We start from the raw sequence: 72,089 nt of genomic DNA on the forward strand, positions 1-72,089 counted from the left end.
CCTATTAAAGGATTTGGACTAGTTCACCTATTAGGATGAAACAATAGATCATTGACTTACAACTGAATTACTGATAGAGATTCTTTAAAGTACTGATCACCTTTATGTGATAGATATGACTCTATTTCTCCCTTATTGATATGGCCTTCAATACACCTTTTCTATTGCTGATTCACATTTGCATGCTTCCATTACACAATACTCTCACACATTCATACTTTTGCATACTATTCCACACTTGGATATGATAAAATACATCACACACACACACACATCAATCCAATTTACATAATTATAAAGTTAGTCAATATATAAGTTAACACCAATATTACAAAGTTGGCCCATATGTAGATGCTTGAGTTCTAACAACTGACTTGGTGAAGTTTTGATACTCAGTGTCCACTTTCATTACTTAGCATCATCATGCATTTGGTAGAAGTAGAGGCTCAGTTCATACTAATCATCTCAAAGTAGTCTCAAACTTAGTCTACACTGATGACTCAGTAGATACTATGTAACTTGGTGTAAACAAAATTCCATGTTTATCATGATTGCACTCGATAAACACTAATCATTACATAGCTCATTTAACACTAACTTTTCTTTATGTGAAGTGCTATCTTAGTAGAAATTGTAAAGCTTGGTAACCACTGAAATGCTTGATAGAAAATGTAAAGCTCAGTGGCTACTAAAATGCATGGAAAACACTGTAGACTATTCAATGAGCTCAGTAGCCATATAGAATCTGAATAAGTGTTGTCACTATAAAAAATTTGACTAAATGTCAACAATCTCCCCCTTTGGAATTAGTGACAAAAAAACTTATCAGCCAAAACTTATATACATCATAGTGTGATACTAGCTTGATAAGGTATACTATTTTTGAGATTTTTAAAAAAATTTCTTTGTAAGTATATATAGTATACTATATCTACAAATTCTCTACTATATACACTTTATCTCTTTGCATGATTGTCTCCCATATAATATACATAGTGTCTTACTATACATAGCATAACAAGTGTCTCTCCCCATATATACATACTAAGTGTCTCTCCCCCTTTTTGACAATAATGCCAAAGATTTATTCAAAATTTATTTACATGGAGACACTAATATAGGAAAAAAAATCAGAATGTACCGTAAGTATGAGTGCTAGAGTTCTATCTTAGTTCTCTTGCAAAACTTTGCATGTATGTAGAGAAACTTGCACTTTTGTAGAGAGTTCTATCATGTGATCTACTATGGAGAAGTTGTTTTCATGGATCAATGTTTTTGAATAAACAATATGCTTCTGCATTGTATCCATGATGGGAAGGATCATATTCTAAATATCTATCAGTGTAGACTAGATCCTTGCTTTTTCTCTCAACAACTCTGGCTACATATCTGACAAGAATTTGATCTTCATAGGATGTGCAAAGCTTGAACTAAGGTCAGGTTGCAATTGTTGTGCACTAGCCTTCAGATCTTCATCAATCTTTTCTAGTTTGATCTTTATTTCCTTTGTAAACTTGATAACATTACAAAATTTTACAAAAAGTGATGTTACATTTATGTAAGAGGTTTCAAGATTGGTCAAAATTGAGGAAAGCTACACTTGCTAAATGGCAATTTTTTGAGCAATTGCTCAAGCACTTTATTATCAAATTTATTTTCTGCTTTCACAATCAATTTGTCTTGACCACTGGAGTCCTCATTAAACCTCTAGACTACCTCTTCTAATTGAAATAAAATGTGTTGAGAAGTATCAACTTCAACAACTATTGCCTCAGTCAAAATATTCTTAGCATCATCAATGATTTTATATTCTCTGTCTCTCTCCTCTCTCAATTTCTTTTGCTTTTCCTTCTTTTGGAGGAGTTGACCAACTATATGTATTTGATCCATGGTGATATTTTCAAAATCCCATTTTGGAATCTCAATCTCCTCATCTAGGTCTATGTCCTCATCTATCTCCTTACCTCTACTCAAAAATCTTATACTCAGTTGAGCCTTAGGTTCAATTGTACTTGTACTTAATGCCTTTGAATTCAAAATGGAAATAATTGTAGAGATAGTAGGATTAGTTGTGAAAATTGATATAGTGCCAATGTATGGAATACTAATTGGTATACTTAATGAATCCAAAAATAAAGTATTCACAGAAGTATACAAAAATTTAGAAGACAAAATTGTAGAATCCTAAATTGTAGTACTCAAAACTGTACTTACACCAAAAGAACTCAAAATTGTAGAACATATTGTATCCATTGCTGATGATGTTGACTCGAGAGTTGAAGAACAGGGAGGCTATAGCTCGGTAGATGAAGTGGTAGACACTTCTATCAATGATGGGCTGAGTTGTGAGGGATTGAAGAGTTATTGGATATTTGATGTACATGTTGTTGTTGTAATACACCAAAATTGGCTCATTGCCATGATACCAATTCCGGTCTATTTCAGATTAATTCTAAGACCTATTCTAATAAGCAATTCTTATTCTGCTACTCACTACTTGACTTAATTGTCAAATGCAGAAAACCTAAATCTGCATTCATCATACTCTTTATTTAATTCCTAAAATATTGACTCATATTAGTCACATTAAACCTGTTGTTTACAATTTAATTTAATTTAAAGTATTTACACTTTAATTTAATTAAATTATTCTCTAAGCCTAATGTACTATGGAAATAAATCTATTTAGTTTAACAAATACGCCTATCTTGATTAATTAAATGTAATTATTTAATTAAATGGGAAAGGTATTTCTAAGCAATTAAAGAAAATTATTTAATTAAATGGGAAGTTATTCCTAATTAATTAAATGAAGTTATTTAATTAAATAAGAAAAGTGTTTCTAATTAATTAAAGGATTATTTAATTAAATAGAAAAGGTAATTATGAGAGCATATCTCATTTTATTAAATTAAATATCTCACCAAAATCTCTCTTCAGTTCAAAAAAGAAAATTTCCAGTTCACTATTGATAAAAAATGAGTTAAATCTGTTAACTCCTTTTTCTACTCAAATTAAATCAGTTAACTCTTTTTTTTACTCAAATTAAATTAGTTAACTCCCTTTAATTTGGGAATCTTCCTTTATGACTGAACTTCACCTTTAATCCTGATCATTGATTGAAATCGATCTCAACCGTTGATGGTTTTCAGGAAAATCTATATAAGAGACCCTCCTCTCTTCATTTCAAAGGGAGGTTGAATGAGAATTTGCATCAAATTGCTGCTAGATTGTGCATTCATTTGAGCTCCCTACTTTCATATTCATTTTCTAGATTTAATATGCATACATTTAGTATAATTTCTTTTACATGTTCTTAGATAAAACATGCATACTCCATTCTAGATTAATCTGCATAATCATATAGATTAATTTCATTTCTTAAATTCTTCGTTCTTATAGGGTTTGGTTTCTTAAACACCTCAAATCTGAGGATATCTAACAAGAAATTCCTTTTAGATAGAAGGCAACAGGTCACTTTGCCAGCTGATTTTCGAATGAACAATCCAATGTTCATTTCGATATGAATCTGCATACAATGACCATGTTGAAGTGTGTGTGTTAGTAGAGGCCACATATTTACACATACATTTCTAGCACCCACTGTGGGGCCGAGAAAATCAACTTTTCTAGCCTCTTTCTACATTTTCTAATCATTTTCATGTTCTTTGTCTGTACTGTTCCGTACAGATTCAAGAATCTTCGCGTGAGGATCCAAAATCTTTGCGCAAAGATTCTCTCTAGGTCACGCAAGAAAGTGCCTAAGCACACAAAATTTTGCATGACACTTGTTTCTTTGCACGGGCCGAAAATAATTTTGCGTAGGCTTGAATAGTTTCGCACGAGATAGAAATAACTTCGAGCGGCTCTGCCAGAAATTTTACGCAAGATAGAAATAACTTCGCGCGGCTCTGTTAGAAATTTCGCGCGAGACTCTGCTAACAGAGACTATTTTTGCATTGATTTTCATGTTTTCTAGTTTTTCTGCTAACTGCTCACTATTTTTGGTTTTTGTTTTTTTTTGTGTTTTCTATTTTTTTTGGAACAACAATACAGAAGATAGTTTTTTCCAATTTTGCAGATAAATAATGTATATAAAAAAAAAAAGAGTATAAATTTTTTTTTACTTTTGATGTTTTCATAGGTTTTAGCATTTTCTAAGCTTTTTTATGGGTATAAAAATGAACAAAAAATGGTAAATTTTATTTTCCCATAGTTAAGGTTCAGTTTTCACTAACATGTTTTCTCTTAAGCATCTTTATTTCCATATTTTTGATTTTTTTTGCAGCATAACAGTGGTTTGCAGGACAATTGGAAAAGTGTGATAAAGTTGCTAAAAATAGGTAAAACATCTACTAAGCGCATTCCAAGGATTACCAAGTAATTCTCTTTGACTGATAATCCTTCATTTAGAGCTAAAACAAACATCTCTTATGTCAAGTTTGTGTGTATTTCCTTCTATGTTCTCATTTTACAACACATGCATAATTTGATACTAGGTTGTGATCTCCATTAGTTTTCATCTAGCAGGCTTAGTTACTAGTGATAGATCTAATTAGCTATCTTGGGTTATTGGATTCGCTAATCTGCCAGCGCCTCGTTACACCCTATGGTTGCAAGATCAGTACCATGTTAAAGGGGAGGGGTCTACAGGAAAGAAGTGTTAAATGCTCCATAAGGCAACCCTTTTGTGCTTTCTAGAACTCACTAGTTTCTGAGTTGTGGACTTGTTTTAGCTTGTGTGAGGGGTTAAATGTTCCACATCTTTGGACTCACCTCACAATAGTTAAAGCGTTAAGTGTACCACCTTGTGCTTTTTTATTTCTTTTGGTTAGATTTGCTTCCAAGAATTAACATTTGTACACACATAGTAATTAGGCCCCCATGAACACTATTCATGGATCTTGAGGGAGTGGGTTCCTAGTGAAACTCCTCTCTAAGATAGATTCCTTGTAGGTGGGGAGGATACTTTGAGCATCTCATAGATAGATGAATCTTCAACTTGTTGATTGAGGCATCCTTTCTTCGGAGAGGTTGATAGATCACTGGGAGTTGATATCATAAATCTTTAAGAGATACTCTTAGTTTAGCATGTCAAATTAATCTATCTGCTTTGATTGGGCTAAAAGTGAAAAGGTGTCAAAATCGTAGATCTGGAAGCTAAGTCCCCTTGTGGTACACTATTGTGAGTTAGTCACCTTTAGAGAGGGTTAACCATAGTAGACAATTCCTCTATACGGCAAACTGCATTGACAGAACCTCGAGCAGTAATAGCCATTTTTGACATGGTAGTGACAACTGCTATATAAATGTCCTTGTGGAAGAAATCTCCACAGGTGTGGTTCATTGTGGGTTGTCAGATCTCCCCAATAGCTCTTGAAGATTAAGTTCTCAGACTATGTTAAAACCTTGGTGTGCCAAGATTGGAGGTCACCCCTGTGAGTCATAAAAGTTGCAGAGTCAAAACATTACTAAAAACCGTAGAGAGGCCAAACTTTTCACTTTCTAGGAATGTGTGCAATGATTGAAAAACTCTTTGAAAACATACACAAATAGCTCTCCTAGGGATTAGCACAAACTAAGTCACTTGATTTTTCATGCACAAGGTTGCTTTTTCCCTTGCTCATTGTTTTTAGATGTGCTTTAAATCACTTTCTTGCTGTTCTACATGCCTATTTATTTACCTCGTTACTAAAATGATCAAAATTTGTCAAAACATTTGCAAAATTTTGTTCTCATGCAAACAGTGGCACATCTCCATGCGAGATCTTTATGTTGTCCAAGTTAACCTTGTACTACATCGCATGGCCTAGAGCACATCCTTGTGTGAAATATTTATGCTATCCTAAGTCTTTGCATGGCTCTGTGTACTTTCTCATGTGCCTTTCAGAGGATCTTCACATGAGATCTTGAGTCTAAACTGTCAAGTTAGTTTGTTAGAGTTATCTGTGCTCGGTACCAAGTCTATTTCTTGCATTGGTTTATTGTTTCCCTATCTGAAAATAGTCCCAAATAGTGGCATCCTACTTAGCTAATGACTTATGATCTATACTTTAACTAGTCTTGTCTCTCAATTATCTTGATCTTGTCCTTTAGTGCTTGTACTCTGTGCCATGATAGTCATAATATTTGGTTGTTCTAGCCTTCAAATCAGACTATTCGTACCTTAGTATCCTCACTCTTATCTTGTTTTTTTTAGACTACATTCTAGTGTGGTCCTTGTCTAAGCTTTTGCTTTTTATCATTGTCTATGACTATGGCAACTCGACTTATGTTCTAAAACTTGGTTGTCACTACTTGAAACATAGTACATCAAAATGGCTAACAACAAATGTGCCAGATCCAATATTCCTAGTGAGGAAGAAAAGCTACTTATTGCAAACATGAAGCAACAAATCCAATCAATGAGCACTCAACTTCAAAGACTGAAGGAGGAAGATGACACATCATCAAAAAAATTCTCCTTGCGAGATTATTTACCTTCCTATAATGTTGAGTCCAAGCCATCTCAAAAAAATTTGCAAATACACAAGAAATCTAGAAATATTTTTGAAGAAAAACCTTGGGAACCTAAACCAAAGTGTGATTTCACCCCTTTGGTAAGATCTTATGAATCATCCTTGGAAGAACTTCTTGAAGAAAAAATCATTATTTTACCTAAGGTCACTTTTCTGAGAGTTTCCTTTATGAGTAACTATTGTGCCTATCACAGACATAATTTACATAAAACTTCACATTGTAAGGAGCTGAAAAATAAAATCCAAGATATCTTTCACAGTGGCATAATTCAAAAATCTAAGCTCTCAACTACTAAAGATTCTACTCTCAAGAAGGATCAACCTCATGAAACCATGTCTAGTAATGGTTCAAACACAACTTCTACTTCCTCCAACATACATCCACCTTCTAAATTGTCCAATATTTCCAACACATATTCACCAAAAGAACTCACTACTCTCCCAATTGACTATGTGTACCATCAAAGGCTGCTTCTAAAGGAAACTCAAGCTAATCTTCAGTTAGCTGCAAACCTCTTCCATACTACTCAAACCAAAGATCCAAAACCTGCATGTGTTGCTCCTCCTATTATCCCCAATCCAACTATTCCTCCATTGTCCCTTCAAGAGCCTATTATTGAGACTCTAGAAATATATTCAAATATAGATTTAGATACTCCCTCATCCTTGCATTTGGTTTCATGTCAAGAGGACCACTTAAATGATGAAGAAACAAGTGTTGATCAAGACCAAGATTCCTTCATCCCCTTTCAAATCTTCCAAGATCTGATGCCTCCATCTCAAGAGCCACATAGTCCTCCATCTCCCATGTCATGCACCTCTACTAAGCAAGATCAAGATATTCCTTCCACCATCCTTAAGGAGATTACAAAAGATCAAGAGAAGGATACTTTTCCTATGTTACCCAAAATTCCTTTTGAAGAGAAAAGTGTTCCCTCGCTCTCTTATTCTACCTTGTTACATTCACTTCCAAACTATGCTCAAGCTTTAAATACTCCTATCAAAGGTATTGCTCCTATAACAGTTACTCATAAATCTATTGATGACTTTGGTCATATTGCTCACTCTAAAGATGTTGATATCCATAATCATGGTACATTTGTTCCTCCATCTCCTACTTCCACTCCTAGCTCATTACACATTCCTCCTACCCTACGCCAATATCAACAAAGATACACATACTTGAACTTTTCACATCCACCTTTCCATCTAAACTAGTCACATTGGCCTCATTCATCCACAAGTCCCAAGTCCTTTGGTAGTAATTTGGATGATCAACTCAAACAAAAATATATGAATCCATCCTCAAAAGTTGACTATGTCTCCTCTAATCGACATGTGAATGTCAAGAAGGAAAATATGCAAAAGAGACTACAAAGGTCCACTATTCAAAGAGCTCAACCAAAGAAAGTATGGGTTCTTAAATCTGTTATTGAAGAAATGCATTCCAAAGCATCTAATGTAAAATCAAAAGCTATATGGATTCCCAAGTCTCTTTTGAAGGACTTGAATATTGAAAATAAATCAAAGTTGACATTTAAGCTTCCAAAGGCTTCCACTCCATCTCCTTCCCAAAATCTTCCTAAAAAGGTTTCAAAACCTTCTACTCCACCCCTCTCCAAAATGGCTCTGCCAACTCATTTATCTAAGCTTCAAGCTATTCCATCCATATTTCCTCCATCATTCCACTACCCTTCAAGGTGTGTGTCAATTTTGATCTTGTCTAATATCTCATCCACCCTCATGAGATCCTCTAAATCTTATGCCTACTTGCCATCCTTTCTTGTTTCAGTCTTCCAAAACCAACAACCTTATCCTCCATCTACCTCTCATTTTCCTATCATTTCCCTTCCATTACCTTATTAGCATCTTTGAGTGTACCTTGATATGGCCTTGGCTTATCATAACTTATCTTTCTTATAGGAGTGCTATCTCATTTGAGAAAGGCTTGAATTCTTTCCAAAAACTCTAAAAATCCAAAAAAAAAAAAAGAAGAAGAAGAAGAAGAAATTTGCCTTGGTGAAAACCTGGAAATAGGCACCTTGGTAGCAAAAGTAAAGAAAAATAAATCTATCCTATGGTGAAAACCACTTCTTGTGGCACCTTGGACAAGTACCACGATGAAAACCTGGTAAACAGACATCATGCATCTTTCTTCCATCCATGACATCCTATCATGATCTTGCTTATCCTTTAGATGTCCTCATTTCCAAAGTCATTCACTCATAACCTCCATAACAAACTTTTCTATCCTATTCAATTAACCCTTTGGTCTTGATCAATAAAAGAAAAAAAAAAAATTAGTTCATAGCAATCTCTTGACATGGTCATTTTTGTGGATTACTTACATGATACCCTTCATTACACCATGAGCTTATATTGTTATATCTTTTTCCCTAGCTTGGGTAATCTTGTCAAGACTTTCCTTGAGGGTAACATTCACTACTTCATACTCCTTGTCTTTCCATCTCTACTTATTCACTCACTTACTACTACATCTTGTCCTACACCTTGCTAGAAACTAAAACAAAATCAAGGTGATCCTTCTTGAGAGCTAGTAATCTCTAAAAAAAATCTAAAAATTAGAAAAAGTCTTGAAAAAAATTGTTACCCTAGTGAAAACCTAGCAATAGGCACCTTCATAAACCAAAAAAAGTGAAAAATCTCAAAAATTCAAAAAAAATTCAAAAAGAGAAAAATACAAAAAAATTGAAAAACAAAAAAAGTGCCATTGATGAAAACCTAGAAATAGGCATCATGGTAGAAAAAAAAGGAAAATCCTGCCAAGAAAGTGAAAACCTGTTAAATAGGCACCTTTTGTTCCCAATGCTTCATCTTGTTGTAGTGCATCTTCTAGCTATTCTGTATAGTCACTTTCACTTTCCTTCTTTCTGCTCATGTATCCATGGATTGAGTCTTTTCATAGCTCGGGGGCATCCCCCCTTAGTGTCACTCTTTTTGAGATTCTCCTCATAGAATTTCCTTTGCAATAGTCACTAGTGGTTCTCACCATGTTTTCCTACTATCACTAGTGTCACTATCTTTTTGAGATTCTCCTCATAGAATCTCCTTCGTGACAGTCACCAGTGGTCCTCATTGCATCTACCTACTATCGCTAGTGACACTCTTTTCAAGATTCTCCTCATAGAATCTCTTCTACAACAGTCACCAGTTGTTTCAACTGTGTCTGCCTATTGTTGCTAAGTTCATGTCTCTAGATTCCTTTATGGAAAATCTCTTGTGTCAGTCACCAATTGTCCTGGCTATGTCTGTCTACTGTCACTCAGTCCTTCTTAGGTTCTTCATCGTGAAGATTCCTCTTTGACCTCAGTGACCAGTCGTTTTGACTGCGTCTGCCTACTATTGTCACCTTACTAAAGAGATTTCTTTCAAATGTATTCTAGACATTGAAACTTGACATCAATCCCAAAACATTGAACTCAAAAATGATATACTTGTTTGGATATGCTGAGCTTTTTCTTTGTTTGCTTTATTTTTTCTTTATCATATCTCCTCAAGCAACTTGATCATGTCATCTTTGACTAGAGAAGTAATGACTGGGGGCATGATCTTTTCTTGGCTTTCAATCTGTGGTTTAGTTCCAACAAGTTGATACATTCCTATAAAAGGGGTGTCCACTATAAGAGCCTCCATCTCATATTGGATGGTCGTGCGTACCTCGACTCCTTTTATACAAATACATCAATGACATTGGTTCTTCTCCTTGTTTGTTGGAGTGAACTCTTCATGCTATAGTACATACTGATACTTATCCTATTAAGTGAACTTATGGGTCACTGCGAGTATATCTAGTGCACTTCTATCTCAAGTTATGAATGCAAGGATCATTGCAGACAGAATAAATACTGAATACTTAGCATAAGAGGGATCTCCCGTGTGTTTGGTGTGCCTATTGTGCAAGCAACATTTAGGTCATCGTAGCATTTATGCTCTAATGCTTATGTAAACTTGCTATATTAAAAGGGACAAATGTTTTGGACACTCTGGCTTCTTGTGCCTTGAATGCTTACATTTAATCTTGACAAACCAATAATGTATGTTATATTCATATTTCCATGATTGCAATGTCAGTGGGAATTGTATGACCTATGAGCTTTGTTCTATATCCAGTGATGATTAAATATTGAGGCTTGGTAACCAGACCTAGGGTTGCATTTAACATAGTCTTGCATTGCATACTTCACTTGCATAAGCATGCAATTCAATTGCAAATCTACTTTCACCTTCTTTGATGAGGGATTGCTAATCTCTTCAAAGTATCATGTTCTTTCATGAACTACACGAATGACTGATTAATCACCCTCTTGGCTACTTTGGTTGCTCTGAACCCATTTTTTGAGATCGAATTCAAAATCTGACACACCTAAGTGGCTCAAAATGCATTTTAAATTTTTTTTGTGCAATCCAAATCTTTTTGATACTTGGAAATTCTTGGAATCTTTTCAACTCAAACTTGGTCTTTTGGATCTTGAAATCACTTCAGATCAACTTTTACATTTCTTTAGATCGTTCTAATCTCTTCATATTTCTTCAAGATCGTTATGATCTCTTTATATTTCTTCAAATCGTTCTGATCTCTTTATATGTCTTCAGATCATTCCGATCTCTTCATATTTCTTCAGATCATTTTGATCTCTTCATATTTCTTCAAGATCATTCGGATCTCTTTATATTTCTTTAGATTATTCTGATCTCTTCATATTTCTTTAGATTGTTCTGATCTCTTCATATTTCTTCAAGATCATTTTGATCTCTTTATATTTCTTCAAATCATTTTGATCTCTTCATATTTATTTAGATCATTCTGATCTCTTCATATTTCTTCAAGATCATTTTGATCTCTTTATATTTCTTCAGATAGTTCTGATCTCTTCATATTTCTTCAGATCATTCTAATCTCTTCAAAAAATTTCAGATCATTCTGATCTCTTCTACATTTTGTTGAATCTCAGATTTCTTCTGTATCTATTGCTATATTGCTTCACATCTATTTCTAGTGTGTCATCTTTTGATTTTGCTTCCGAGGGGGCAGGATGATTATATCATTGAATACCTATTTCTTGGGGCATCTGGTTCCCATCTTATGTCCTTATCACTTGGGGCATCTCATCACTCAGGGCATTTTGTTCCCTTCTATTTGGCATCTTTGCCATCTATCTCATCTTTTCATCAATTGATCAACCTTATAAAAACTTTTCTCAGAGCTCAATGGATAGGTATTGGGAAAATCTAAACCATCTTATCTTTTCATCAATTGATCAAACTTATAACAACTTTTCTTAGAGTTCGATTAATAGGTATTTGGACAATCTAAACCCCAACTCTTGAGGATCAAGCCTCATTCTGGGGATGATTCTATGACTCATGATTAGACCTTGTTATCTTTCTTTTATCAATCTTAGGTATCTAGGTGTTCTATTTGGATCCTTGAAGGTTAAGCTCCATTCTGGAGATAGTCTTCTAAATGCTTTCAATCTTAGGTATCTAGGTGTTCTATCTGGATCCCTTAAGGTTAAGTTTCATTCTAGAGATAGTCTTCTAAATGCTTTCAATCTCAGGCATCTAGGTGTTCTATCTGGATCCTTGAAGATTATGCTCTATTCTAGAGATAGTCTTCTAAATGCTACTACTCTCTGGTATCTAGATGTTCTATCTAGATCCTTAAAGGTTAAATTTTTTTCTAAAGAAACCTTTTAAATGCTTATCAATTTCAGGTATCTAGATGTTCTGTTTGGATCCTTAAAGATTACACTATGTTTTGGAGATAGTCTTTTAAATGCTACCAATCTTAGGTATCTATGTGCTCTACTTGGATTCCTTGGGATTAAGCTCTGTTCTAGAAATAGTCCTTAAAAGCTTATCAATTGGTCTCCATGTCATCAACTTTGGAACCAATCTCATCTTCACATCATGCTTTCTGATTTTCTTTGAATTGAACGCGTTGCTCGCACATTCATTCAAAGAGGGGCAAAATGTAATACCCCAAAATTGGCTCATTGCCATGATACTAATTCTGGTCTATTTCTGATTAATTCTAAGACCTATTCTAATAGGCAATTCTTATTCTGCTACTCACTACTTGACTTAATTGTCAAATGCAGAAAACTTAAATTTGCATTCATCATACTCTTTATTTAATTCCTAAAATATTGACTTGTATTAGTCACATTAAACCTACTGATTACGATTTAATTTAATTTAAAGTATTTACACTTTAATTAAATTAAATTATGTTCTAAGGCTAATGTACTATGGAAATAAATTTATTTAATTTAATAAATATGCCTATCTTGATTAATTAAATGTAATTATTTAATTAAATGGGAAAGGTATTTCTAAGAAATTAAAGAAAATTATTTAATTAAATGGAGTACTTACTTCTAATTACTTAAACAAAGTTATTTAATTAAATGGGAAGTTATTCCTAATTAATTAAATGAATTTATTTAATTAAATAAGAAAAGTGTCTCTAATTAATTAAAGGATTATTTAATTAAATAGAAAAGGTAATTATGAGAGCATATCTTATTTTATTAAATTAAATATCTTACCAAAATCTCTCTTCAATTCAAAAAAGGAAATTTCCAGTTCACTATTGATAAAAAATGAGTTAAATCAGTTAACTCCTTTTTCTACTCAAATTAAATCAGTTAACTCTTTTTTTTACTCAAATTAAATCAGTTAACTCCCTTTAATTTGGGAATCTTCCTTTATGAATGAACTTCACCTTTAATCCTGACTGTTGATTGAAATCAATCTCAACCATTGATGGTTTTTCAAGATAATCTATATAAGAGACCCTCCTCTCTTCATTTAAAAGGGAGGTTGAATGAGAATTTGCATCGAATTTCTGTTGGATTGTGCATTCATTTCAGCTCCCTACTTTCATATTCATTTTCTAGATTTAATATGCATACATTTAGTATAATTTCTTTTACATGTTCTTAGATTAAACGTGCATACTCCATTCTAGATTAATCTGCATAATCATATAGATTAATTTCATTTCTTAAATCATTCATTCTTACAATGTCTAGTTGCTTAAACACCTCAAATCTGAGGATATCTGACAAGCAATTCGCTTTAGATAGAAGGCAACAGGTCACTTTGCTAGCTGATTTTTGAATGAACAATCCAATGTTCATTTTAGGATGAATCCACATATAATGACCATGTTGAAGTGTGTGTTTTAGTAGAGGCCACATATTAACACATACAGTTGTGACAATCAAACTTGCTGAAGCGATCTCTGAGCTTGATGATGCTGCAAGTTTAGCTAGAGAGTGAGAAAGTGAGGCAAAAACTTTAGTTCCTATCTTCATAGGATCAATCTTCTCATCATCTTCTTTGTCTTCCTTGGTAGCTTCTTCCTCTTTATCTTCTTCAACTTCTTCATTCTCAAAATGTGTTGGCTCGGTGTATGTTTCTTCTTCCTCATCATCACTATCATCATCCTTGACTTCTACTAGGAAGTTACTCTCTTTATGCAAGTGATAAATGTTCTTCCACATAATTGTGGCATTCCTAACCACATGCTCTATATCCTTTATCAAAATTAAACAAGTATTAAATCTAAGAGTCATCTTATCTTCATTCTCCTTTATGGACTCTTTTACCTTAGCATTTGTCATGCTAGGTAGCAACTACCTCAAGGTTTGTGCATAGATATCTTTATTTGTTTGCATAGAAAAGTCCCACCTTGGCTTTATTTTCTCTAATAATTCATTAGATATTTGGGAGACTATCTGATAAGGGGAATACTTCCATTTTCCCATCTTGGTTACCACCAATTCCTCAACCTATTTCTTCTCAGCCTCTGTCCTAGTTTCATACTTCAGTGATTTGAAGTTGGTTATTGCTGCACCTTCTTCCAATTGTTTTAGTTTTTCTTGAAAGATGGGAGGAGGTTTGCTAAAAACAACTTCACTACCTTTCTTCCTTGATCTTTTGGTGAACACGATATTGGATGCTTGGTGATGATCACCTTGACCTTCTTCTTCATTGGCTCTTCTTCCTTTTCTAACTCCTCTTCATCCTCTACTTCTTAAAAATCTTCTCCTTTTCCTTGGGTCAACATAAGAGGTGTGCTTGCTTTGAGTTTTGGTATTCTCCTCTTTCCTTTGTTAACCACCTATGGAACCTTGATTTCAAGCTCTATTCTTTCCTTGGACTCATGATATGTTCCAAAGTGGGGTGCCTTTGGATGAATAGGTTCATTTATCAAGGCTTCAATAATGTCATTTGCTTTATCTATGTTCACCTCATAGGGAAGAGGTTTAACCCATACAAATGTGGGTTTAACTACCTGAATGTAGACTCTGTCATAGTCTACCATGAAGAAAACATCATCTTTGTAATCTTCCACCAATTTCTTGGGTATCCTAAATCTATTATTCATTTTCTCCTTGAATACATCAAAATAATTATCCATTATACTAACAAAATTGTCTCCCATTTATGCAATATACTCATTAATCTAATATAGCACTGACACATCCTTTCTCTATACTACCATGCCTTTTGAAGGGAAAAAATTTTGAACATAGAAAAATAAACATGTCAAAAATGAACTGAATTTGCAAGGGTTGTTCTTTGAAGTTCTAATACTTTCCATGTTTTTGTTAAACTGCTTCAACAACAAATCTGCAAGATCATATGACAAATTGTTCTTCACAACCTTGAATGCCAAATCTATTTCTTCACATGACACACTATTGAGATGGCTAGAACTATAAATCTTGTGAGCCATCACATGTATGCCAAATTTTAGTTTTGTATGTGTTGCATTGCTGATCTTCATACCTCTATCATCCCACTCGACTAGGGTTTTCTTTTCTAACTCCACCCAACCTATGGTTTGTAGTTTTTGTCCTAGAGAGCATGGGAAGGTAGGTGATGCAATGAATCATCTTCTTAGAGATCAAAAATAGTTTCTTAAGCCATAATTGACCATTGTGAACTTAGCTTACAATGTATCTGATCTATTTGATTTGGAAACTTTATGGCAGGTGGGGAATGTGGGCTAAACCCTTGTCTTCCAAATGCTTATGTTTGGGTTTGAGAACACCATTAACACATAATTCTCCTAGGGCATCATTCATCTCTAGGTTTCTAATTTCATAAATTGCCCACTTAAAATGAGTTTGAATATCATTAATGAGTAGTACCTTAGGAGGGATCTACTATTGTGCTCCATTTGGATTGAGGGTTTCAACAATTGCTGACACAAGTTTGAAGTTAGGTGCTTTCCATTTTACTCCTCAAACCAACATTTATGACCCTTTCCTTGCTTTACTACTGCTACTTGATGCTACCATGGCTACTCGGTAAGCTATAAAAAACTTTGAGGGATTTTAGCTGCAAATTCCACTCAAAGTCACTTGATCACTCTACAATTTCCTTGATCGCAATAACATTAGAATTATCAGTAAAAAATGAATTCAATTTCTTGCATTTTGTTAAAAAAATTCCACTAATGCTCAGTACAAAGGTAGTTGTGATGACATCATTATGCATGACAGGCTATCATCCATTATCTATTTGGATCACTTGGTAAAGGCTTCAAAATTTGGTAATCAAACATGTTCTTGTTACTCTCAACTTTGCTCAGTAGATTCCATGATCCAACCTTGCTTAGTGATAACTGATACCAATCTCACTCAACGATCCTTTTGTATCTTGAAAACTAATTTGGATCTTTGCTTCCTTTCAATTGGAACTGTTTGGATGCGATCTTGATAACCTAGTTCCAGTTCTTCCTTAAGAGCTTAGTTGGAAATGGTGGAGTCACCCACTACTTGAGTGACATGACCAGCATTGCTTGAACTATCTTCCTAGATGGATTTAGGAATCCATTGTTGCCTCATCTACTTTCAAATGTTATCTACTTTTGCTTTCTTTTCATCTTCAACTCTACCTATATTCATGCAATTCTTGGCTAGATGACCAAGTTATATACAAGTGAAACATCTTATGGTGCTATCTCTCATCCTTATGTGATGTTCAGCATTGTTCATGCCAATGTGTCCATATTCTCCATAGTAATGACATCTGCACCAAGTTTTATAGTCCCAACCAAATATTGCTTTCACAATTTTCTCTACTGGATTGAATGACTTGGTTTTGCAGTTTGATGCCTTGTGACCTTGTTTCTTGCATTTGTAATACTTGCCTTCAAATTGTGGTTTCTCTTTGCATTCATTAGCCTTGTGGCCATTCTGATTGTAACTGTAGCATTTACCATTGAATTTTTCTTTACCATTATTCCAACATCTATTTGATGTATGACCTATCTTACCATAGTGATTGCAAGTAGGTCTTTGATTCTTTTGAACACCTTGTTTGGAGGACTCACCTTCTTCTTTGTATCCAATTCCTACTTTTACTTTTTGTCTGTAGAGATTATTCTCATTTAGTTGATTCAATTGATTCATGTTTTCTTGGGATTTCATTATTCTTTCATTGATTATCTTTTCAGTGTTTAGGTCATTTTTCAATTTTTCACTAATTTTCTTTTCAGATCTCAGCTCACTTCTTATTGTTTTATTGATTTGTCTTTCCAAATTTAGATCATTTCTTAATCTTTCATTGATTTATCTTTGGCTCATGATTTCCTCATTTGCATTGGAGATTTGATCCATAAGATTTGCATGCTGAAGGGATTGGTTCTAGATCTCATTGTTCCTTCCATCCATTTCTTCTTTCAGCTTGTTCCTCTATTCCAAGATTTCACATAGCCTTACTAACTGAATTTCTTGTTCTCTTTTGAGCTTTCTTACTTCTTCTTGTAGGGAACCATTGTTCTCTAAGAGTTCTTTGATTGTATCAATTGCTTCATCTAAATTGCTTAAGGGGAAAAATTCTTTAATCTTTTCTTCAATGTACTGATGATCATTCCCTTGATTTGCAAGTTCTTTCCTTCTTTTCAGGGATTGGGAAAGTTTCTCCTTAGCTTTATTGAGTTTTGCAATGGCCATTTCTAGATCCAACTTTTCATTGTCAATTGCCTTATCAAGTCTGAATATCTCTAACTTACAATTGGATTACTGACAAAGATTCTTTGAAGTATTGATTACCTTTATGTGATAGATATGACTTTGCTGCTCCTTTACTAATATGGATTTCAATACACTTTGTCTTTTGTTGATTCACATTTTCATGCTTCCATTACACATTACTTTCACACATTCATACTTTTTCATACTATTCCACACTTGGATATGATACAATACATTATATATATATATATATATATATATATATATATATATATATATATATATATATATATATATATATATATATATATATATATATATATATATATATATATATATATATATATATATATATATATCCAATTTACATAATTACAAAGTCAGCCAATATACAAGTTAACATCAATATTACAAAGTTGTATGATATGTAGATACTTGGGTTCTAAAGACTAACTTGGTGAAATTCTAATACTCAACATCCACTATCATTACTCAACATTGTCATGCATTTGGTAGAAGTAGAGGCTTGGTCTATACTAATCATCTCAGAGTAGTCTCAAACTTGGTCTGCACTAGTGACTCAATAGTTACTATGTAACTTGGTATAAACTAAATTCCATGTTTACCATGATTACACTTGGTAAACACTAATCATCACATAGCTCAATTAACATTAATTTTTCTTTACATGAACTGCTAGCTCAGTAGAAACTACAAAGCTTGGTAACCACTAAAATGCTTGGTAGGAATTGTAAAGCTCAGTGAACATTGTAGATTGCTCGATGAACTCACTAGCCATATAGAATCTGAAATAAGGGTTGTCACCAATAAAAAAAATTGACTAAATGTCAATAGACACATCTTGGTTCGATCAACACTACATTCACATCACTATTGTTGTGAACTCGGCAAACATTAGAGAACTTGGTTTGCACTATGCAAATTGGTAAACACTATGAAACTTGGCTTACACTGATATTCATCAACTTGGTGGATATTGGTTGGTGTGAACTGACTACTATTTCTAGAACTTGGTAGCAAATGTACAACTCAGTAGAACCTGAATTACTTGGATAACATAGTAAACTACAAGATAAGCTCAATAGCTGCTAACCATTTGATTATGTGTTTGTCACTAATAAAAAAAACTTTACTATAATGTCAAAAATCTCCCCATTTGGCATTAGTGACAAAAACACTTATCAATCAAAAATTGAATTTTCAAAATTTCAAGTTCAAAAAAATCTTTAGTCTCCATCCTATGTCTTCAACTCTTTAACATACTCTATTTTTTAGATTTTTCAAAATTGCTTTTGTAAGAGATGTTTTCTGATTATCTATACATGTGTATGTATAATATTATGATGCTCCCCCATACATATATATACATTTTACATACTATATATCTCACATCTTTATATTACATCTTCTCTCCCTTTTGTCTTATCTCATTGTCTTATCATCTCCCCCTTTTTGACATAAATGCCAAAGGTGTATGCTACAATGGTAATGCCAAAATGTGACAAGAAGTTAGAATGTACCTTCAAAATAAATGACATTATCTTGTCCCAATTTTTTTGTAACACCTTTCTTGCATGTAATGCAATTTGTACTTCTATTGATAACTCCATCATGTGATTAGCTATGGAGAAGTTATTATCACGGATGAGAGTTTTGGAATGTACAATGTGTTTCTATAATGCATCCATATTCAGAAGAATCATGCCTCAAATTTCAAAAAGTGTGGCCTTGATCCTAACTTCTTCCCTTAATAATTCTACTTGCATATTAGGCATGAATATGATCTTTGAGTAATGAGCAAAACCATAGCTCAGGTCAAGTGACAATTGGTGTACACTTGCCTTCAAGTCTTCATCTATCTTAGATAGTTTATCTTTGATTTCCTAAGTGAAGATAGATTTATCACATAACTTACTGAATAATGAAATAACATTATTTGTAGAGGTTTGCAATGAGCTAAGGAGAGTAGGAAAGTCTACTTGATGTATTGCAATTTTCTATACAACTAGCTCAAATACTTTATTCTCAAATTTCTTCTCTACTCTTTGTAGTAACTTTTCTTGCCCATTCAAATCTTCATTGAATTTCTAAACAATTTATGCTAACTAAACCAAAGTGGATTGTGTACTATCAACCTTGGTACAGAGTGCATCTACAAGTATGTTCTTTGCATCTTCTAGTACTTAGTTTTCTCTTCTTTTGTCCTCTTTAAGCCTCTGTTGCTTAGGTTTCTTCTGAAATAGTTCACCTACTATGTGTATTTGATCAGGATTTAGAGTAGAGATATCCTAATTTGGGATAATTGTGTCCTCATCAAGATCAATGGCTTCTTCTTTTTCTTTGACCTTGCTTATAACTTTGGTACTTGGTTGAAGCTTGATCTCAATTGTCTTTGTACTAGCTAATTGTACACTTGGGATTGTAACAATAGTATAAATAGAAGTGCTAGAAACAAAAGTAGATATTGCACTAATAGTAGAAATACCTAGTTTTTGTGTAGCCAAATCTGATGAAGGAGGAAGCACTAGTTTCTTGGTAGATAAAGTGTTGATCACTTCAGTCAATGTAGTAATTAGCTGAACAAGTGCAAATATTGGTTGGGTGCTTGGAATTTTAGTGGTTTTCACAACCAAATCGATATAATATATCCCTAAGCTTGATGGCCTTAAAGCTTTTCATGGAGAGTGAGGAAACGAGGCCATAACTACTGGTGCAATATTCTCTAGGTCAATTTCCTCAATACTTTGAATCTCAGGAAGATTCTCCTCAATAGCTTTCTATTGTTGCTCCTCATCATCTAGATTAACATCATCTATTTCTATTTCTTCTTCATCATTATTTTCCTTTTATTCCTTGTCATCTTCATCATCAACATCACTGACATAAACAAAAAACTCACTCTTTTGATGAAGATTGTAGATATTCTTCCGAGTAGTACTAGCTGTCTTCACCACATGTTCAATGCCATTAACCAATATCATGCAAGTGCTAAATTTTAGAATGAGGTTTTCTTCATTAGTCTTCAAGGATTCTTTTACTTATTTATCACTAAGACTTAGCAAGAGCTACCTCAGAGTCTGTTCAAAAATATCTTTTGTAGTATTTCTAGCATTTTTCCATCTAGAAATGGTTCTTTCCATAAATACATTGGGAATTTGTTGTACAAGTTGATCAGGCAAATAATTCCATTTACCTAACTTGGACATAATCATGTCTTCAACATGCTTCTTCTGATCTGCATTCCTAGTCTCATATCTAAGAGATTTAAAGTTTTCCATGCCAACTACTGCATCAATCTCTTTTAATTTTTCTTGAAATGTAGGTGGAGGTCTTTTGAAAATAATATCCTCTGCTTGTTCTTCACCTAATTTCAATTTCTTTCTTGATTTGGATGCTCTTCTTGAGAATACTACAGTAGATGACTTGGTAGGTCTGGTTATGATAACCTTACCTTTCTTCCTGATTGGCTATTCTTTTTCTAATTTGGTTTCTTTTGCCTCATCTTCTAGATCATCTTCTTCCACATCATCTCCTTTTCCATCTGTTAATAGGAGAGTAGAACTTTCTTGCCTCATTTTTTTTATCCTCTTCTTTCTTTTGCTAACTGCTCGAGGAAGCTTAATTTCAATTTCTATGTTGGCTTTGGCTTCATCATAAGTACAAAAATATGAAGCCTTGGGATCGATAAGTTCATTCAGTAGTGCTTCAATGATATCCTTTGTGTCATCAATGGTAACCTCATAGCTTAAAGGCCTAACCCACACCAATCTAGGTTTGATTGCTTGGATGTATACCTTATCATAGTCTACCATGAAAGAAACATCATACTTGTAATCTTCTACAAGTTTCTTAGGAATTTTGAATCTGTTATTCAACTTTTCCTTGAATGAATAAAAATAAGTATTCATGATACTGAAAAATGTAACACCCTGCCAAGGGATCCAAAAGAATTAACCTAAAGTTTTACTAAGTTTTTCAAACTTTTTTTTTTTAAAACAAGAAAGATTAATCATACACATCAAACACATAGTAGCGGAAGCAATAATATACAATCAACTATAAGCATTCATTATAGGTTACATTCTTTAAGGATCCCAAGAAGCTAATTCACATTTAAATTTAATTAATACTAAATCTACAACTACCACATCCATATGAAATAATAATTAAAAAGTCATATTTCTTTTTAAATAATATACAATTGTTTTGAATGCCTCTTGGAAAATGAAATTCAGAATGCTCAATCATCCACTATACATGTCACAAGGTATGGAAGGCTAAAAGAATATATATGTGTAGAAATAAAGATACATCATTATCCCTAAATCCATGATACAAAGTATAATAAAATAAATTAAAGTACCCACCATGAAAGATATATCCATCCATCATGAGATATAACCATCCATCGATGATATAAAGATAGAATGAAAGGAAATGCAGATAAGGAAGCTCCAACCATAGTGACTATGGATGGATCTTAATGGTAAGAGTAAAAAGCACTACCACCCAACATCATTGAACCTAAATGGTCCACTCCCACCGCATTGAGGAGATAGTATCAAGTACCAAACAGGATATCAAATCACATAAAACAAGTACTCTCTAAGTCTAGGAAATCCTAAAAGTATTCTAACTCAAGGGTTCCAACACAGATCAACATCTAGACCTAGAGGCACACAAGACACATAGCAAACCTACTATGTAAGTGGGAAAGTGTCATCACATGAATCATGTTGGAGTTACCCTAATAGTCTCTTAAGACTCTTGGGTCCCTAGTGATCCATATGCGGCCACTAGTATCCTCTCGTACTAACAAGGCATACTATAGAATGCAAGGTAATAACCATGTTTTCTCCCTACTCCCATCCTAGTCTATACTAGCACTCGAGGCATAGGCAATAACATACAAAGACTCTTATTAGGTTCATTTTATTCCCATTTAGTGTAATGTTTTCACTTATTAAACAACTTACAATGGGTTACCTTTGGAACCACTTAGGGCCGCCGGCTCCCATTGCAAGCCACTTCCTGACACTACATATAGATAACCTACCCCAGGCTCAATAAAATCATAAATCAATAATCATATAAAAATCACCTCAGTCATACACAAGTGATTGGAAAGCATCAAAAGATAATCCACAATAATCACATCAGTTCTCTATGAGCAACTGGAAAGCATCAGAGATAAATCACAATATCCATCAGTTCTCAACAAGCAACTAGAAAGTAGCCTAATAATATTGATCAACGACTCAAAATGGTTAAGTCAAACATGTCACAACACAAAATCATCAAGAACCTAGCAACCACTTTAGTCCTATGAAAGCAACTGGAAAGAAACCCAAATATAATTGATCGAAGACTAATAAATAGATAAGTCAGATATCTCATAACATAAATCTTGCCATCACACAAGGGCCCTGAAAATAGTAATCAAAAATATAAACACACTCAACATAGAGCATACTATCACATACCATGGTTAAGTAAAAGTAATCAAGATCAAGTCAACATGATACCACACTCACAAAATTCCCAAGCCTCTGGTAGACATCCTATAACTATTCAACAATCTATTTAGCCCCAAACCCAAAATACAGATAGCATATAGAAAAAAAGATGCAAGTACACGTTTTGGTTCATTTTAAATCACATGGTTGGGTTAAATTAAAAGTTTCCATTTTGGTTCCAGTGTAAGTTTCAAGTTAAAAGGATTCCCCATTTACCCTATAGTTAACCCATGAATTTGTTTAAATAAAGAAATGATTTACCCCCATATTTTGAAATCAACTTTCTATTATATGTTTGTTTAACCTTAGTAAGATACATTTATATTGCATTCCAATAAAATAATTGTGATTCTACTAAAGTCAGAATTTGAATAATCTTCAACAAATTTACAAAAGTCTCTTATTTATCTAATACTCATAATAATTAAATTAAAATTTATTTTAAAATAAACTAATATATATTTATATAACATTTAATTATTAAATTTACTTTAAATGAATTAATAACTATTTAAATATTATTAATTAATTATTATAAATTAAATTTTTTTTAATAAAATTTATTAATAAAATAATATTTAAAAATAAATTATAATAAATAATATTAAAATCTTTAATTAAATTAAAATTTTAATAAAATTTAAAACTAAAAAAAATATATTTAAATGGTGATTATAGCCCGCCAGCTTATGAAAGGCTTGTGGATGCGGTACCTTGCTATCATAGGGCCTACGACAATAGTAGGTACAATGTACCCCTATCATCATAGTACCTATGATGATAGGTACTATGTTAGGATAAACCACAAACAGAAATAAAAACTACATACAAATATAACCAATAACAGAAAATAATAGATCACATAGAAATGAACACAAGGCACCAAGATTTAATGTGGTTCACCCAATCCCTAGGCTACATCCACCAAATAGCAAGTCCAATCTTATTGCAATCTAGTGACTTCAACCTAATTACAATTTGTAATCCCTTATAGCTTAATACTGCCGCAAGAAGCAATTTTGCATCACAACATAATGAAAATACACTACACTAAACCCTTTTATACAAGTATTAAACCACTTTAGAGTTATAACATGTCGGCCATAAATTAGCCATAACTTTAGTGGTGAATCTATGAATAGTACCAAAGAATTTTATTTTTTGGGGCGATGCCCCAACAGGAAAGTATTGTACATACTTCATAATTAGTGGGCTTCGAGTCATCGAACCGATTTTTTGTTTTGGTACTATTCGTAGATTCACCATTCGTAGATTCACCACTAAAGTTATGGATAATTTATGGCCAACATCTTATAACCCTAAAGTGGTTTAATACTTGTATAAAATGGTTTAGGATTTGGTATTTTCATTATGTTGTGATGCGAAATTGCTTCTTGCAGCGGTAGTGAGCTGTAAGGGATTATAGATTGTAATCAAGTTGTAGTCACTAGATTGTAATAAGATTGGACTTGCTATTTGGTGGACGTAGCCCAAGGATTGGGTGAACCACATTAAATCTTGGTGCTTTGTGTTCATTTCTGTGTGATCTATTATTTTTTGTTATTGGTTATATTTGCATGTAGTTTTTATTTTTGTCCATGGTTTATCCTAACATATTGGTCATAGATAGCGATAGGGGGGGTATAGGGTAATTCCCTCCCCCTCCATTTTATTTTATAAAAATAACATTCCCCCATAAAACATGTTTTTTTATAATTTTAATTTTTTTTTAATAAATTCACAATAAATAGAATCAAACCAAATAAATGTATTTAAAGACATAATTTTATTTTTAAATTTTTTTATCAAACCTCAACATTAATTTGATAGGGAATTTATAGTGCACCCACCAATTTTTTATTTTATTCTTTTTTAGAAAGAATTCTCCCATTTTAATTCAACCCTTCGCTGATTGATTTTTTTTTTTTTTATTCTATTGAAAGATAGACTATATTGATCAATTAATACGTTCCATGTATAGAAGAAATCACAAATGTCCAAAACTCACATCATGATACATTCCTCACAAGAATTATCCAAACAACCATCTAACAGACATGATGAAGACATTAAAGAAAAGAGTGTTATAAGATATGCGAAAATCACAAACTGTATCTACCTGGACACTAATGCTAATCGCTACGCCCCAGAAAACTATAGAGAAAGTTCCTCCTCCCAGAACCTTCTCCTTTCTAAAAATTTCTCCCTTCTCCAAAATCTTCTATAATTAAAAAATGAACCCACAAGTTGTGATATGGAGTTCTCTCCCAAAAATTAGGGCACTAATTGTGTGTTCACCCCAGAGAATTCCTTGCTCACAACCCTTAACTCATTATTAAATTTTATTTATCTTTCTTTTATCCTTTCCATGCACATTCATTAATTAATTAAATTACTTTATTTAATTTTCACTTGACTATTTTTAAATTAATTTATTGAATTTAATCTCATGCACATATCATGCAATCATGAAACTTTAATTAATTAATTTCTTTTCCCACTTCCAAATTTATTTTCGAACATTAAATTTGATAACTATTTATTAACTTAAATAATAATATTATCTAGCATTTATTTAAAAATAAACTCTATATATATATATCTATTATTAAATTAAATAAATATTATCACATTCCAAATTTATACTTATAACTTTTATCTTCAAATTTAATTCTTTTTATTTAATTAATTTCCCAATTAATTAAACATAATTAAATATTCAAATATCATAATAATTCTCCATTAAATTAAATAATTAATTTAATCTTTTAATTAGACTTAATTAATATAAAATTTTAAAAAGACTCATAAAACAACATACAAAAACCCATCATATAAAAACACATACAGAATCAAACTAAAGGGTTATAATCATGAATTAATTTCATTTGACACATTTAGAGGGAACTCAACTCAAATACTTGTCCTAATTATCTAGGGAAAATGGCTTAAAGGTTTAGGATTTGAACTTAAGAATTTATCTCCCCTCTCTTACCATTGAGATAATGCAATAGGGTATGCTCATCCTGGCAATTCATGGAAGTTGATACTCGATACTTACAACCTACATAAAATCCATGCATGTATAGACACAATATTCTAAGTTGAATAGGCAATGACAGGAAGTGGTGCATCATGTAGATCCTGACTAGTAGGTGACTACGACTGCCTTCCTTAACCACATCAAAAATGCCATACATAAAGATAACAAACACGTGCACCATACACATGCAATATGGGGTAAGTATCCATAAGAAAACACATACAATCCATCTAACTAATCATCATCAATAACTAAAATCACTTAATAATCATCACGCATACATAAAATATAGAGTACTAAGTAATCTCGTCATATAATAAACTAAATCTGAAACAATATTTGATAAACTCAAAACAATACTACTAATCATCAAACATAAAACTTCCCTAAAATTCTTTGGCAATGATAGCAAAAATGTAACTTATGGGCAAGCACTATATCCACCCCCCCAAACTTAGGCTTACTCCTGGAAGCCTACAAGAAAATTAAAGCTAAGGACTCACTATGCAGGTCCCATTGGACCCTTCCCCTTGTAGGAGGATATGAATCCACTAAGTACACTCTCTATGCTCTGCCCATGTCACCAACTATAGGTTTTGAAGTTGCAAGTCTCTAGCCTGAGAAACACTTTCCATCAAAGCTCCTCTAAACTCTAGGTGCACTGGACTACTAAACACTACCCCCACTCGAATAAAATTGAACACTCTAAGATAACCAATCATACTGGTTACACTTATTGTGTTGTTCATTGCGGTAGTTCTTAGAGATAGAACCATTGTCACCACCATGAGTTGAAGGATAAGATCCTCCTTACTATTGATTACCCCTAGAAGGAGGTTTCCTATTACCACCTACTCCCCAATTACCCTTGGATCCTAATGCTAAAGGTGCTCCTACAATGCCCATTTCCTAGGTTCACACTTTTCTCTACAAGGATGGCTTGATGTACCACATCCTTAAAGGTTTTCGATTCAAACACCTTAAAACCTCCAACTAAATAGCTATTCAAGCCTCTGATTAAAAGTTGTACCAACTATGTTGGGTTATCATTGATTCCCAAAAAAGGCATGAGCTCATAGAACTTGCACTCATACTCTATAACGGTCATAGTGAACTGTCTCAAGTTATGGAACCCATCTGCTCTATGCTGCTTCCATTCCTCTGGTAGGAATCACTCATGGAAGCTCTCCAAGAATAACTACCATTTAACACTATTCATGTCTATGCCTAGCTTCTTTTCCTCAATAATCCACCAAGTGGCTCCAAAGTTTTCTAGGTTAGTAATAGAAAACCTTGCTTTGACATTACTGTAAAAGTCTTACATAGCAAAAATCCTGTCAAGAGCAATAAGCTACTGCTCTGCTACATAACCTCAACCATGCCCATTAAAGGGCTTGAACTTGGACCTCCGAAGGTCCTTCATCTAAGCAGATACTATGGATCTCTATCAATCCCTTTGAGGGCTCCTTGACCTAGGTCTATGCTCATATCCTTCCTGATAAGCCCCATCTTGACCAACACCCTGCCAAGGAGGTAGGTGATCGATGATGGTCTTCACCGTTTGCCTCAAGTAAACTTCCTCTGAGTCATCCTACTACTCTTTATGGTTCTCTTTCTGATGCTCACTAACATTCTCTTCCCTAGACTCTTCTTGATTAAGGTCTTTGTGGACAAACTTATGTACACTGATGTTTCTACCTTGTCCATAGCCTAGGCTATGACCTCTAACTAAAGATCTTATCCTAGATACCAACCTAGAACAAGATACAAGATAATATAATAACCATAAAACATACTATTGTAAAGCATAGATAAAAGACACATGTTTCGAAGATAATATAAGTTCAATTTTTAGTTTTACCTATTTTAGGTTTAAGCATATTTCAATTTTGAAGTCTAAGTGTTGAAGTATGAAAAATGTACAACTAAAAGTTTAAGTTTTGTTTCAATTCAACTAGTTCAAATTTCAGTTTGAAATTGATATACATAATAGTTTAAAGTTTTTATTTTTGTTCAACTATTTAACAACTAGTGGCATTCCAATATAACCAGAGCTCCCAATGTAAAAAATCAGGCTTTGATACTAGATGTAATGCCCTACCAAGGGATCCAAAAGAATTAACATAAAATTTTACTAAGCTTTCCAAACTATTTTTTTTTACAAGAAAGATTAATCATACACATTGAACACATGCATACATTATAGGTTACATTCCTTAAGGATCCCAAGACATTGAGTTAGATTTGAATTTAATTAATACTAAATCTACAACTACCACATCTATATGAAAGAATAATTAAAAAGTCCAATGCCCATTTAAATAATATACAATTATTTTGAATGCCTCTTGGCAAATGAAATTTGAAATGCTCAATCATCCATTGTACATGTCACAGGGTATAAAAGGCTAAAAGAATATACATATGTAGAAATAAAGACACATCATCCTCCCTGAATCCATGATACAAAGTACAATAAAATAAATGAAAGAATCCACCATGAAAGATATATCCATATACCATGAGATATAACCATCCATCAATGATATAAAGATAGAATGAATGTAGATAAACAAGCTCCAACCATTATGACTACAAATAGATCTCAATGGTAAGAGTAAAAAGAACTACCACCTAACCGCATGGAACCTAAATGGTCCACTCCCATCATGCTGAGGAGATAGTCTCAAGTCCTAAATAGGATATCAAATCACATAACACAAGTACTCTCTAAGTCTAGGAAATCCTAAAAGTATTCTAACTCAAGGGTTCCAACATAGATCGACATCTAGAACCAAAGGTACATGAGACACATAGGAAACCTACTATGTAAGTAAGCAAGTGTAATCGCACGAATCATGCTGGAGTTACCCTAGAAGTCTCTTAAGACCCTCAAGTCCCTAGTGATCCCTATGTCACCACTAGTATCCTCTTGTACTAACAAGGCATACTATAGAATGCCAGGTCACAACCATGCATTCTCTCTACTCCCATCCTAATCTGTACTAGCACTTGAGGCATGGGTGAGAACATACAAAGATTCTTATTAGGTTCATTTTATTCCCATTTAGAGTAATTTTTTTACTTATTAAATAACTTACAATGGGTTACCTTCAGAACCACTTAGGGCCCCCGCCCCCATTGAAAGCCACTTCCTGACACTACATATAGATAACCTACCCTAGGCTCAATAAAAGCACAAATCAATAATCATATAAAAATAACCTTAGTAATACAAAAGTGACTAGAAAGCATCAAAAGATAATCCAAAATAATCACATCAATTCTCTATGAGCATCTGGAAAGCATCAAAGATAAATCACAATATTGATCGATTCTCAATGAGCAATTGGAAAGTATCCCAATAATACTGATCAAAAAATTAAAATGGTTAAGTCAAGCATGTCACAACATGACATCATCAAGAACATAGAAACCACTTCAATCCTATCAAAGTGACTAGAAAGAAACCCAAATATAATTGATCGAAGACTCATAAATAGATAAGTCAGATATCTCATTACATAAATCTTGCCATTCCACAAGGGCCCTAAAAATAGTAATCAACAATTAAAACACACTCAACATAGAGCATACCATCACATACCATGGTTAAGTAAAAGTGATCAAGATCGAGTCAGCATGATACCACATTCACAAAACTTCCAAGCCTCTTGTAGACATCCTATAACTGGTCAATAATCTACTCAACCCCAAACCCAAAATATAGACAACATATAGAAAACAAGATGCAAGTACATGTTTTGGTTCATTTTGAATTACATGGTTGGGTTAAATACAAGGTTTCCATTTTGGTTCTAGTGTAAGTTTCAAGTTAAAAGGATTCATTGTTTACCCTATAGTTAACCCATGAATTTTTTTAAATAAAAAAAAGATTTACTCCCATATTTTGAAATTAATTTTCTAAAATTTACTAAGGGTATAGTATATATTCGTTTAAACTTGCTAAGAGAAATTCATATTGAATTTCAATAAAATAATTGTGATTTTACTAAAGTCAAAATTTGAATAATCTTTAACAAATTTACAAAAGTCTCCTATTTACTTAATACTCATAATAATCATATTAAAATTTATTTTAAGATAAACTAATATATAGTTATATAACATTTAATTATTAAATTTATTTTAAATGAATTGATAACTATTTAAATATCACTAATTTGTTAGTATAAATTTAAAAAATTAAATAAATTTTATTAATAAAATAATATTCAAAAGTAAATTATAATAAATAATAGAAAAACTTTAATTAAATTAGATTTTTAATAAAATTTAAATCTTTTAGGAAAAACATTTAAATGGTGATTATAGCCCACCGACTTATTAAAGGACTATGGCTAGAGTACCCTACTATTACAAGGCCTATGGCGTATAGTGTACCCCTATCATTGTAGTACTTAAATATGGAAGATGACCGTTGGGTGGGCTCAAGTATTTGAATTCAAATTTTTGGCAAGAGGCAAATATGGTTAACATTTCTAGTGACTCGAAGGGGAAGCAAGCCAGCTATACATATGACTACTAACCTTATGCATCCATTGGGCCACAGAGTTAGAAAAAAGGTGGATCTCATGCATTATGAAACCCTAAAACCTACATTGGTAGTAGTAAAATACTAAAAGCTCTATCTCTGCTCCTCAACAAACTCAGCAAAACACATGTGCTCATGCACTTCTTGGAAAGCCAAAAACCAATAGGAAGAAAACTAAGCTACCTATGTACATGAAACCTCAACCCCTATCAGAAACATGGTTTGAGATAGATCCCATTGACTGGGATAGGCAAAATTTCACCACCAGGCTTGCTTAATTGAAAAGCATTAGCCTTCTTGCAACTAAAAATCACATAGGGACCACTCCACAATGCATCAAATTTTGAGTGTCTCCCTAGTTTTTCCCTGTCTACATCCCATTTCAAAACCAAATCACTTTCTCAAAAGATTCTAACCCTAGCCTTCTTGTCAAAGCTCCCTTTCACCTACTACTAATGTGTTTCTAGGGTCTACATGGCCTGACTTCTTTTCTCTTCTAGCTCCATCGGCTCTGCCATTCTCACTGTCATTGCATCATCTTCAATTAACTCTAGCTAATGAGCTAGTTCTAGGGATGAGAATTCTAATGAAATTGAAAGCCTTGCTTCTTTGCCATATACCAACATAAATGATAAATTTCCTATTGACCTCTTAGGTGTTATTTTGTCAGCCCATAGTGCAGTCCTCAAGTTTTTCTGCCAACACCTCAAATTATCCTCTATAGTTCTTTTCATAATCCTAATCAGGTTTTTGTTGGATGACTTAGCCAAACCATTTCCTTGAGGATGGTAGTTTGAGGATGTTATCAAGTAGATATTATGGTTAACTACCCATGCACAGATATGAGCTCTAACAAAAGATATTATGATTTTGTGGCATCCTTCAATGCAACTACCTCTATCCATCTAGTGAAGTAATCTATGGTAGTTAAAATCCATTTGTGACTAGAACTAGAAGAAGGATTGATAGGGCCTATGAAATCCAATCCCCATTGAGAAAAAGGCTGGTCCATCTAAATGGGATGAAGAGGAAGAGCCGCAAGCTTTTTCTTACCAAAGAATAAGGCACATTTTTCACACTTCCTCACATACCTATGAAAATCATAGAATAGGGATGGCCAGTAGTAACCAGCCCTCATGATCTTCATTGTTGTTGTCCTTGCTGATAAGTGACCACCATCAGGACCATCATGAAGCTCTTTGATCATTCTTTCAGCTTGGTCTATGTTAATGCATCTTAATAGGGCTCCATTAAAATCTTTCCTCAAAAAGATACCATCAACTATGACATAAGGAATTAACTATAATCTATACTATCTCCTTTTAGTTCTATCTAATCCTTGAGGATATCCGTTGCCTAATAAGAAATTTCTCATATCATCCATCCAATTCCTTGGGTCACCATTTCTTGTCTCTTGTTGTTTTGTTAGTATCATAGTGACTTTGTCATCTAATTCTTGATATGATATCATCTGTTTACACAACCACACCCCCCCCCCCCCCCCTTTACCAGCTTGGTGATCTGGATGTCAACATCATATTCCATTACTTTAGTAATCCAACCAACTCTCTTCTCACTAATATCTTTGCTCAAAAACAAATCCTTCACACTCACATAGTTGTATTTGTTTTCATACTCTTTAAGTCCTTTACTAAAGAAGGCTATGGGATGCTCTTCATCTTTATCATTTGTTTGAGTGAAGATAGCAGAAATGTTTGACTCACCACATAGGGCATAAAGGATGAAATCCATTTCAAAATTTGGATTAATGAGAGTAAGGACTAAGGCTATGGCTACCTTGATCTCTTCAAAACTTTCCTTCCCTTCCTTGGTCCATGCAAAGGCCATACTTTTCTTGAGCATAGCCATAAGGGGTTTTACCATGGTAGCAAGATTAGGGATAAATCTTCTCACAAAATTTATCCTACCAAGGAAAATTTGCAACCCTTTCTTATGTTTAGGAAGAGAGAGAGAGCAAGTTTTTCTTTTTTTCTTTTTTGATCAATGGTTAAACCATCCTTAGATACAATGTTTCCTAATAATTTTCCTTGATTGATAGCAAAGACACACTTTCTTGGGTTAAGGGATACCCCAAACTCTCTACACCTTAAGAACACCTATCTCAAATGATCAAAATGATCTTCTACATTCTTTGAATACACTTTGATATCATCAAGGTAAATTCATACAAAATTTTCAATTATGTCTTTGAAGGTTATCTCCATTGCCTTCTGAAATGTAGCACCTACATTGGTTAGTCCAAATGGCATCTTACAATAAGCATAGGTGCCCCATTTGGTGGTAAATTTAGTCTTGTACCTATTAGACTCTTTGACTAGCACTTGATTGTAGCTAGAAAATCCATCAAGAAATGAAAACCTCTTTGAACCATTGACCTTGGACAAAATCTACTCCATGGAAGGGAGAGGATGGTCATCTTTAAGGGAAGCTTGGTTAAGGTCCCTAAAGTCCACACACAATCTAATTTATCCATTCTTCTTCCTAATAGAGACAAGGTTTTCTACCCATTATGAGTGCTTGATGGGGAAAATTATATTGACCTCAATCAATTTGGATAGCTCTTTTCTCATTAAGGGTTCAATTTTGGGATTCACTGGCCTCTTTTTTGTCTTACTGGTTTGACATTATCAATTAAATCTATGGTATGCTCAAACAACCTTGGGTCAAAACCCTTCAAATCATCATATGTCCAAGAAAATACATCATTAAATTCTTGACATAGATGAATAAAACTTTCTTTCTTAATCTCAGAACATACCTTCCCCATGTTTAAGGATTTTCCATTAGCAACCATGAGTGGGGTGTGATCATCTTTGTCAGTAGCTAGGTTCATGAATCTACCTCTTGTTTGGTCATCAGGATTGAAAACACTCTCTAAGGTAATGAGACCCTTAGGTAATTTGTTGCAACTAAGATTAATGATTTGATCACCATACTGATCCTGTAGTCTTTACTGGTTTCTATTTGAAAATTTTTCCTCATTTTGCAAGAATCTTGCAATTTGTTCATCAGATTCAAAAACTTGCCAATGGATGTTGTTGTTAGGGATGGTAGGCCTTACTACCATTTTGATTTTTTTCTTTTTCTTCTCCTCAAGATTCCCTAGCACATCATGAGATGCACCTATTTCTACAAGTCTATCAACATATCTATTTTCTTTTCTAGGGATGCTTTGAATATTAAATGCATCGAAACCCTCAAGAAAATCTCATACATTATGTTTATAAGACTTAATCAAACCATTCTTGGTGATATTCTGATTTATCACTTGATTAACCACCAACTTACTATCTCCATATACACTTAAGGCTTGAATTCTTCTTTTCTGAACAAGTAGGAGACCTTGAATCAAGGATTCATACTTGGCCACATTATTAATGCAACTAAACTAAAGCCTAAAGGAGAAGTAGTATCTTACTTGTGTAGGAGAAATCAACATCACACCAGCCCCTGATCTATTCTTATTCCTTGATCCATCGAAGTACATACCCCATATCTCACTCACATCTTCTTTAGTCTCCACAAGATTGGGAACTAGAGTATCCTTCTCTGATATACAATATGTACTAAGGCCTATCTCAAGGGTTTCTGACATAGGATCAAATTGATATGCATTAGCCCATTAATCTAGGAGAAAATCATTTATCTCTACTAGGGAAGTAGTAGGCTCATTCATTATGTCATTCTCATCCATTTCTAGGATAGTGCAATTCATGTTGATGAGATTAGGGGTGTAGAGTTTAGTATGATGGAGGGCTAGAGGCTCTACTCTAACTGAAGCATTGGTCCCATATCTTGTTCTAAAAGACATATATGACCAATCAGAAGATATGTAACCACCTATTTGGGAAGTGAAGTCTCTTGATAGACAGATGGAAAAATGTGGCTTGACTTCAACAATGGATATATCTTGAGTTATAGTACAACCAGGGCATTCATGTAGGGCCATTTCCACATTCCTAAGGATCCCTATAGTCTCAATAGTACTACCATCCAACTGTAATACATCTCTAACAATGGGATCATATTTCATTTGAAAAACATCAACAACACACCTAGGCATCACTGAACTACTAGCCCCTGAATCAATCATGTAATTTTGAACAAGTTTACCCCCTATAATTAGAGAAACATAAAATGGAGGGTGTCTAACTTTTTTACTTGTTTCTACCTCCTTTGATGGTTGTACTAGGCTTGTGTCACTTTCCATGTTGGGTGGTTGACCCTTTGGTTCAATACTCTCCAATTCTTGTTGTAGCAACCTCTTTTGCATTGGTATAGTAGCAACAACATCCCACATGTAAATATTCAAATTTGTCTTCTTCATTTGTTCTACCACACTAAATGGTGTAGTAGGTACTTTGGTAGAAGCCTTGGGAGCTGCATTTGTAGGAGGTTGAGATGGAACAACCTAAGGATCACTTACATCCTTTCTGCCATTATTTCACCTTTGCTACTAAAAGGTATTTGATTGATCATTTACTACTTGTTCATGAGGTATATCATTTGAAGTTGAGGCATGATTTGGAGGAGGAGGGGTAGCATCTTCAATAGCTCTTCTTTTGCTCCTAGTGTTGTGAGCAATGGAATCTTGATTTACATTACAATGTTCCTCCACCTGATGATTTATAAAGGAGCAATCACCTTGTCCTTGCATATATGAGGCATATTTAAATTGGTCCTCCTTATATGATTTTCCTATTGTAGGCTATTGGATGGTCAAAGCCAAATAAGATTCAGCCTTCTAACACATGCAACGAGCATAGGAGTAGTTACAAGAGGGACAAAAATCCTGATCTTGGGCCATGTTGTTTTGAGGAACTATGGCCCTACTTTGGTCTAAATTTGAGGTTGAAGAATGTGTATTCTACCTATTTTGATCAAAAGAATTGTTCCCATGATTATGATTTGGAGTCCTACCACTATTCAAAGTTTGATATTGCAATTGATGAGCCTTACTACCTTGAGCTTATTGTCTCTCTAAAGTCACCACTTTGTTGCTCACTTTCTGCATCATAGAGAAGCTATCCTCCAGCTTCTTCTCTTGTCCCTACAATATTTTATCTATTTTCTCTATGTTCAACATCATAGACTGCATCATCTCCTTGATTTCATCTATTCCATTTGAAGATGTGGAAGTTATGGGAAGAGGAGCCATTGCTGGTTGGTGATTTGGAACATCAAGGAAGAAAGGCATAGGAGGCCTTGGAGCTAACTTACCTCCTTGTATTAGGATGTTTTATAACTTTATTGCTATTTCATAAGAATTAGGCAAGGTATCTCCTCCCATAGTTTGGATTGTAGTGGCAATGTCAGTGTTAAAAGCTTTGAGGTAATGCAAGAAGGCATTACCAGGGGTAGGCTTTACTAAAGTAGGTATTTTATCCCATGTCTTTTGAAATATATAGTTGAAATCAATCATACATCCATGGGGAGCTCTTTTTATAGTAGTCAACTATTCTAAAAGTGACAAATGGTCACTTTTGTCCTCAAAGTGTTTGCACAGTCCTATTCCTAATCCATCCCAATCTGTTATAGAACCATGAGCAAAACCTCTATACCATTGTAGTGCTTTTCCTTTCAAGGATGAGGCTTGATGCCTAACTGCAACATTATCTTCTATAATACCATGGATATTGTAGACATTTGTAACTTCTTGAATGTCTTCTAAGGGAGAGATAGAAGTTTCAATGGTAAATTGTAGTATACTTTTGAGTGCAGCTATTGGTATGTCATGTCTTTGGGCCAATAAAAAAGGACTTCCACCATTAAAGGTGGCAAAAGCATGAGCTCTAGGCTATGCCATATAGAAAACTGATCAATTGATATGTGTTGATGGCAATCTAGGATGAGATCTAATAGCAAGAGGAGTAGAGATGGATCTTGTAGGTGTATTTTTTACTATTGCACTCCTAATTGGTGATAAAGATACTCTATTCTTCCTTCTTCTAGTATTTGAAAATGAAAGCTCTTGGTACTAAAGTTTACCTCTAGAAGATGCCCTTGTTTTAGCTTTGGGCATGAATCACTACAACTTTGGTTTGAAACCAGATGTATTTGAAGCTCAGAGTCACCAAGTACTTGAAGAATGAATCCCTTGAAGGCTTGAACACTGAAGCCAGTACTATCTCCTCTGTATTAATCTTGAAATCTTCCTTTTGACACCAGTAGACTTGAAATTTTTTTAATACAGTCCCACCAAGCATGCCAAAAATTGTTTTCACAAAATTTTGCACCCTTGTCCAAAGTTTTTACCTAAGGAAAACCTTGTGAAACATGGAAACAACCTCCAATTTGTGGGACTTGAACTATGAGGTTGAGTCTTCAGAGAAGGTTGACTTCCTTTACTATCAGGGTGCACCTAACTACTCTTGGAGAGAAAAAGGGAGAAGGAATGCATAGAAGAAAATCTACCTATTCTAACCTAAGGTGGGTGATGCACCAAAAATAGAATGCTCAAACCAATCTCTACCCATACATGCACTATTGAACCATCATGCCACCAAAAGATATAAACATCCAAACTTTTTTTAATCTAACAATCACATGCAGATCAGAAAAACCCAAATAAATGACACAAGGAAAGAGAGGATTCACTTATATACCATTCATAGGCCAAAAGAGATACAATCATGCAAGATTGCAGATATCTACAATACACGAATGAGAGGCAAATAGATCTTGCACTTCACATCAATGGCTAAGGAGATAAGAATGTCATATAGTTTAGAGGTAAAGGGGATTTATAGTAAAATTGTAGAGCAATATTAGAGAAAATAGAGAAGAGTCAACCTCAACAAAATCTACAAAAATTTCTTTTATAGCTTAGGCATAACTAAGATGTTCTCTAACTGAAGTTACCCCACAACCACTACCATTAAGTCTCTTTAGAGATCTGGAGAAAATTTGATCTAGGCACAGATTCAGATATAACATGAAATCTGATATTTTGTTGAAATAGGACCCTAACAAAAATAACACCATTAAACCATTCTAACCAAGTAGATGGATAAATTAGGGTTGTGGAGTGTTCTCCTTCTATTTACTGGGTTTAGCATTCATTTGAGAGTAGTTGGAATTGAGGATCAAATCGTGCAAGAAAACTCAATTTTTGTCATTTCTGGCTCATTAGTCAGCAAAGTTAAAAGTCAACTAAATCTTGCAACCAAAATGGGCCATGTAGGCCAATAATTTCATTTCATTTTTCCATCTCGTAAAGTCTCCATGCGGTTGACCACATCTTAATTAATTGAGCCACCTTCCCAACTTAACTACAATGTCACATTACCATCAGCCTTAAATGTTAATGCCTTAGCCAAGCCCATAAGAACACATGTCCTTCAGGCACTTTCCCACATTGTTTAATTACCTTGCACCTTCATAATGTGAGAAAGCATTGATCATTGATCTTTGTAAGATCAACTATAATGAAAGATCTTCATTATACTATGCCTTCCCTTAATACTTCTGGGCCCACAAACTATTTAGCATACACCTTAGCATGACCTGGCCCCACTTGGCATCACCCTACAGCTTATAAAATCAACCTAGCCTCACAAAGACACACATAAATGAGGAACTTGCCCACATTCCTTAACATCCTTGCATCTTGATAATGTGAGGAAGCACCCACCATAGATCTGTTTGCATCGAATAGTGGATCTTGCTACACAAATAGTGTATCACCTTTTCAAACCCACGTTCTTTGATAAGTGCCACAAAAGAGAATTCATTTATTACCTTTGAGAAGAATGGATGAATCATATCACTATCAGCTATGTGTCACAAAGGGGCTTTCCCGCATTAGGTAAAGGTAGTGCATTTTGAGAAACTAGGAAAGTGCCCACCATAGATCATGAAAGATCTGATGGTGAGGGAATTGTGGGCAACTAGAAACATTAAAGTGCACAATCACTTAGAAACAAGGAAATACATTAAGGTTTTATTTCATTTATTTTCATATTTCCATGCAATTTTGAATACTTAAATATGGAAGGTGACCATTGGGTGGGCTCAAGTATTTGAATTCAAATTTTTGGTGGGAGGCAAATATGGTTAACAATCCCTTTACATCTTGAATGTTGATATGGACCTTTCTTTCTAGTTGACTAGAACTGAGGTAAGTTGTCTTCTTTAGACTCTTAGTTCCAATTATCCCTATGGGAGATCAAGTAGAAATTCTTGTGTCACTCAATTCTTGAGTGACATGTGCTTCATGGCTTGGACTTGCATTCTTAGAAGATTTTGGAATCAGTTGCTACCTGATTTTCTTTCTGATGTTGTCAGCCTTGGCTTTCTTTTCATGTTCAATCTTTCTAGTGTTCATAGAGTTCTTGGAAAGGTGTTCAAGTTCTATACAAATAAAACATCTTCTAGTGGTGTCTCTAGTCCTCATGTGATGTTTCACACAATTTGCTCCAATGTGTTCAAATTATCCATAGTAGTGGCATCTACACCATGTGTTGTAGTCCCAACCAAGTATAGCTTTCACAATCTATTCTATTGGGTTCAATATCTTGGTTTTGCATTTAGAAGATTTTTGCCCATGCTTCTTGCATTTGTGGCATTTAACTTCAAATTTAGGTTTCTCTTTGCATTCATTAGCTCTATGACCATGCTTATTGTAATTGTAACATTTTTCATTGAATTTTTCTTTGCCATTACTTCAACATTTGTTTGATGTATGACCTAACTTACCATAGTGATTGCAAGTAGGTCTTTGATTCTTTTGAGCTCCTTTCTTGGATGATTCACCCTCTTTTGTGTATCATATTCTTGCTTTACCTTTTTGTCTATATTGACTTTGCTCATTCAACAGATTCATGTCTTCTTGAGATTTCATTGTTCTCTCATTGGTTTACTTTTCAGTATTTAGATCAGTTTGCAATCTTTCATTCTCTATTCTTAGATTCATGATTTCTTCATTTGCATTAGTAAGCTGATCAATCAAGTCTATCCATTGAAGGGATACATGCTAAATTTTATTATTCTTTCCTTCTATCTCTTATTTTGACTTATCTTTTTCAATCTTATTAACTAAATTTCTTGTTCTCTTTTCATCTTTCTGACTTCTTCTTGAAGGTTACAATTCTTTTCTCATTCATTAGCTTCATTTGAATTTATTTTTGAATAGATATCTTCAATTCTTTCTTTATTTTAGTGTTAGTCATTCATCTCTACTGCAAGATCTCTTCTTCCTTTCAAGGATTGAGAGAGTTGTTCCTTTTCTTTCTTAAGTTGCCTAATAGCCAATTCCAAATCTAGCTTTTCATTGTCAATAGCGTTATCATGTATAAATACCTCTATTTCCTCTAATCTTTTCTCAAGCTATTAAACTTCTTCTTTGAAAACCACAATGATCTGATACCAATTGTTGGAAATATTAGATAGGCTAGGTTAATGAGAGGGGAAGCATTAATCAAGAACCAATAAAACTTATTCTTAATTCACTAATTAATCCTTCATATGTATTCTGATCTAATTGCATGCAAGAAAAATTGAAATCATTAAAACATTGATATCATTTCAACACAAGATATAGTGATCCAAAAACCTTCCAAATAGAAACTAAAACTAATATGGGTATGATACCCACAAGCTTTAGTACTCTAGTATAAAGTTCGCTAGCTAAGGATTACAATTGATCACTTCTGATGATCTACCCTATTAGGAGAAATAAGGACTATTAGGTCCACCTTGTGAAAGGATTTAGAAAAAATACAATGAAGTATATAGTTCGTAAAGAGATTTACAAAAGATTGTTAAGTCCACCTTGTGAAAAGATTTAACTATGCCATCTATTAGGATGAACTAGTGGCTCATCTCTGATTTTCAACTTTGATTTGCTAGTTGAGATAACTTTTGAGTGTAATGATCATCTCATTGTGATAGATAAATATTTGTTGCTCCTTAGACTTCTTGTAGCCTTCTTATGTCATACTTCTACTCTTACACATATCTTTCCATATTCATTCTTAGTTGGATGTGATACAATATGTTACATATATATCAATCAAAACACAATTCATCAAAGTTGGCTACAATAAAAGTTTCACCAAAATACACAAAGTCAACCCAATTATTGGTACTTAGGTTCTAAAGATAGACTTGGTGAGGTTCTAATACTTGGCAACCATTATCAACACTCGGTATCATCATGATCTCAATAGGCATAAAAGCTTGGTTCATACTAATCACTTCCAAGTAGTTTGAACTCGGTTAGCACTGGTGACTCGGTGAACACTACAAAACTTGACATATAAACTGAATCACTTGGTTTACACTGCACATCTTAGTCAACACTAACACTGCAAGCCTAGTGTAAACTAAATCACTTGGTTGACACATCCTAGCTTGGTCAACATTAGATTCACATCACTATTGCTGTGAACTCAGTAAGCACTGGAGAACTTAGTTTACACTATGCAACTCAGTAAACACTATGAAGCTTAGTTTATACTGATATCCATCAACTTGGTAGATACTACTTGGTGCTAATTGAATACTATTTCTAGAACTTGATAGTAATTGTAGAACTTGGTAGAACCTAAATTATGTGGATAGCATAGTAAACTGCAAGATAAGCTCCGTACCTACTAACCATTTGATTAAGTGTGTGTCAATAATAAAAAAACTTGACTATAATGTGAACAAATGAGACTCTATCAATTGAAAAACAATCTTTTGTCTAGGGATGTTGTTAAACCACCTCACATTCCAAGAGAGAATAATCATTTGGGAGGTTGAGAGAAGTGGGAATCAATGGTCTTTACAAACCCTGACTCAACTAATGTCTCTCCCATCATCTTAACCTTCTCATGATCAGTATTTCTTCTACTCTTGGATGGCTTCTTTGAGGACCATTTTTTAAAAGGATTATACTATAATCATAAAGTGGGTGCAGCTCTAGTACCTTTAGTGTTATATGGCATCCCCTTTTGGGAAAAGAGAGTAGAAGAAAAGTTATTCAAATTTTCCCCAAGTTGTGACCCTTGAGGACACAACAATCCTTCTCCTGGGGTGGTTCATCCAAAAGAATTTATTAACCTTGTTTCTCTTTTGGTAACTGTTCTAGATTCCTTAACTCCTCCTCTTGGGTCCACTTTTGAGATCCACCCACCAAGGTTAGATCAATTGGTATGCTTTCCTCCTACACCAAGTCATCTAGAAAATTAAATCTCATATAAGTGTCATCATTTTTTTTGTCCATCCAAGTTCTCTTCTTCATTTTTCCTTTATTGTGAGGCTTATGTATGAAAAATCCCTCCTTTTCTATAGATCCCTTAGGCATAGGGGTCTTACTCTTATCATTCTTAGGCATCAATGTAAAGTAGAAACCAATGGATGAGAAAATTTGTTTTGAGGGAACTTATGTTGTAAGTTCCTATACTCATGACATATCCTATATCTAAAAGATAGGGTTTCATATTCCAATTGTTGAACCCATGAGGTAGGACCCAAGAAAAATTCCATAGAGTCCTACAACAAATTTATTAAAATCTATGCAATAAAAATCTATGTATAAGAGATTACCTTATGATCTTGAGTCTGTGTAGTTGAACCTACATGTTTTCCAAGCAATAGAGAAATCAAGTGGAAAATATCCTCTCTCCAAAATTCCAAAGGTAGCCTTGGTAGATGAACCCACACTAGTACTTGAGAAGGGATCTCCTTTGCAAAATTAAATCCTATATGTCAGGGTTTGATAAAGAGACCCACTTGGTTAAATAAATATGGACCACCTTCAAACACCTTATTCCTATTTGTCATAGTTGAAAAAATTACCAAAATATAGTTATTCATAGCTAGAAGAATCTCCACATCCCCCTCAAGATTCCAAATCTGATGCGCCCATGATTCCAACATAGAATGAGAGAAATGAAGCCCCAAAAACTTACAAATGAGTGCATGCTTGCTCCAATATTCTACATCATCTAAAATCTGATTAAGTTGAATAACCAATATTAGTCAATCTTTTAATCTCTCTAGACACTCATTCACCTTTTTTATATTAATAATACCCTTCAAAGAAGAAGCATCAACCCTAGTTGCGAGATTATTAGCCTAGCCCTTGGCCCCCATTTTTATCAATGGAGAGGATTCATCTTATAGACACTCAAAATGGTTCACATCTATGGTTTCATTACTTCTTCATACCAACTCATTCCATTTTCTCTTTCTGCTAATTCTAATCTTTTGGCCAACTTGATTATATCTCAACAATATTCTTTATCATTCATATCCTCTTGTGCATAATTTTCATATCATGTCAAAATCATATCAAATCAACCTAGAATCACCCCAAATCTACCCAAAATTAGTCTTAATCAACCCAAAACATGTCATATATCTTAAATCAATCATCATCTATGCTATCCTAGGCATTTTTGTGGCTTTTAGTGCCTTGGAAACCTATCAATCTATCAAATCTTTTCAATATGACCTTAGTACTATTATGGCTCTTAGTCTTAAGTCAAATTGTAATTCACATCATCTGATCTTTGACATTGCCAAGTCTCTTAGTGTCAGATCATGGTATTAACAACTATTTAATAACATTGATAGTGTCTATCAATATTATTATAATCGACCTTATCAACCAATATCAATCTTGTAGCATTTTACAATGTTGGTTAAATGTTACATGTCCTTAATTCATGTCATGTTCTCTTGACACGTTATCAATTTTAATCAATCAATCACTTTGATCATGGCTTTTGTTTACCTATTATCATCCTAGTCAATCTGGATTATTGTTACATCTTCATCAAAGGATATTGTTGCGTTTATTAATCAAATTGGCCAATCATCTACTAATTTTCTTTATAGGATTAAATAACCCATAATTTAATCCTATGTCATCCCAATCATTTTCATCTTGCATTGCTAATTATTATTCTTAATTAACATCCTCAATTAATTGATTCATCACTCACAAACTATGGGAATTCATAATTTTCTAAGTCATATTTTCCACCTCTAATTTCCAAATTCCTAATTTCTATTTATCTAGATATATTGATTTTTAATTTCGATATTCGACATAATATTGACATCATCATAACACATGGGAATGACACATCATGGATTCTCCATTTACACTTGGCTATGATATGTCATAATCCATATATTCTTATTCCTTATGCATGTCTATATTTGGCTTCCAATGTCTTAGATTCTTGGCTTTAAGTGGGTTTGAGGTGCCACATGATGCATCATAGATCCTCAATGATTTTTAGTCATGTTTGATTTCCAAGCATCATAAAATTCTACATTTGGCATCTTGTGTCATATGCATCATGGATTCTCAAAGGAATCTCTTGCCAAGTTGCATATCCAAGGTGACAAGTTCAATGCTCTCATCTTGTGTGTTGATTATAAAATGAGCATTCTTCCTTTCACTTCCAGTCCTTGAGTCCTATCTCCTTCAAGTCCTTTGGTCTTTTTCCCTCTCAAGCTTAAATCACTTCTTCTAGTACTCTCATATCATTATCATAGGCTTTTTCTTCCTAATTTTGTGCATTATAGGCAATTGGAGCTACATCACATGGAGAAGAAAGAAGGACATGGGAGCTACAAGTGAAAGAGGGGGTTTTTAATTTTATGTCGCTTCCTTTTATTTATTTAGCTTTCATGATAGACTAGAGGGTATCAATGTATGTTTATTGAGTTTGTGATTTTCTCATAGTATGTTAGATATTAGCCCATTTTCTAGTCCTACACATGGGTAAGAGCACAATATTGGGTCGCAATTCCACGGAAGTCAATTCTATGAAATGAGACCTTTCCAAAATTGGGTACCCGATTCTAATGAAATTAGGTACCCGATATGTTTAAAATCTGGTATGTAATTGTGAAAACTACAAAAGCTAAATTTTTAGGGTCTTTTGGTTCATTTTTACTGTTTGCAAAATGTGAACATGATTTTAGCTAGATATAGGAGCTGATTTTTGAAGTTCTACTGACCCCCTATTGTTCTTTTTTAGCATACTAGATATTTTACTTTGTTTTCTATTATTTTATTTCATTGTTTTTAGTTTTACGCTTTATAATTCCATCAATTTATTGTTTTTTTTTTTTCACTTTTAACATGTAAAATTGTAAATTTCCATTTTTAATAGTATTAGCTTTGAATTCTTGTATTTTTTCATTTAAATAGTTTCATATATTTTAATTTTTTAAATTTGTAGATGTTCATTTAAAAATTACTATTTTAGACGTTTCAATGTATTTAATAAAGATTACAATGTTGAATGATTAGATAGATGTAAATTAGATTGTTTAAACATGTAATTACATTCAATATTTTATATTTATTTCAACTAAATAGTAATTAATTATAAATTAGTTTGTAAACCATATAACAAAGAAAGGAAAACTAACTATATTCTTAAATCTAACCTCAATCTAACCATAATTGTACAATAATTTAATCTAAACCCTAAACATAAAACTAAGCATTTAATGTGTAATGCCTTGCCAACAAATCCAAATGTGCAAAACTAAGTATATAATGATTTTACTTATTGTATTGTACTTTGTTTCATGGATCGAAAAGGGATGATGTAATCAATTTTATAAATGTATATTCTTTCAGCCTTTCATACCATGTGACATGTATAGTGGATGATTGTGCATTCTAAATTAATGCCAAGATTTAGAACAAATGTATATTATTTAAATGGGTTGAACTTGTAGTTGTTATTTCATGTGGATGTGTTATTTATTTTACTTAGTCTTATTTAAAAATTAAATGTGACTTAACATCTTGGGATCCTTAAGGAATGTAATCTATTATGTTTTCTTATGTATTATTGTACGTTATTTCTTGCTTACTAAAACTTTAGTTTAGTTCTTTGGATCCCTTGGCGAGGTGTTACATAACGTGCTCCCTTACCTTAAAACCATATTTTTTTAAATAAAACTACACACTAACCATAAAGATAGTATTAACCTTGATGTAAAATATCACTCTCACCATAATTCTAAGCCTAACCCTAGCACTGATTAAAATTTTAACCAATTATATAATTAAAATTGAGAAACCTAACCCTAATCATTAATAAACTTAATCCTAAATTTTAAACCCTAATTCTAATTGTAACTTCAAGTCTTGAACCTAACACTTGATCCCTAGCTAGGTAATCATAACAGTAGGTCCATAATGGAAAGTAATCTTAATCCTAGGTTTGAAAACTTTATTTAATGATTTTAAATTGGGTTGAAGAAATATTGATATCTTAAACGATAAACCATAAAATAGTACTTCAAGAAAAACTTATTTTATACACTTGTAATCTAATTATATTAATTTGTTAATATTTCTCTTGATAATGATATTTAAATATGATTTATATTCTTTTAATTTTTCCACGCAATATGTAGGACTTAAATTTTCACCATAATTTTTGTAGATAATACATTTCAATTGATATGGATTTTATCTTTAGATGTGTGTTTGATTCTTTTAGCATGAGGTTTGTTCACATAGGACATAGCTAGAGTGTCATAAATTTGACAAAGAATCCAATCTTCCATAGGAAAGAAAAACACATGGACATCCAATGATATCTTCCAACTAAGATCTTGTTATCACCCTAACTATTACTATGACATTCACACAAAACATAATTTTGATCTAGTAATCAAACATGAAGTTTCCTATAAGTAAACACCACTTTTTGATACACATTCTTGGTTACACAAATATTCACTGAACATCTAAGGTCACAACCTACATGAGTCTCCAAATTAGCCTCTTTGCTAAAATTTATACTAGAGGGAGAAATAATATTTTGGTTACTTTTGACTACATCCTCCTCATGTTCACTAAAAATACATTCTAAAAGCATTACTTTTGGGACCACCTTCTTCTATCTTCCATTAATAGGTCCAACAATTTCTTAAGGAAAAGGGCACTAAATCTTACCACCATGGACACCTCTATTCAATTCTTGAAACAACACCTAGTTGAGAAGGGAAAAACTTTCACCTCCATTTATTTTCTACATATCACTTGATAGTTCTTTAGAAACCTCTTGAGAAACCCTTTTGAATAGTTTAATTCATACAGCACATGTTATTTCCTTTGGTTTACTAAGATCCAATAGGACTACAAAAAAAGTGGCAACGATAGTGTTCGCATGCATTGTATGTAAATTACTAGGTCATGTCCAAAAAACAACCTTTTTAATACTATTCTCCAAAATCACCCCTAAGAAAAGAATTTTTTTTCTTAAATGAGTTTAATCCTAATCAACATATCCATATGATGGAACCTTAAGTGTAGAGTGTCACTACTAAAATGGAAAGGAAAAATAATATTTCTACCTGGCCCATGATATATATAACCTTCACTATATGTTACTTGATAATGATTAAATTAGTTTCTAAAGTCCCATTATTAGATGGGACCATTATTCTTCCATTGGGAAAGGAGGTATTTACAAGAGAAAAAGAAATCGTGCAACTCATGAGATGGAGACTCGATGGAGAGATAGCAGCTAGAATATAATTCACCTATGGAATGTATAATTAGTGTATGTAGAAATATTAATCTATAAGTTATATTATATCTTTGTTAATAATTAATATTAACTAATGAATATAAATTAAATTTAATGTAAATAATATATTATACAATTATTCAATAAATTGATATCTAAATAATATCATTTTTATATTAAAGTAGTTAAAATAAAGGGGCTTAGCACATAACAAAACAATGGTTAAACTATTGGGCACTTTCACATCCTTTTCCTTAATATCAAAAACATGTTTCCTTGAACTTGCATAGACAAAACAAGTTCATATATAACATAAAAACTAGATTTCTAGTTCCTTCTAATAACAGAGACACATAGATAAAGATGTACCATCTACATCTACTTAAAACATAACTACTTAAAGAGTTATTTAAGTCTACAATTAAGTCTACTTAAATAGTTTTTTATTCAATTCTTGGAAACCAACACATTTCCCTATAGATGTCACCATTTGAAAGGCTAATTATGTGTGATATTATAATATGTTCAATCCCAAACCAAACTACAATATTATTTATATGTTCAATCCTAATTGTTTTAATTTTGAACCTTAATTGTACAAATTTGTGAAGGCATAATCATAAACATATTTATATAAGATATTTTTAGAATTCACATTTAAGCTGATTTATTAATATAGTTTTTTGGAGTATTATTTTATGATTAGGCTTAAATTTGGTATAATCTTCAATTAACCTTAACATTAAATTTTACTTAAGTGTTTAACTTTAATATTTATTTAATTGATATGGTTTTAAAGATATGTGCATTTATATAATCGATATTTTAGATTTATTTTATTAAATAGTAATTTTGTGATTTTTTATGTTGTTTAAACATATATGCAGATTATATTTGATAGACCCACCCCCACCCCTACCTCCACCCCCTCCATCTCCATCTCCATCTCCACCTCCACCCACACTTCCATGACCGCTTAGTCCTCCTCCAACAACTACCATAGAGAATCTATGGGAGAGCATGAGGCATAATCTTAGTGACCTCATGTGAGATATTGAGAGTATTAAGTGCAAGGCCAACCCCCTCCTCACCTACTATGCCTTGTGGATAGCATGCAAGGCATTGTTCACTCTATACAACATTTGGATTCTGATATTGATAGTTTTAGATTATGGAGGCAAAACATGCATGCATTTTATTCTTATGGCCTATCCTATAGATAGGGCCATAAGCTGAAAATAGTTTTAAATGACATTTTACAAGATATATTGTAAACCCTAAGATGGATGATGAGATTAGTGAGAAGAATCCTCACATTTCTATTAGATAGTGCATGCATCTGTGTATATTTAGCACACTTTTGGGAGTGGTGGTGCATGGTAGTGACCATCCACCACACACAAATCAAGAGTTGCCCATCTACTTCATTAGGAAGCTATGGACTGAATTTGAATTGCTTTTGAAACCCAATTTTTTTTTTATTAGATCATTTCAGGGGGTTGGTGGAGGGGTGTTTTAGGATAGGTCTAGGGCAAAGCTAAGTGATAGAATGAGGAATTACATACAACCTTAGCCTCTTGTACCTCTTGCCACACTAGGACACCTCTTCCCACACTAGTTGTCCCAATGCCACACCATCATCGAGCAGTGCCATCTACTCTTACCTCATTGAGTGCCCTTTCTGAAAATTTAGAAGAGCAGTGGATGCAGGTGAGAGATATTCATTCACTTGGACACATTTGTACTAGTTGTGAAGATGTATGTAGAGGTCCCCAAAGTGATGTTGGTGTGGCACATGCTGACCATTATACTAAGGATGTTGAATTTGATGACAATGCATACACTACCCATGATGATCCTAGTGATAATATTGATGTAGCATCATTTTTTGAGCTCATGGAGGGAGAGCCTAGAGATAGTCAGGAGGAGTAGGTAAAATTTTAATTAAAATTTAAATAAAATACATAATTATTTACTTTCTACATACATGTGTAATTGTATTAACCATATTATTGTATTTTGATTTTGAAATAATAGAGGATGGATAATATTGTTCCTCCTAGGAAGTAGTATAGTCTTTTTTCGAGACCTATAGATGTTAGCATCCCTCATATGGTATGCACTTTGAATTACACTATAAATAATGTATATCCAAACTCAAATTTAATAACATGTGCTATGTATGTTCTTTTTATCTAATTTTCTAGGGAATTTTGGCTGCAACACAGTTTGATGTCAATACAAGTCCTAATCCATTGATCACTGAGGCACAGCCTCAAATACTTACGATATGAACTTTTGACTCAAGCAAAATAATTTCTACTATTTTTATGTATGTACATTTTTATTAACTTATAATCTTCAACTTTGATTCATGTGTATAATTTTATGTGTTTTGGTTTTATGAATATGAGATGGATCATACTTATCCATATAGGCCTTGGTATAGTTTATTTTTGACTCTAGCTTTTGACCATGTGAGACATGCTAGTGATCATCATTGTAGCATATCTTTAGACACACCTGTGACATTGGCTACTACTTGGGTATGATATGTATACATGATTTTATAGTTTATAAAAACTTTAGTGTACAAATTATATACTTTTTAGTTTATGTACTTTGTAAGTCATGTATATATAATTTTGACTCAATATTTATGTATCCATAATTTTAGAACTATGTTGCCATGAGTGTTGTTGAGAGTGTGGGACTACGCCAGATGGAGGTACCCACAATATCCTTTGAGCTCAGTATCTTGATTTATGTACATACATAGTTCATTATGCTCTTTATCACATTTTAAAAATGTATGTATTGTAAATTACATGACCTCACCATTGCCTCATTTGGTAGCTTTCATAGTGTAGCTCCTCCCATTACAGAGGGAGACCCATCTCATGTGGTATTATTTTTATTATGTAGTGAATATTTAATTTATTTGCAAGCTAGATTTTGAAACCCATTTCAATTAAGCATGTACATGATGATACACCTCATGTTACACATGATGATCCATCTACCTCATGGGGTGTCCCACATGATGAGACAACTCATGTTACATAGGATGATCCATCTGAGTCCTCTTCATGTGGACTAAAGAGGACTATAGATCAGATAGATTAGGTCTTTTTGGACCTTTAGATTGTATTTTTATGACACACATTATTTATTTTGATACACTTTGTATTAGGATAGTTAACTATATTATATGTGTTTTTTGACTTCATAGATCATGTTACGACATGTTAGACCATGTACTATTTTTTTATGACTTCTTATCATGCTAGTGTATGTAGTATACATTACTATGTTATCATGTTGTAAGTATGAACCATTTTCTTTATTGTGACATATTTTATTCATATTATGACACATTTTGTAAGTATATGGTAGATGAACAATGTTGGTGTAAATAAATATTCACTATTTACACTTTACTTAAGTTTACTTAGGTCAATGCTTTATTTTATTATTTCTTAGGTTAGACAATTAGGAGTTTGTGTACTCATATGAGTTGTCATGTTGACAACACAATTATTCGCACTCTTATTTTAGCACATGGTGTCTACAACATAATTTTACATGCTACACCTATGTAGGCTTATCCTCTCATCATTGCACTAACTCATGTGCTTAATGGAGCATAATCCACTCCTAGTGGACATGTGCCTTGTTGTGAGACTTATCAGTTTTCTGACTCCTAGTTAGTCTAGAGGCCTTTATATTTAGGCACTCCTAGTGTACTTGACTACATCAATTGAATATTATATTATGATTCTAATCATACTTTGTTGGTCTATTCTGTGCTTGTGCTTGAGTTCCTTAATCTTGGGTGATTTTTTCCTAAGACAAATTCTTACAAGGTATCAGAGCTAAGGGATCTGCTTTAGAACATCGATTTAGTGAAATTTGACTATAAATTCACCTACTCTAAGCCATAGTAAAATTTGAGGAAAACATTTTGCAAACCAGCACCTAAAGGCTTGATTTGCAAATCTGGTATGATTATTGTTAGATTTGTTAGATTTGATTTTTATATTAGTATTATTTTCTCTAAAATTTCTGTCAGATTTTTTTTGCCATTTTCATCCAAATTTTTGGAAATTCTTTTTATGCCATCAGGCTTGCAGAGATTTTTTTTTGCAAAAATTGGGTGCTGAAACCTTGGCCCCTATAAGGAATATTCACTAAGATTTTGGAATATTCCTTATATAAGGTGGATTGTACCAATTTTTTGCCAAGTCAACTGGTGGTTACCAAGTTTCTTAATGAGCGACACCACATTTTGGGTAACTACTTCTTGATGACATGTACGATCAATTACCATGTACTAACATCAACATTTCGCTATGCTGAATTAAATGGCCTCATCTGGACACATTTTTAGGTTCCATTTTTTTGAAAGTGTGTAATTTTTTTATGTACTTTCCAGATCTAAAATTAGATTATAGGGTTGTGTGGATAGAAATATCACTTTTAGAATTAGGTCCTTTTTAGCATTATATTACTTTGATTACTTTTCAAAATTGTTGTACATCTAGGCTACAGTGCTTAGTGGCAGATTTGAACTTCAAAAGATAGTTGTAAGTAGCAAAATCAAAAGTCCAATTTATACATTTTTGATAAGTGCCCTATTGTACATGCACTACATATAAAGTTCCAAAAGCATCATTTTTGGGGGAGTCTTTTGATTGAGTGAATTGGGGGGGTGTCTCTTATGTTTTTGTGTCTCTCTTTTGTGCTCTTTTTCATTTTCTACATCATGGGTTCACCTAAAACTCCACAGCAAACTTCACACAATTATACTACATGGAAAGATATTGTATGGAGTAGATTAATGGAAAAAAGTTTAAATTTATATATTGATGGTACAATTGTAAAACCCACTAATGCTACAACACTAGTTGATTGGTAAATTAAAGACAATTAGGCTTTAGGAATTATTAAGAGTTATGTTCAGAGAGATCTCTTCTTCCACATTTTTAGCTTTAAGGAAGCTAAGGCTACTAAGATAAACATGAAGTGTTGTATGGTAAGGTGGATGAGGAAAAGAGATACCAAATTGAGGATGATCTACTTCTCTTGGATCCTAAGAATTTTGACATAATTCAAGATTATATCAACAAAGCCAATGAATTGAGAGCACTACTTAAAGATTGTGGTAATCCCATAAAGATTAATGGATTGATTCATCACATCTTAAAGAGGCTTCCTTCAAAGTATGCATCTTTTGTGTTGAGTTACAACACTCATAGGTTGACCATGGGAAGTGCCTTCACTAAGCCTACATTTGATGCATTTGCAAAAATGATGATGTTGGAACAATCCAAGCTGATAGATATGGGAATTCTTGAGTCATCAAAGACAAAGGCATTCATGGGTACTAATGAGAACCAATCAAATCAAAGTGCCAAAAGTTCTACCAACAACAAGAAGAAGTAGTGGAAGAAAAAATCACAATCAAAGACACAATAATCTACCTCCTCATAGAAAGGCAATGGGGTGAAAGCGCAAACCTATGTCACCTTTCATAAAGAAATGGGATATTAGAATGCAATAGTTCAACATTAATGACAAACATGGTATTTGTGTTTATAATATAAAGATGATGTGAACTAATGAAATGTGTACAATTAGATGAATCTCATGCCTATAATTTTTATATAAAAAAATTGAGTAAGAATTTATTCATTTTATTTTATTTTGAAATACCTTTTTAACTATAAAAAATATAGGGTGCAGTTCCTGTCAAACAAGTATATGCAAATCATCCTTTTTCATTCTTATTTAAAAATATCTTATAGATGACATGCATAGATAGGAAACAAAAAAAGAAATAATTATTTTTTAAGTATATAATTTTTGTTATAAGTACCCAAGTTTGACCTTATCAAAATCTAAGAGTTTTATTGTCCCATCAAAACTTCCCTATCAAATCTATACCTTCTTGAAAAAAAAAAACATTCGTGAAGAGGATTCTCTCCTCTAGAGATAAATATGATTTTGTAATTTTTTTGGTATGATTTACTATTTTTTTTCCCTTTTTTGAGCGAGCATGTTTTGAAATGTTCAAATATCAACTTATAATATTATGAGATTATAACATATTATAACTAATCAAAACACTCAAAAGATTATATAATGATGATATTGAATCCAAGATCTATAAAAGGGTATTTTTAGTTTTTGAAAAAAAAAAAAGAGTTTTGATAGAGAAATGAGATTTGACCAAACTAGGTTTTGGTATCCTAAATGGTTACACAGATATGTTCTTTTACCAAATTCTTCTTCCAATAAGAAGGGAAACAATGACAAGAAGGATAAACTATTTTGTGCATATTTCAAGACTAAGAGAATCAATGAGTTGGAAAACCTAATAAGGAAGAACAAAATCAATGTGCCAAATGCTTCCAAGGATTCAACTCCACCCACTTCAAATGGAAAAGGGAAAGCACTTATGGTCAGTTCAAGTTCGTCAAAAAAATAGATTCTTGACTTAGGTGCCTCATATCACATGGGTTCTTCAAAAGGAGACTTTTCTTCAATGAAGCAGTCTAAGGTACCACACATCTTTGTAGGAGATGATACAAAAGTGGAAGTTGAAAGGAAAGGACATGTTGAGATGGAAATGGGGAGTTCAAAGAAGATCTCTATGTTCCCAACCTTAGCTCTAATCTCCTTTCAATCTACCAAATCACTCACTATGGAGATGACAATAAAGTTAAGTTCCTTCCTGATTCTATAATGGTGTGCAATCTTAAGTATGATTCAGTGGTTGTAGTAGGTAAAGTCAATCATCACAAAAGGCTTTATTCTTTCTCCCATTTGTACCTAAGTCTCCTTTATGTGCCTTGTTGACTCAATCTCAATCACCAAGTACATTATGGCATGAGTAGTATTAACATATTTCCTTTTGCTATCTTCATCAACTTTGCTCCAACAACATCGTCAAAGATCTACCTACAATCAACTTTTCTAAGGGTGGGTGTTCAACTTGTTCAATGGGTATGCATCTAGAAGAGAAGATTGACAAAGGGAAGTCTTGGAGAGCATCAGTTTCTCTTGAGTTGGTTTACATAGTTCTAGTAGGTCCTTTTTCCATAACTTCATTTATCTAGGGTCGCTATATCCTCATGTTCATTGATGACTTTTCACACTAAACATGGGTCTACTTTCTTGATCACAAAAATGAAGTGTTTGATAAGTTTCTAGCCTTCAAAAATCTTGTTGATAAGCAATAAAGGAAAGCCATCAAAGTTCTTCATATGGAAAATGAAAGAAGATATGTGAACTCAAGACTTAGAGACTTTTCTAAACTTGAGGGTATTGATCTTTAGAATCTAGTAGCATTTAGTCCATAAAAGACAAGTGTTGCAGAAATGAGGATTAGAACTCTTAAGTCTATGGCAAGTTGCATGATTCAAGCCAAGTCTCTTGATCCATCACTTGAATTTGAAGCTATAAGAAGTTCCAATCACATACTTAATAGGTCTTCTCATAATGTCTTAGATGGAAAGACTACTTTTGACACATGGTGTGGTAGAAAACTAGTTGTGAGACACTTCAGAGTCTTTGGTTGTCCAACATGGGTAAACATATCTTCCACTGAATGCAAGGCACAACCACCAAGGCCTTGTACTTTCATCAGATATGAAGAAAGTGTTAAGGAATATAGACTTATGGATCTTGAGACTCATGAGATTTTTATAGAGAGGAATGTTCACTTTGGGGAAAGTTCAACCAGCTTATCCTCTACTCCTCTCCATACTTTATACATTATGGAAACTAATAGTGATAGCAATGATAGTAATTCAATAGATTCAAATATGTGGGATCCTATTGACAGTTGCAGTCTAAGGTCACACCATTAGCACATTCCACATGCATACATTGCTACAGTGGTAGGTCCACTCAAATCAAAATTGTAGGGTACACCTTGTCTTCCAACTCCAGCATCAGGTGATGTTTACATAGTAGATATTTTAGGTTTGTTTGTGGAGTCATACATAGAAAATTTGGGAGACATAATCGACGATATACATCTTCTCTTCAATGAAAATGATCCTTCTTTAGTTATTATGAGGCCCCACTCTAACCCTCTTGTCCATTCTCTAAATAATCAGCCTCTCCAGGTTGATATGATTATGGATCCTTATGTACAATAGTTGCATGAGGTCTCTTTATCATTTGAGGAAATAGTTGCTTCTTTGGAATATGTTCTACATTCATCCTTGCTAAATCCAACCATGTTCATTTTAGCAGTGTTGGAAGAGGTGATAGTCAATATCAACATAGGGACAACTAAGCAAGTTTCAGAGACATCATTGATCTTTGGGATTCTTTCTACACAATGGGGAAGCATCTCATTTGTACCTATGATATTGTTTCTTCCAAAGCGGAGGAACATTAGTCAACAATAATGGATCAACTTATACATTGGAATAGCTATCATTGATGGGCATTCTACATTTGGGGGAGACTACCTTGTCTCCTTTTTTCTTCTCTCTTTTGGGGATAACCTTTTCCTCTTTCAAGATTGTGTTCTTCTCATACTTCTCTATTTTATATACATGATGTATGTCGACATGGGGGGGTCTTGATTACTCTATCCATCCATGCATCTTGTTTTTTCATCTCTCTTTTTATGGAAGTGTTTTTCCCATGAGGTTTTCCCTCTTTCTCTACTTTATGAGAGATTGCATTGCATTTTGTACATGGGTACCTTACATGGCATACTAGTTGGGACCCATCTTGCATTTTTATTATAGCTCTCATAAGATTAAGTTCATTCCCCTAAGTTGCACTTAAGTGGGGGTGTTTGTGTAAATAAATATTCACTATTCATGATGAGAGCCAATTATAACTTATTTAATGCCCTATTTTAATCTCATTTTTACATTGCGTATGGATTAATATTTATAAGCAATATTTAATATTTATTTTGTGATTAAATTTTGGAAAATTAATCATTGATTTCTTTTTACTAATGTTTATTATTACAGCATGTTAATTTGTGGAACAAAACTTCTTGTTGCATTTGGAAAACCAAATCTTCAATTAAGTATCATGACTCTTTTCAAACTAGGACTGTATCTATGTGCCACATGGAGAAGTTTCCATGGGCATCATCAATCTATCCCTTTGATATGCATTGAATAATCATAGCCTAACTCTCTTCATTGGGAGATGGATATTATGGCATGGTTGTTGACTGTACACTATTGGTTACCCTCCATTGGCTCTTATTGTAGATAGTTTACCCATGTTGGTTTCTCTTCATCATAACTATTATGGACAATGGAAAATCATGCAAGTTGCATTCTCTAACTACATAAAAACCTTCAATTTTCATTTGCTACTATTTATGTGACCCAATATCAGACTGTTTTTCTACCACTAGAGATGTATCACATGGACCAGAATCTATTTTACCATGAATCAATAATGAATGAGGACAATATTATTTTATTAGAATGATATAACTAATTGCCTATTCTTGGCATGAGATATATTTTTGTTCTATGCCACATATTCTACCTGTACTTGCAATAAATCACATGGAAGCATGAATAATAGTGATGTTGAAAAACCTCTGGTGGTAAATCCCTTGTGTACCCTATTATAAAAACATTGTTTTAAGATGACACATAATGTTATTGACCAAAACCAAGTTGTTATATTTTTAGGCAACAATAAATAGTATTTGTTATGATCTTGAAGCTATATATATTAGCTCGAGTAGAGAATTTGTAATGAAAAATATTCTAAACTATAATATAGACTTGCCATGATCAAAATTTCTTAAGGAAGAATTGTTTGAATCTCATCACTCAGCAAAATAAGGAGGAAGGGCCCACTCTGAAGAATGTTGGTGATTTTAGTAGCTTACATTTGGTTTGTTTGAGTTCTTTAATAGAATAAGGTTTTCCTTCATTTCAATAGTAAGTTTTCATAAATAGCTTTGTAGATAGATTAATATCATAGCTAGGTAGGAATTATTATATTATATTAGTTATATGCCTAGTGTTGGTATTGTCTTTAGTGTTTATTTATGTTTCTATTGTTCCTATCACTAGGAAGTGACAGTTCCTATTGCTGGGATTTCTTTTGTTTTCTATAGATTCAATTTTGCATGTTATAGTTGCATTCATAACCTTTCAAATCACAACTACCATCCCTTGATAGCATATTTCTTGGACACCTTTTACAAGCTTATGCTCTTGGATTGACACATATAGACCAACCAAACTTCATCATAAAATTGTTAATTATTTTGTTATTATTTTCCCCAATGTTGGCCTATCAATTTACACTTTACTTAAGTTTACTTAGGTCAATGCAATATTTTATTATTTCTTAGGTTAGAAACTTAGGAGTTTGCATACTTATATGAGTTTTCATGTTGAGAACACTGGAGTAAACAACTCTAATTCAGCACATGGTGTCTACAACACTAGAGTTTGCATAATTAACTGAGTTGTCATGTTGACAACACAATTATTCACACTCTTATTTTAGCACATGGTGTCTACAACATAATTTTAAGTGCTACACCTTTGTAGGCTTATCCTCTCATCATTGCACTAACTCTTATGCTTAATGAAGGATAATCCACTCCTGGTGGACATGTGCCTTGTTGTAAGACTTATTCGTGTGTTAACTAATAGTCAGTCTAGAGGTCTTTATATTCAAGCACTCCTAGTGTACTTGACTACATCGATTGAACATCATATTGTTATTTTGATCATACTGTGTTGGTTTATTCTATGCTTGTGCTTGAGTTCCATGATCTTGGGTGATTTTTGCCTAAGACAGATTCTTACAAATAATAATTTTAACAATTTTAACTATTTATATACAAAAATTAAGTTAAACATGTTTGAATGTAAAAGTAATGGAAAAAAATAGGTCATTACTTGAATTGACAATTAATTTATAATATCAAGTGCACATCTTTAACTATTAAATACAAGTAAACTCTTGTTTTTAAATGTTTACAACATGTTTCACAATATATGTAAGAAAATGTCAATGACATAAATAGAAGTGAACTCAAAATATAAAATTGGTTCAACACATATCTTCAAATGAGGTCCTATAAAATAAAATTGTAAAAAAAAAATACATGTTAATAAAAGAATAAATTAATATGAGCTATCTAAACTATGTAAATATGTGCAATTTGTATCTACTCACTATGTGTAATTGCACAAGATGTTGACGTTCGATCCACCTTAACATTTGAATTCACATAAATTGTAACTGAGACCTGAATAAGAGGTATATATAAGTTCTCTAATTTTATATTGACAATGCATACATACATGTAATTAAATTATATAAGTACATATATAAAAATAGCACAATAAAGAAAAAAATTACATGCGCTTGATTTAAATGTAGTCATCCCACTATATCATCTGCATCCTCTCTCTTTTGCAATGCATCTATGATTTTCTCATGCTCATCTATTGAAATTGTCCATAATACCTTATTGGTAGGTCTCCTTTTGTATCTTTCTAATTTGATATCCATTTCCACAACCAAATTAGAATAGTGTAAAATCTTCTTTTTGGATTGGTAGTCTTCCAATGCTGGTAAACCATTTCTTTTGATTAGGTATGTACATAGCCAAGTGCTAGCTACAATGACAAACCAAATTGGATACTCAAAACCATAATCATCTACTTGATGAAATATCAATTTTTTCTTAGGTTCCATACATCTAGCTAGCGAATACTCAGTCTATTCATTGTTATCATTAGGTACAATAACAACACAAGCATGTCCTATGAGATAATATAAAGTACATAAACACTTTAATCACATGTGTACATATATAAATAATATATTAAAAACATGTACTTGAATTATATTAATGACATTTACATAAATAAATAATATAAATTGAAGCATGATCACAACAAAATTTAAGTTAATTGTGCATATCAAGTTGTATGAGGTCTAAAATATGACCAAAGTCGTCTGATGCAAAAGTAACATCCTGGCCTTCATTTACTATATCATCTTGAAAATGTGTGTCAATAGGTGCTAATGATTTTTGTTTCCAATCTTCAACCCATTATGAATTCTTGCATTCTTCCCATTTACCTACAAGACAAAACTAACATAGACAAGCAAGGTCCCTAGTCCATATAGTCCAAATGTTAGAATCTGAACTCCTAAATGAATACCATTTAGGTCACCCACTAATTTTATCACATTCATATATTGAAAGGATATTCTTCTCTTCAACTAGGTAGAAGAAATTTTTGATTGTAGATTTTTGACTTGATCATATGTATAAATATGTGTTAGACCATTCGACAATCTCATGTGCATTTTTGAATTTGGCTTTTTCCTCAAATTTTAATTGCTCTCTACTAAGGGCTTTCTTCACACATGCAACAACACCATCATGTTCTCCTTTACCATGTCAAACCTCAAACAAACTCCACACATGTTGGATATTACTTTGCCTATGTGTCCTACTCAACCAATAGAACATTCTAGCATTCTTGAATTGTCCTATACAATTATCTGACTATATCCAATGTTGTGTCATTTGAATTTGTATCTCTTTTAAATTATCATAAAAGACCTTGAAATAATATTGAAAAAACTCAGATGAATGAAGTTTATTATCACTCACATTGAAATGGTATACTCTCAATGTTTTTTGATCCTCCTTTATACTATCAGGTGCATGCTTATAAACTATATGAACATAAATTGTTACTTGCACTAAATTGTAATATTGTGGTTGTACCTCATCTTGCAGTGCAAGTGTGCAGTTCTCTATAGAGTCAGCAACTAAAAGTATAGTACCAATTGGAAATTTATTCTTACATATGCAAAATTGTCCATCAAGCCATCTAGCATATTGAGAGTGTTTAACATATTTTGGTATGATCGCACTCTTAAACTCATCCATAAATGAATGAAAACTAACTTTATCTATAACTAGATCACACCTTCTTCCAATCTTCCCATCCTTCAATGCATATTCAATAGTTTTGAATCTTTTTACATCAACTAATTGTTTTTTTTAAATAAGAAAAATAGGTTTTACATGCATCCCAAAACCCAAGAGTTCTTACAAAGCATAAGGCTAAAAAATAAACAAAACAAGCCTAGAAACATAACTATGGCCAACCAAAAGGCTAGAACTTAAAAAATAGGCAAAGAGCCAAAATAACAATAACAAAAACTAGGAAATAAAAGAAAAAATTAAATAAAACCCTCACTTAGTCTTCTGCCTTCCTTCTTGTCCAAAAGTAGTCAAACCATTTTCATGCAAACATTCATCTAAAAAAGAAAGATTACCACACATATCACATGTAACAGAAAGACATGTATTGAAAAGAAAGTATTGATCATTAGGTGACTTACAAAGAAAACTTGATATGAAATTCTTTATAGTTTTAGGTGGTATTTTTATACAACATTCTTGCAACATTTCTTTACTATGCATGGTAACATGCATAGATCGAAATACATCATAATGATAATGAAATTGAACATGATTTTTACAACATGTGATTCTTTCCTTGTTAATGCTTACATACCATGGTTTATGCTTTTCAAAAGATCTTTGACTAATGGTAACAGTTAACATCTTACCATCTAAATTTTTTCTAAACAATTGGTTTGAGTCATGTCTAAAAGGTGTTTAGGATGTGGATCATGTATTTTTGAGCCAACTCTCAATTTAAGAACATCTCTTGAATTAGGTGATACTATTGTATTATCATACCAAAAAATTTCAACCAAACTTTTGACTTCACTAGTAAGTTTCATATCACATCTCGAGAGTCTACCACTAGAAGTCCACAAAATATTTGTTGGATTACATTCAAAGTTAACCCTTCGCTTTACAACTCTTTCTAAAGTCTTACAATTTACATTAAGATTTCCACTTATGTTGCTAATCAATCTTTTTTCAGTTATTGATTTGTTAACTAAAGCTGTTGTTATTGCTCATCGTGTTGCATTCTTATCTTTAGATAAACTTCTCTTTTCGATAACATAAAAGACACTAGCAATAGTGGATAAAACTTGTTTTAAAGACTCATTTTTATTCTTGGGTTTTACATATATTCCTAACCTTTTCATTACTTTTCGTATTTTAGACATTTTAATTAGTTGCAACATCAACTGACATTGAAACCCAAATATCTTATCATAAAAAAATGTCTATATAATCTATTAGCATGTGTCCTAATTTGTCTCCATGAAACTAATCCCTCAAGATTATCTAGCACATCATTAGGAAAATGAAAATTATGTTCAAGCACTTTAGTATCATTCTGACATGTTCATTTAGTAATTGGCGTTTCTATGTTTACATTCATACAATTATTATTTTCAATTGGCATTTCATTTTCACTGTTATTTCGAATTTCAATCTCATTTTCAATTTTTCTTGGTATTTCTTTTGGGGCATACATTTCCATTAGAGTTTTTTTTGCATGATCATTTTATAATCTATTCTTATGAATAAAATCTAAATCATTTAAATCATAACTTTCTTATAAAAAATCACCAATTTCATCATGAGAAAGAAATTTGAGTGTTTGGAGACACACCTATATTGAATGTTTGATTAGAATGTGCACCTGAATCTCCTTGTATTGGGTTCTATTCTTCAGCCTATTCATCCATCATGGTATCCTCAATGTCTTTCTCCTTTGAAACATTGTTCAATTCTCTAATTCTTCATCTTCTCTCTCATTGACATTGTGCTTCATTCTCTTTATTTGTTGCAATCTCCTAATTTGTTAGAACTTTTATTTTCCTCTTTCTTTGTTGTTTTGATCCCATTTTTGCAACCATTTTGAATTTGAATCAATAGCTTACAAATTATAGAAGACTAGAAAATAGAATAACTATGATAGAAATTCATTGTTGCAGATTGAAACTATCATTCAATCATTGTAATCATTGAAAATTAGTCAGTGCAGCATCTTTTGGAGCCCAATGGGTAGATTAGAATCAGCTACCCAATTCTAAGTTGGGGACTCAATTTTTAAATAACCAATTTTTAAACAACCAATTTTTAAACTATTAGGTACCTAATTGTTTAAAAATTAGATGCCCATTTTGGTTAATAGCTAAAACCAAATTGGGCACCCAATTTTTGAATTTCAAATCAGGTGCCTGATTCTAGTGACATGGGCAAGAATTTGGAATGGTCGTGAATTTGCATGGGGTCTTGCCTTGGGGAAAGGCATGGAATAGGCTTGGTCCCACCAAGCCTATGCCTTTATGAACCATTTTTTAAAGGCATTTAATTGATAATTTCAAGAATTATTGTGATTTTTATATGGTCGTCCCCATTGAATTTTTTGACAAAACAAAAACCCATTATAGGTCTTACTGTTCTAGTTCCAAAAAATGTAAATTTTGTAGTGTTATGAGTTCATTTGCTATTTTTCCATTATTTATTAATCAAAAGTATCTCTTAAATGTTAAATAGTGACATTCACTAAAACTTTAATAACTTTTCAAATTTTTCAAATTTTGCAAATTAATTTATATGTCATGAATCCTCACACAATTCTTTTAAATTTTAAAAAATAATAATTTTTTTAAAATTAAATTATGGCATCTTTGCATGAGAGGTTTTAGAAATTAGCTTAATTGTGAATTAAAAATTAATGAAAAAATATTCATTAAAAAATTCAAGAAAAATATTCTCATCAATCTTTGGTGTGATAGGTAACTTCATTTAAAAGGATTCACAAAAAATCATTTAGTTGTGTTAAATTATGGTGTCCATACATGAACGTGGTATGGTCTTGCAACATACATTTTGAAAAAGTGGTTTTTAAAGATCCATACCAAAAAAATTTCTATCGTATGGGTATACAAATAAATTACATATTCAAAACGAAGATCCCAGGCACTACAATTTTTATTTCTAAAGTTTTTTATATTTAATCTCTAACTAGTTCAAATTTTGGCATCAATTGACAATATATTTCAAAAATAGGAAAAATATTTCCACTTGTTGGCCAAAAGTGAGACCGAACTTCTTGTACTGACCCACATCCATCTTCATGTTAGTAGATTAAGTCTATAAAGAGGGGTCTCGAGTTTCCCTATGACGAAAGCCCAAAGAAGCCCTATAACCAAAACCGGGCTGCCCTTTACCTTTGGTTAACATCAATCTACCATTCATAGCCAAACTAAAAAAACTACACAACCCAGGCCTAGGCCTAGCCATCACCAATCCCTAAGCTTCCACCAATAACCCTAAAATAGCTACCATATTCATGCCTCACTCCCTATCCACTCACAGAAAACTAATCATAGGAAAAAGAAATTGATGCCACATAACCTTGCAGGTAGTAGCCAGAGAACATCGAAGAAGTGTAGGCTAGTTCATGCTCACCCTAACTTCTCTAGTCGTAGCCCTCAACTACATCCCTGAACCCTAGAACTAATCCCAACATCCACTTTATAACTAAATGAGTAGTATTAATTTAATTTTTCAATTAATAAATAATAATAAAATTCTTTAAAAAAATATATTTGTTGATACTCAATAGTGGTTTTCCAATGCTCATTCATGTCTTGGTTCTAGCTTTATCTAAGTTATCTTTTTTTGGTTTCTAGTGTGAGACCATCTTGGCATTTAATTTGGTTGTATGTAATTAATTTCTATTGTAAGATGACTTTTTCTTTCAAGGTGTATTTAATGCAAGGGTTTATTTAATTTGTAACATCCTAGTCCAACCTATGGCTTACTTGGGTATAAGTAAGGGGTCTTGTGGAGTCTTCAGTGATAATCATCCATCTTAGAGAAGAGGATGAAGTAGAGGAATGAATTTTGAGAAGGGCTAGTCTCTAAGGCTTAGTAATCAAGGAGATTTCTTGGTGGGCTTGTGAGCACAAGTTTACATCTTCCTTGGAGGTTTTTATGAGAGTATGGATATAAACTAGCTAGGGTTTGGATTGGTTCTTGAGGGATCTTGCATAACTATTTTTGTAATTGCTATTGTATAATTTGGCCAAAACCTGGAAGGCCTTACAATAGGGCACATTGCATGTAAACTGTTATTTTATAAATAAAGTGTTGTAATTAGTATCAAATTTTGCATTGTTGTATTATTTCCATTGTGTTGTTATTTGTTGGGGGTTGGGACATCTCTTTTGGGGATTCACCTACCTTGCACTATGTCATAATTACATGTGGATGAATAGTTATCCAAGCTAACTAACTTACAAAAGAGAAGTCTAGAGAAATCTTTGTATTAGAAATTCTTTGTAATGCCCCACTAGTGAACCCAAAAGAAATTGAACTAGTTATGTCACTAAGTTTGCTAAACATTTTTTTTGAAAGATTAAAACAAGAGATAACATAGTGGAAGTAATACTCACATACACACATAAGAAATACATTAACAATTACATCTCTCTAGGATTCCACAAAGTTGAATCATATACATAATTTTTCTTAAAATTAAATTTGATAAGTAAACAAAGTCCATGTCATAGAATAACCACATGTACTAAAACACACCTAAAAGAATATACAAGTACATGTATAATATGCTACATGACATAACTAGAATGCATAATGATCCTCTACAGAAGTCACAAGGTATGAAATGTTAAAGATATATACATCATGATAAGATACAACATCCCATAAGATCTTAAATAATTGAAGTAAAATATACCATAACATAATCATATAACATAATTAGAAGGCAAGAAGAATAGAACAACTGGATGAGGTACATCTAACATCGACATCCAACTATCAGATCTCAATGGTATAACAAATACTACCACCTAACCTCATGGAACCTAAATGATCCACTCCCACCATACTAAGGAGATAATCTGAAGTCCCAAATGGATAACAATCCAAACTCATAACAAGAATCTAGGTCAAGGGATACTGATAGAAATCTAACTCAAAGGTACCAAGTACACAAGTAACATCTAATCCCAAACATAAAAAAATACACATAGGAAACCTAATATGTATATGGGAAAGTGTCATCACATGAGTCAACTCTAAGGTTAACTTGACATCCTCTCTAGACATCGGCCACATAGTGACTCTATGTGGCATCAATATCCTTTCTTACAAAAAGAGCATACTAAAGAGGAAAGGTTAAAACCAAGTATCCTCTCTACTCCCATTGTATCCTATACTAGCACTTGAGGCATGGGTGAGGTAAAACACTTACTCTTGTTTATCTTTTAAACCCATTTAATGAAATGTTATCACTTATTAATACAACTTACAGTGGGTTACCAAAGTAACCTCTTTAGGGCTTCAGTCTCCATTGCAAGCTAGTTCCTAGCATACACATAGACAACCTACCCTCATCTCATAAAAGTATATCTCATAAAATCAAAATATTCACCTCAATCCTATAAAAGGAACTAGAAAGCACTAATAGATAATTGATCCAAAACCTCATAGGTTATAGCAAGAAAATCATAATACAGGTTACAAAAAAAAGAACTCAATCTCATCACACAAACATGTGGATATAGCACATTGGTTGGGAATAATAATCAGTACTAAACAACATCACATAAAAGCATCACAAAAACAACCACTTCCTAAGCCTCTGATAAACATGTCTATCTGCTCAAACTATTAGATTTTTACCAAACCCACCACAAAATAAAACATGGTATTTTGACATGCATTTAAAAAAAGTCCAGCTATTTAGTCCTTTTTTTAGTCTTTAAAAAAAAAACATAAATCCATAAAAATTGATTTGCATCAAATACAAGTTTTCATTTCATAATCATTTCATAGTAGGATAAAGATTATCAATCATGAAATATTATCCTATTATTAATTTAAATAATCTTAAATCCTAAATGATTTAATTTATAATATAAATGTTTACTATTTGATTAAAACCTAATATCAATTAATTATTTCTAAAATATTAATATTTACTTTTCCCTTAATTTATAATGCAACTTGAGATAACTCAAACTTGAAATTATAATCATAATTAACTTATCTACAATTTCTCTCATAATATTAAATATCCATAATTAGATGATTATATAGTGAACTCCACTATAACTTTTCTTAAAATATAACTAAATTACAATTATTTATTTATTAACTTCTTACTCGCACTAATAAATATAAAATCATTTATATGCAACTAATAGTTTAACTAAGAGGTTATTTGAAACCAACATCCACTTTATAACTAAAGGAGTAGTATTAATTTACTTTTTGAAATTAATAAATAATAATAAAATAATTCAAAAATAAAAATAAAAATTAATTAATACTTTTTAAATAATTTTTGGAATTCATAAATAATTCCAAAAAAGGTTTTATTTTAAATAATAAATAAATCTAAAAACTAATTTTTTTTTTTATAAAATAAAAATAAACCTTCAATTAGTATTTTTGCATGCCTTTGATCTCTCAAGTCATGCAACTATAATATACTTGGTTTTCTATATTTAGTATATTTTGTATAAGTTTAGCTACAACATTCTTTTTTCTTAATTAATCTTTTTCTTTTCCAATAAATTTTTAAATTATATTATTTTACATATAAGAGGAATATTTATCTTTATTTAGAAAACTCGTGATAATCACATGACCAATTTAAACTTCAAACCCTAATTGTTCAATTTGTTGTTTTTTTCCCAATTTTCTATAATCGAATTAGAAAGGGTTTTAAAGAATACAAGTTCATAATAATTTTCTTTTTTTTTTGCAATTTTCCTCATTCACGTTTTCTTGATTAATATATTTTTATTTTCAAAATCTACAACATAATTCTTTGTCCAACGATTTTTACAATAAATTAATAAGCACTATGCAAGCAACTAGAAAGACACAAAGTAGACAAATCTTTCAATAAAATTCTATAATGGATTTTCAAACCCTACCTCAAAGCGACAACTAAAATCTGAGACAACTTGTGAATGCATGCAAATCCAAACCCTCCAAAACTATCAACAATTCTTTTGCTAGAATTTCTAAATTTTGCTCCCCAAAAATATGTGTGTGGAGTAATGAGCTCTAATCTCCTAATAAAGAATTTTCTCCTCTTAGGGCTTCAATTTTCATGAATAGGAAAAAGCCTTTTATTTTCATTATTTTTATTAATTTAATTATTTGTGCATACTTTTTGTGTTTTAATTATAATAAAGTTTATTTAAATTATTCTCAGTTTATTTATTTTTAATGAATAGTCCTTTTCTATTAAAAATCAATATACTAAGATTGCAATTCACAAAAAAGGGTCAGGGTATACAAGATCACCCATGAAAATTCACATGGCCGAAGCCAGAATCAAACACTATTCATTAAAAAAAACATAAATAGCAACCTCAAGCAATCAAAGAAGTGCTTGCCAAGGGAGGTGGCCCATCATCTTTGGGATTGGGGGGTGGGCTAGGGATAGTCCATCCATCATCAGCAGCAGTAGTAGTAGGATCAGTGGCAGCATCTACATCTTTTATCTCTGGCCATGGAGAAGAAATTCCCAGATCTAGGCAAGGCCATTTTCTAGAAAGTTCCCACTAAGCCCCAGGAGGAAGAGCTAGGGACTAGCCAATACCACCACAAGGTGGGGAAGCTGAGTGGCACTTCCATCCACCATCGCCACTATTGGGAGAGCAGTGGCGAGAAGCCTGGGAGCGTGGGGTGTGTGAGTGGTGTCTTGAGGAGTGGCATTGTGGATGGTAGCCTCGAGGCATTGAGGTATCAATTGAGGCATCTAGAGGAACTCTGGAAATAGTGCAAGGGCATTGCCCCAGTAGTTCAGTAGCTCTTGTAGGTGAGCCACCTCCAAGGCCACTTTGTTAGCTTGAACTTGAATCTACATAGTTACATTATTACAAATGCATTCCTTAGTGTACATGGAAATATTAATATAAAGAAAATTGGGAGTGAAAAGAATAGCATTTCTAACTTTCCATAGAGTGAAAAAAATCTCCATCCTAAAGGTATGCCAAATCTGGGTAAATTTCTAACGGATTTTGGGGGAATCACCCAAGATAACCATGTGCCAAGAAAAGTGTTCAAGCCTAAACAACTTAAAGAAGTCATGAATTCAATGGCAATAATTTTAAGCATGTCTATAAAACTAGAAAATATACAAGAAAGACTTTGGTTGTCCACAAAAAGGGCATCTAGGATCTAGAACCCCAATATGCTTGAGCCGAGGCCCAAGGAGAAGACCTTGAAAAACCAAACACGAAGCAAAATGGGCGAGCTTGGGCTCTGTAATAGCACTCCAAATAGTGTCAAATCACTTTCCCCATTGACAAAGAGAAGATTGCAAATGTCATCTCTGATTGAGCATATCCACCATTGGAAAATGGGGAGAAAGCCATCCATAACCCAGACTTGGTTTGTAATTGGTGAAAGGAGTGGCATGATACCACTTCCAATCATGCCACCAAGATCTAACAGACTGAATACCCACTTTATGAATTAAGTGTATTGGGATTGAAGAGATAAATAAGTCAAAAGCTTGTTGATCTAAATAAACAAGATAGTATTGGAATTGCATATCTTCCCATGATCTAAAACTCATGGAAACCCTAGAGAAATATCTTTATGAGTTTTGATGCATTGTTTGAAAAAATGTAGAGCACTAACACCTTGAGTCTTGGCAAGGGGAATACCTTGAATGGAAAATAGGGGAGACCACCAAATATTCTGTTGATTCAAAGAGAGTCCATTGTAGAACTCATCACTAGACTAGTGAAGCCAAGGCTTGATAGCTTCCAAAGCTTTCCATATGCTCTTGTGAACAAAAGAGCCCTGTATGAGCACTAGCTCGCGCATGATTAGAAGGGTGTGGAAACTAATCCCTCTCCAAGCTAGCCTATTGATGGGAAAGCTAGAAGAGATGCAATGCCAAACCAAAATCTTCCAGGCATCATCTCTAGTGATTGCATGAATAATCCATTTGGCACATAGAGCAAGGCCTTGTTTTTGTGTGGAAAGTAGGCCAAGGCCACCAGATTCTTTTGGGAGACAACAGAAATCCCAAGCAACTCTATGAAATCCATGATGATTGGAACTAGAAGCATAGAGAAGATCCCTAAGTAGTCTTTCCAATTTTTGATAGGAGGCTTTAGAGGCAGCCCAAAAAGAAGAAAATGGACATGCATTTCAATAAGAACTTTCAAACAAATCTAGGATTTTCTCGCAAGGGAGAGTGGTTTTGTAAGACAATAATCTAGTTTCTTGGTGATATTGACAAGCATAGCATTCCATAATTCAATAGATGAAGCCTAAAAAGTGAATGGAATGCCAAGAAAGTGTAATGTCTCCTGGTGAGTAAGCCATTTCCATTCATACTGGCTAAGCCAAGGTGGTGCTGGCAAGAATGACTATTGGTAGTAGAGCATTTTATGCCATTGAATAGCAGATCCAAAGGCTTGACAAAAGGTGTCTAGGCAATTAGAGGCATTTTTAATGTTTTCTTCATCCTCCAAAAGATTGAGGAAGGAATAATTATCACAATGATCGTTAACCAACTAGGAAGATGATTCTGGCTAAGAAATGCCATAGACCAGTCTTGAGGACAAAGAGTGAGCTATCAAATAGCCAAACCTTTTAGTTCCAAGGACATAAAGTGTTAGTGCCAGAGGGCAACCTTGCTTGATGGAAATAAAAATCCCAAAGGCATCAGATTGAGAATTATTGATGTTAATGTAAGCATTAGCATCTCCAAATAGCATTTCCATAGACTACAGGAAATTGGGACCAAAACCAAGAGCCTGGCGCATAGCCAAGATAAAAGTCCATTCAATGCAATCATAGGCTTTAGCAAAATCAAGCTTCAACAAATAGTAGCCTATTTGGATTTGCAAGCCCACTCTATTCCTTCCTAGGAAAAAATAATGTCTTCAAGAATATATTTGGACTTAATAAAGCTAGTTTTCTCAGGTTGTACAATTAAAGGTAGAAGGTGCCAGATTTAGAGAGTGATTGCCTTGGAAATAATGTTATAAGAAACATTTAGAAGGGTAATGGGCCTTCGATTCCAAATATCCTTAGGCTCTCTAGCTTTAGGTATGAATTAAATATTTCTTTTATTGATAATGGATCCAAAACTTTTAGTATGATAGGCTTCAAGATAAACTTTGTGCAGATCAAGAACAATATGCTCCCAGAGGTGTTTGTAAAATTCATAGGGAAAACCATCACACCTAGGAGATTTATCATCGGCCATGGAGTAAACTACCTCCTTAAGGTCTTGGAGGGTAAAAAGTTGCTCACAGAAAGCATGTTGCTCAACTACTAGGTAGTTTAGAGTAATAGAGACACACTTTCTGAGAGCTTCCTCCTAAGCAACCCAATTTCCCTACGAAGCAAAAATTTTCTCATAGTGATTAACAAATTCTTGTAGGATGTCAAGGAGATTGGAGAGAACATAAGTACCTTGTTTTATTTTTTTATTCCCAAGATTGGTATGACAAGCTCAAAGAGCTTGCAAGAATTCCTTCAAAGCCTTATTGCCAACCTCCAACTAGTGGAGATGAGCTTTGATTTGGGCTCCTCGAGTGACATAATTATTATAAAAAAATTTATCATGGGAAAGTTTGGAAAGATATTTTTGCAAATCCACATCAAATGGATTAAGATTGAGAGCCTCATAAGCTTTTTTGAGTGTAGAAGTAGTGGATTCATAAGATTGCTTTCTAAAAATTGCCAACTACTGCCATCAATGCATAGAAAGAAAGTAGTTCTAGTAATGGCATCATTCCATCATTAGATCCACCCTATCTAAGAATGTAGATGTGGCTCCAAATTTTAGGATATGAGCCATGGTGGAAACATGCATCAACATAGATGTGTTGAGGAAGAATTATGACTTGAAAACTTTCTAGATAGCTGTTTGCCATGAAATGACAAAAAAAATGGGATAGTGGTCAGATAACATCACATCTAGTAGGGGAATGATAGAGAAATCATGATTCTCAGAAAATGAGAGAAAAGATTATGTAGTAATTATGGTACAATCAAGAAATTTTAAAATATGGTTAGAACTAGCATGAAAGTTGGACCAAGTGTGCCAAACCCCACTATGATGGTGGTGATTAGTATTGGGATCAAAAAGGCCCAATTTATTGTGCATGTAGTACCAGGATTCCCTTTCCCTAGCTATCTAGTGAAAGGGAAAAATGTCATCTTTGTCAAAGGCCACTTCAACCATATTTAAGTCACCACACATAACCTAAGTAGCTAGAGGTAAGTTTTTAGCCAGCCAACCCCACATCTGAGATCTTTCCATAGTATCATTAGAAACATAAATATTAATGACTCCAAAAGAATGATTGTTAATTGAAAGCAATAGCCAAATAATTCTATGCATGGGGTCAAAATTGTGCAAAATAATAGCAGAATGAAGACGAGGTGACAAGAGACTAACTACTCCACCTCTGCTAGCTTCATGTTGAGAGGAAAACATAATACCATCCTACCAAATGACATGACATGTAGAGGAAAGCATGAAACTAGAAATCTTAACTTCTTACATATAGGGAAAATTTAAATTTCCAAGTCTATGGTGGGTGTCCCAAGCATAGTACTTTCTGGAAAGGTCTATAAGACCTTGTTCCTTCCATGATAAAAAAATTTATGGAAATTCTTCCATATCTTCCTCATCCTCAAGAGAGGAGTAGCTATTCTAAAAGAAGGTAGAAACCTAGTTAAAGTTAGAAGGAAAATATTTTGGATTGATGGCTTGTCGTTTCACCTCTGGTTTCTCAATACACCTGGGAGGACTTTGAGAACACTGCACCACCTGCGACACTATGGAAGAAGCAACAAGAGGTATATGAACCACAGCTGAGGTGGTAGCCTTGGCAACTACCTTAATCTCCTATGAGCTACCAGGGTTTGAAACCTATGAGA

The sequence above is a fragment of the Cupressus sempervirens genome, chromosome 1 (assembly GCF_028749045.1).
Source record: "Cupressus sempervirens isolate cs-2001-9-10 chromosome 1, ASM2874904v1, whole genome shotgun sequence".
NCBI lineage: Eukaryota > Viridiplantae > Streptophyta > Pinopsida > Cupressales > Cupressaceae > Cupressus > Cupressus sempervirens.